Genomic DNA, 72,089 nt, shown 5'->3' with positions numbered 1-72,089 from the left:
CCAGTGCGTGCTAACATTCCATATTATTAGCTGGTACGGAATTAATAAAACACCGTCATAAAATCTCACAAGGTTTTTTTTTATTGACGAATACACCAACATTACGGATTTCATCAGGATTATAATGTTATGATAATGAAAAATACCTGTATATTTCCAACCTTCTTTAGTAGCGTTCTTATTTCTGACAGTAACTGGGTTCCCTTCCCTCCCAGAAAAAACTCCACTGCATCCAATCTTCCTGTTATTACCTCTTTGCTGCTTATAGGTGATCCCATCCATTTCTGTAGTTCTGTGGCACCTTGGATTGTCAGACAGTGGTTTATTATTTCTAGCACTATATAAGCTTCAACTTACTGAATAATGTAGGGCTGATATTTGCCTCAGAAGGAAGTATTCCTCTGTTTATTTTATATGTTTCATGAAAGTCGATAATTTGTAGATACTTCATCGCAGACTTGTCGACGAATAGCATATCTTGTCTATGTGCATTAACCGTGAATGGTTACTTCGAATACCTTTGTAATAACTGTACGTCAACGATATTCAATACATTCTGATTAAATGCTAAACGTAAATCGTCCGCGTTGCGAGTCAGCTTGTACAGCAAGCCACCCAAAGCTTTAAACTGTTTTAGGGTCAAATCGAACTTAGTGAATTACTACTAATTTTGAATTGTCTGGAAACAGAGACCTAATGAAAGTTTTTCTTCCAAAATCGTCAAGTGTGTTTGGCATAAAAGAAATGCTCATCATTTGGTGAGAATCCAACAAAAATTGTTCACCTTAAGGCAAAATAAGGGTGAAATTCAGGATTACTGTAGTAAGACTGGGGAATTATTTCGGTGTGTAGTCCAGAAGCGATATGGCATTTGTCCGTTCCTGTTATATATCAAGGATATATTACTTACCCACCCATAACCAATGATATAAATTTTAGACTGGGTTCTGTAGTCATGATAACTGTTCGATCATTTCTGAATAAAACTGGGAAATAAATACCTCATACATTACTTTGTTTTAACCACTTATCTTCCAGACTAAACGGTGAATCTGGCATGTAGTGCAAGATGTGCGTACATTGGTTCCAGAGAACTAACCCTATCTTCCCTTGTGCGATGCATACTGAAAAGTAGTGCTATGCACTTCATTAGCTTATAGAAATGACGATACTTGCGGTTCATAACATAACATCGATAATAGGTATGGTGTTTATTTGTCCCACCGTTTCATGTAACGCAAATTTATAGTACATATTGTGTCCAATTTAAATTCTCGATTCTAACGCTTTATGACAAAGTTTTGGTTTGCCTCAGTTGTGACGCTCGTTTAGGTTTATTCAGAACTTAAAAACAAATAGAGGCTAGTAAGCATGTGAAATAAGGTTATGAATGCAATAGAAGTTACTTTTTGATGAACACTAAAGCTTTCTAATAGATTACAAATGGGACAACACCCTGTTTTGATTCCTTGATGAAATTAAATTTCCAATCCATAATAATTGTTGCTCTGGTTTTCGGAAGTGACATTAGTCTCTTGATTGCTCAAAAATATGTCTTCATCATAGGTCTTTTGTTTGAAAATCCTCCAGGTCCCAAGGTTGATTTGAAATAACACTTCAGGTTATCTGTCGCAAGGTTCTTCGCTATGGAATTGAGCTGTTATCCCTATGCTAAATTCTCTTCCTTTAAACGAGCTTCGTACCGACGCGAACCCTGAAATGGCTTTAGAATGTGTTATAGATGAATTAAGATGGAAAAAAATTAACAGAATAAATGGCCCTATCAATATTTAACATATACTAGTGGTTACTGAAAAGTTGAAAAAATCACGAGTATCCGGAGCAACTTATGCTTTACGTAAGCACGTAATCAGTCACAGCTAAAATTGAAATTTGAAACTTTGTAGTTCACGTTGCTTCTTCCACTAAGGTACGTTGATTTTATTACAGACTAAAAGTGGTACATAATTTCTGGTTACAAGAACAATCTTCCACTTCGATAATTAGCTACAACTTATTTTTTGGCAGACTACTTGAAAAGATTTTACTGTGAAAAGTATATACCGATGCTTATTCCAAGCTCCCTGATTAGTGTTCAGGAGAAAATTTCCTGCAGCATTCAAGTTTCTAGAGAGATTTTTTGTTTGATAATTGTGAATGGCGATGACAGGAATCAGTGAGCTCATCTTCGAATTTCAGTAAACAGAAGCATTCCTTTCTCCAGCAATTGTGGAATTGTTAACTTAGTGTAGACTGTAACCAAAAAAAATCTTTTTAGTGAAAGTTGATGGCGGCAGGACCAGAAGTTTCCGAATAAACTGTCAAGGTTCCGTAACTAATATCAATTTGTCTACAGATCGCTCAATTAAATCATAATTTGGCCGTAATGAAATCCATAAATTAGTTAGCTCTAAAAGTATTCCATCATAATGCTTACCTCGTTAACTTTAGTGAATGCATCCCTGACTTAAGGCTTTCAGAAAAACACAAAATAGGTAAGAATTACGTGCGTTGTTCAGTATATGTAGTAGAATAACGAGTCAGCCTTGATCGCATACTCTATGAATCAACCATTTACATAATATATCTTCAAAACCCTTAAATTATTGACTTCTGGTTAGCCTCGCTGTGGCATCCCTGAACTACATAAAATATCTTTGTCAAGCACTGAATATCTGTGACATCTTCGACATGGATGGTGGACGAATTAATTGCCAGTAGTTCCAACACGTGTCTTCAACAACGGGGTGCAGGTTTGAGATTTGGGATTATATTGTATATGGCACAATTCATAATTCAAGTCCTGAAATCTACTTTTAGTTATGACGGTTATCCATAGATCTTATTGATGAACCTTTCTGAAAAACTAAATTACATTGTTCTGCTCGACATGTTCGCTATGATATAGTAGTCGTTCCCTTAATCTGGCATGAGTTTGACTTTGTTTACACGTGGACGAGACTGCTACAGGTTGGTGAACTATGAACAACTATCTTTTACTGCTTGCTTAGACTCCGGAAGTCTTAAAATTCCTCCCATTCTTTTTTCACATGATGTCCACGGTATTTGTCAGCATAAAATAATCCATTTAAATACTCATTTCATCAATTCGACCATACCCCAGCGTTCAACTTCGTACTCTTAGTGCATTACGTTTCACACAGTGCAATTCTTTCATTCATTAAAGTACGTGTAATATCGCATGCATTACTAAACGCACATTTCATAAACTCCTACCTCCAATCAATTTTGATATACGATGTTGAGCTCCATCGGTCGCTGTCTAGTTGATACAAATTGTGTCAAGACCAACGAAAACACCTTATCGCTGTATCACTGCCAAATCATCCCGCTCGGTAACTAAACGCGATGACATATGACTACTGAAACACTGACCAATTCTCATTATAAGACACTAGATTTCCAACCTGTACCTGAATAAAACTTCTCACTGCCTAATATCTAGCTTGCGGATATAGACGAAACCAACCACAAGCTGAGCGCTTCAACATCGTTTATTACTATTTGCGATTCATCCAAAACTGAAACCTTTTTGGATCATCATTAAAGAATTTAGACTGAACTCAAATATCGGTTAACATGTTTGGGGATACCCAATGTGGCCTCATAAACTGTAAGTCTATCTGAATCGCACGATCTAATGACGCTGATCTCGGGTATTCACGCAGACATATGTTTCCTTCTTTAACTAATTACAAACAGTTTGGCTACCTAGTAAAAACGTCCAACACATCTGCACGCAACTATGCAGATCTTGGTAGTTTTTGATGTAAACACCATCCTTTTAACCAATCGCAATTCTTCGTCAGTTCAGTCATACCATAGTAGCTAATCACTTCCTTAATAAACAATAATTACCTAAGCGTATTCTAATACATAAAGCATCTTCAACAGGAGCACTTTCCGATGCCAACAGACCTTCAGTAATTCGGCACCCATCAATCCAGTCGATGAATTTACGACAGTCACGACAACCGTCACTACACAAACCCAAACGTGTGACCCACCGACGACTGCCTAACATCCTACTAGAGATTTCGCCAAGGGAAGTAGTTGATCGGCAACGAAATACAGGAATTTATAAGGTCATTGTGGCGGTAAATAAATCCAAAAATCAATAACTCTGTAATTCTTTGACATTTGATGTTTACGACATTAGTTTTAATGGACTCATCTAGCTGTAGGAGCTTGTTCACACACCTGCTTCAGATCACAAAAAGTGTACGCCACGCTTCACACGACTACAAGCTAGATTAGAATGGTCACTTCCCGACATATCGATTTTCTATCAAACGTATTTTCGATTCTCCACGCTATTGACTTTAGATTCGACTTGGTTAGCACATTTTTACTATAAAAGATGTTATATGCATAGGCGTTGTCAAACTCTGGATACTTATGGCAACTTAAGTGGTGAGCACAACATAATCTCGTGCACCAACTCGTGTGCTGTGAGTCTGTTCCTTTTTGGAACTTTATATTTAAACCTATTAATTTCACTTTTACATATCGTGCTATTTCGTCAATATTTTTGGATTTTTTTTCCCGTTCCTCACTATATTTGCATTTATAATGACCGAACAGACTCCTAAGATCAAAACTCTTTTGTCACCCTCATTTCAGCTAATGACATCCTGGCTCGACAACATAGAAGCCTGGTTACGCTGTGCAGTGGCTGACTTCTACAAACACGACGTGACCGAGTTACATACATAATTACAAGCGATAATGAAGACACTACAAAATTAACAGGTTCGTCACACCTAGTATGTTCACTAGTTATGTTTCAGAACCTAAATAACTAAAAATGGCTATTTTTGAACGTGATTTAAACGATCGACAAAGATTGGATAAACTCCTCAATAACACTGATCTACAACATGGTTCAGCAACAGGCACGCTGTTACGAATGCGAGGTGTCATTGTTAAAGGAGCTCTTGACCAGCGCTTGGTTAAACTACGTTTACTGTCTAACCTTCCTCAACAGGTACACGCGGTGCCTGTTTCATTTCAAAACAACGCTGTGTACGAGCCGACTGCATCTGACTACTGAATTCTGGCAATCACCATAACTTCTAATGCCGAAGTTTTTTAGTTCAAAGAAAGACATCAAACGACATGAAATGACGTTACGGATCCTTGTTATACTCTGACACGTTACCTTGGTATTCGTCATGATCGTAGACTCCTCGAAGGAGTTCTATACGGAAACGATCTGTCTTTAGAATTCAAGTGGCAGATAACCCCGATTTGTGTTGTTATCATAATCAGTAGGCCAAATCTCTAAATTGCAGAAAACTCCACTACTTTCCGAGCTCCAAAAGCAAACTAGTGGCCATCCTGGATCATTCGGGCAGCTACGCAAGTTCAATGGTCGATTCATACATAATTGAGCGTGTTTTATGAGACCTTTATACGAACTTCGTGGAAATGCGAAACTTGATATTTAAACGATATCGTGGTGAAAGCAATCTTCACATTTACGTAACATATAACTAAAGTAACTGTAAAATGTGATCGATAGACGAACCCACCAATAATAAAGGGAAACGCCCACCACCACATTAACTCCTTTTGACCTTGTACGTCTGTATCTCTTTATTAACCAAACACAGTTTAATGTTCATTGTAAAACAATATTTGCTTGTTGACTCATTTTTCCTATTCTCTGGCTACTGTTCGGTATGTTATTTGTCTCTTTTTTTCGCGTATTAATAGACCGTACTGTTTGTTTGTACAATAACGATGTTAATTTATGTTTTAGAAACAGATAAAGTTTATCTAGCGAAATAGCTTGCTTGTTCTGACTTTCGCCAAACCAAGACTCTGTATTCGACGGTCTAGAGAATAGCTCAGAATTAAAACTGTAGGAAATTTTTCCCTACAGTAACGTTGCTCGCACATCAGGACACCGTCGCACCAATTGATACCGCCGCAGACGCATCCGTCTCGCCATCCTTAGGAGTCTTTCAACAATGTGTCATCCATATTCGACAATCTTTGGCATTCTTCTCGAGTCAGTTACTAAACACAGAATCGAGGTACAGCACTTTCGGTAGGAAATTCCTTGTCATGTGTTGTGCCGTACGGCACTTTCAGCACTCTGTAAAAAACTGAGAACTCACTCTATTCAGCGATCACAAACGTCTTACCCAATATCCTAGTTCATCCCCTAGAGAGTCTCTGAAAAAGAACAACATTTCACAGTTTACATCATATATATAACACGCTCCTGTGGCAAACAGTGTAGTTCCAGACATTTTGTTCTCATAAACCTTCCATGAATAGTTCCCAAGGAATGGATCAACTTAAACTACTCCAGGGTTAAAAAGAAGACATTGATCTGTAGCAATGGATAGCCTTGACAACACTGAAAATACGTATTAAACAGTTTACAGGTGCAACTTAACGGCAAATAAATCCCCAAAATAAATAGCTCTGTCAGTTTTCGACATTGGATGCTTTCCACATTAGTTTTAATGGACTCACCTAGCTGAAGGCGCGCGGTCATGTATCCGCACCAGATCATGAGTGAGAACGTCGTGCTCAACATCTACTGCAATCGCTAGCCAGATTAGATCAGACGATCCTCGTTATATTGATAACCTATCAACTATATCTTCGAACCTCCTCGCTTCTGTCTTTTGATTTCACTTGGTGGGTACGATTCATAGTAGAAGATGTTACTGGCTAAAGCGTTGTCAAACGCCGAATACCTGTTGCATCTTCACAACGCACCTAACAAATAACCAATGTGATCGTCCAAATGAGGCGAAACCATATCGAAGCGACGTTAAAATGATTTAAAGAATTCACCTTGAAAATCGATGAACGGAGTAAATAAACAACAAGAGAAAAAAGTGTAAAAATGTCTGAAAATAGGGGGGAGACAATGGGAAACGCACCTAATTGTCTGCTTTTTCCCATTTGAGGGGAACATAATGTGGATTTTCCCCTTTATGACGTCTTACGTTTTAAATGTCTCCGGTTTGTCTACTTTTCGCCTAAATACACACCAATTTGTCCAAATTCGGCCTAACGCCAAACGCATCCTGTCTTCGCCGTTATTTCCATAAAACACCGCACGACAACTGCAATCGACTTTAAAAATGTTCCATGTTTGATGAAATTTATTAGAAAGTACAAACGTCATATTGTACAACATTATGAGCGGTTGACGGATGCTAGATCGATCGTCATTTACTTTAATTTTAATTGCCAAATCTCATTGTAATTCGAAAACATCTACAAAAGAAAGAACATGTGGTTACGTGTTATTAATTAGGCACGTGTACCTAATTACAAGTGCATTTAAAATCAAACAGGCCCAATGAACACTCACTCAAAAGGTTTCTCATGCAAGTTAGAAAATAAGCGCATGTTTAAAAATGTGTTTATTGAAAATGAAGTTGAATATGAAAAATATTCCACTGGTAGTGCCTTTTTGTAACGCCTGTTGGGCTACTGAGAATTAAAGTTATCTTGTGTGTTCTGAAATTTAATGAACACAAGAATTTACAAAGATATCTAATTGCTATTCACTTAAAATTAGTACGTACATGTTCTTGCTTACTTCCATGAAGCTTTTGTGTTTTTTATCTCATGTGATGACAATACCCTTGTGTCGCGATGCAATGCATTTCTTACTTCATATGCAGCAGTGAAACCTCACTTCTGAAGTGCTGTTTTGATGAGGTGCCGACTAGTGTGAAATGGCTGGCAACTTCTGGTGTCATGACGTATGACAAAATATAGAGCAGAGATGTTCTATCTTTATCATTCGCCAGTCATCTGCAGTACAAACAGATTATCCTTCTAATTCTGTTGGCCTACAAATTTGTCTCTTATGTCTTTTTGGTGAAGACAAGTGTCCAACGTTCCCAGTTCCTCTTCAGACAACAAAGGCAGCTGCTGACTTGACAGTCCGTAATCGAACTGCCGCCGATGTTCACGCTCACCAGACTTCAGCAGTAGCTGCCTCATGTTGGCACTCAAGTCTAAAGTAACCAACGGTATTTTCTGCAGTATAGTATACTGTAACGACCGAACTGCTAGCATTCGGTTTGACGAACCAAAATGTATTCGAATAGGCCAGACTACGTTCTTTTGTATAGCTTTCCAAGCGTTTTTGAGACACTCGTATTAAATTATATCAAAACACAAATTTTGTGCTCAATTTAAACGGTTCTAATTTAGAAAAAGGGATAAATTATATCAAAAATACAAAATACCTCAAACGGTACGGCCTGTGCCATACAGTCAGAAGTTTCTCCAACGCAAAGTAACGTGCTAAACAATAAAAGAAACAGTTAATACTAAACGGTTTGATACCCGAGAATCACTAAAAATATTCCCAACAAGTTGGGATCAAATATCTACCTGCAGGGATTCCAACAATCCTCCCAAGCAGACAGTCAATGGTTGAGACTCACATACTGAACCACGCCGTGACCTTTGGCTTAGTCAAAGACGACCTTACTGTCAATAGTCCGGCAACGTGCAACAGAAAATTAGGTAACAAAAGATATGTCTTTAATCAAAATAACATAATAAAGGCTCATACGAGGAAGACTGAAGAACGAAAGGTTAAGTTAAACGAGATCTGAACAAAGGTTAAAATATACGACAGGAAGAAAAAACAGATAAATGACAGTACTGTCCAACATAAAAGTTGCGGAGGGATTTTCGTCGTTCTATTTACGTTACATATACAGTCTATTGAACCTTAAAAACTTAATCGCACACGTGAATTCCTCGGCCGCTAACGCACTGCCTACACGCCCAGATTCGGAACTTGAGGGCGATGTATCCCATTGTCTCGAACAAGTTCATCAACATCTTCAAAGTAAACACGCCTATTTGTCAATCGGTAAGACAATCGTGTCAAACAACGGAAATTTAGGATATTGAACATAGGTGTATCCAGCCAGCATCTCGGCCACATCCATGTCAACGGAATTGTAAAGAAACCCTCTGCAATTATTTGGGAATTTCGTAACATCACTCCTAACCGTTACTTTACAAACACTTATTCTACCGTCAAATCCTACTTCAATACTAAGTTGACAAGATGGAATTCTCCTACTATCCATTTTATTCATACGATTTTTCGCATTTTCATTTTTGCTATATCACTATTATACCAATTGTGACTGGACACTTTACTCTAAATCATTCTGACCTTTATTGAATGACCTCTCTAATTTGCAAATAAAACAATTATGAAGTATATACGTCGTGACAGATACAAACGTTAGCCTCATTTTGACCTTTTTAAAATATCATAATTATGTACTTATAAATGTAGAGCCTGATGATAAAGTTATTGAAAACAATTGTTCGCTCAAATATTCTTCATTTTCGATTATTCTATGGGCATTTTAAAACTTTCTGAATACATATAGAGGGCCTGTATTTTTGTATGGCTAAGGCTTCCATAAACCTTACTATACGCCCTTTTACACCTTTGTACAACACCACAAAAGCCTAGTTCAGATCAATCTTATGAACTGTTTCAATTGTGTTTGGCAAGCGACGACGATGGATGTGTATCATCTACACTTATAGGATCATTTGATTTTATTTGTTTCTGCAACCATTTAAGTACATGTTCATATACCCTAATTTTGAGATCACGATTACTCCTCCTAATGTACATGTAACCACACACACATTTAAATTGGTAAACACAGTAGGTGAACTTCAGATATTAAAATGATTAGAAGGAAAATAAAATAAACGAGCAAAATTTCAAAGGTACTACTTTGCTTTGCAATCAGTTTGACAGTTGGCGAACCTTGTTTGTATAAATCATCGGTAATCACACTGACATTTTGTGGGTGACATAAACCATTTTCGGAAAAGCCATTAAGGAGACGTTTGAACCGAGTTATAGTTTCACTGCAACGAAGGTTTACCGGGAGTCTGTTCCACATGGTTGAATAGCGAATAACGAAATACATTTTGGCGTAAGTTTGTGTAGGTTCTCGGAATCGCTAGGATATTTTTCTTATTGCGTAGGTTGTGGGATAATATAATAGAGTATGAAGGGGTGGATGCCGAAGAGTAAGAAATACCGTTTATAAGCCGGTAGATGAAGACAAGGTTTAATTTGATACGCCTTATCCAGATAGGTTCTACCTTGAGTTGTTGACATCTTTGGTGGCAATACTTGTTGTCATAATATCCTAAAACGTCTTTAGAGAATATTCTTTGAGCACCTTCAGTTTTCATTCAAATCATTATGCCTCCAATTACTGTAAACTAGAACAGTATATTGAAGGATGGGTATGATACATTATTTCACATAATCATAATGTTGATTCGATGTTATTGAAGTTTATCATCATTAATCCGATGAGCTTTCTTGCTTTGGGTACTTAAGTTGTTATAAGCTCGGAAAAGTTTAGACTGTTGCTATATCTCAAGCCTAAGTCACGATCAGTGTTGAGGCGTTTAACTGTGTGTTTGTGTAGGATCAGATTAAGGCTAGGGCTGCTGCCAATGTAAATAAATCCACATTTTTCAATATTCAGTGACAGGTTCCAAGAAACAGTCCATTTGTACAGCTCGTTTATTTCTTCTTGGATTACCGCTAAAATATAGCCTTTGGTGGGAGAAGAGAATGAATAAACCACTTCTAGGTCATCAACAAAAAGGAAAGGTTCACCATACTGAAAGAGGGGACACACGTCATCGATAAAAATGAGAAAGGGTAATGGGCCAGTGACACTTCCTCGTATAACCCCGCTGGCTACATTCACAGGTTCGGAGTAGCAAGATCCAAGGGTAACAACTTGACTACGTTCTACTAAAAAAGATTTCAGCCAAGATAAAAGGGATTCCATATGCCGAATGAAGAAAGTTTTAGAAAAATAAGTTTGCGTGACTGTCGAAGGCCTTACCAAAATTGAAGTTCAGAATTATCACTGACTGACCATCATCTCTTCTCTGGGTAATTTGAACAGAAAATTCCAAGTGTAATGTGGAGCATGAGTGTTTAGTCATAAACCCGTGTTGAGATAGGCTAATCAGACTAGCCGAAAGCAAGAATGACAGTAGCTGTTTGTGGATGTTATTTCTTATGGTTCTAGATAGCACGGATGTCAAGTTAGTGAACCTATACTTAGCAATATCACTGCGTGACCCTGTTTTGAATCTCGGGGTGATGAGCCATGTCTTCCATACAGATGGATAGGCTCCATATTCCACAGATAGGTAGAGCAGTTTTAAACAGAATAATGGAAATATTAAAGTCTGATGTGGTTCTCATTGGAAACAATATTACTCACATACTGATAAGTTTCCTAACTGAACACTTGAATTGATTTCCTAAGTCCTTCGATGACCTCAGGCCAAAGTTAAACGCCGATATGAACACGAGAGAAAAGACTCGAATTGTGGAGAGTACGCTATACACCAAGATTCATCTATGTACAGAAGATCTAGAGTATTTAGTGCATTTCCGATGGCCTCGGGCTTCTGGAACCCTACTAGACATAGTAGCATGATAGATAGTCATCTAATCAGAAATTTGACACGCAGTTACTTACTTCCTAGATGTTTCTGAGAAAATTCCATTCAATTTTGATTGGATAGAATGTTTCCTGATGTTTTCAGGGCCCCTCTGAGCTTTTTTCCAAGAATATCCTTGATCCCTACCCTCGATGCACATGTTTTCCTAATTCATAGTACGAGAACTTCCGAGATTTTAAGAGCATTTGGCGGGACCAGTAGGAAGGCAGTAGTAGTCATTTCTTTCTTGGCAGAAGTATATACACACTAAAAAACGTTTATTGTTTACACGTTCAAGTAGCAACTGATGATTTCTTTGAATCATTTGTTTATATTTTTAACTTTTGATTAAAATATTTTGTATTACTAAGCATCATATACAGGCTACAACGTAAAGGAGCAATCAAGCTATATCATCTTTTTATTCAAACAGTGAGTTTAGAAGTTCCGAGTTATTTTCGATAACTACGAGATTGAACTATGGCAATAGGTAAGGTATGTTTGATAACCATAGACTTAGAATAGAGATCGGTGGTAGAAAAGATTTTTTAAAAAAGCTTTAAGAATAACAAATATTATAAAAAGTCATTTTCTCATTACGTTTCTTCAAAACTTTACAAAAGCAAATGGTAATTTCTGTGCATATGAAAAAGTAATGAACAAAGATACATTTGAAAAGCAACATTTACTATGTAAGTAAATAGTGTTATATACATTTAAAATTAAAATGATGTTTCTTTGAACTGATGAAGGATGAGAATTCCTCTTTATCGCCCATGTCGTTCTCTTCGTTCTTGGTTAGCTCGTGGCTCCAAACTGAATGGTAGTAATGGACTAAAATACACCAAGAAAAACGTTAATGTAATGGTTGAAGTGAAATTTCTACTTTGCACACTCAACTATTCAGAAATAAAGTATATAGTAGAAGATGAAACAGATTCAATAAATTGGAAATGAAAATCGAAAATGATGATGATAAGTCGTGACTAGTTGAGGTTAACAAGGTTAGAGAATGGGAAAGATACCACTAATGCTGCTAGGTGACGATCGTTCAAATAGCGAATTAAAATTTAATAACCAACCGAAAATACTACATAGGAATGTGTAACAGCTTAGGTTGGTTGGTTAAGAGTTGACCCCAAACAACCAAGCATATGCCAAAACAGTATTGTTCAAGTATTCATTCACTTCCTTATTTTGTATAAGCGTTATATTCCCAATTGAGCGATAGAAGATAACTACGAAAAGGACACTGAAGTCAATTAATGAAGCTGCACTACTTCTATGCTACAAAGAACAATAAAATCATAAGCAAAAATTCAAATTATTCATAAAAAAAACCCACTTACATGGATCTAGCACCAACAGACCAATTGGGTAAAAGTGATGTAGTATGCAATGGATTAATAGTCGGGATTTTTATACCAAATGGTACATTCGGCATACTGGATAGATTTACAGTATTATGATTGGAGAAAGCACCACGTACAGTACCAAATCTCGCCCCACGACCTATATAAAACAAAAAAAACTGAGCTATACAATGTATCGTGATATGAATGAAATAAAGAAAGAAAATGCTGCATACACATATTAATAAGTCCTGAAAAAAAGATGATCTAATTATGCGATAAAAAATTATATGAACTCGATTTCCATTATTTTGGAGTCTGTATGAAACTAGAAACAGCCGCAAAAAGAAATACAAATTTAATGTAAATACATTGAATTAATTTCTTAGCACAAAAATATCCTTACCTCTCATTGTTCTATTATCACGATATTGTCTAGCATGAGTTGTTTCCTAAAATAAAATTTTTAGACATAGATGATTGTAGATGATAAATTAAAATAGCATTCGTATACGACAAGAAAAAGTTGTGAAGTAAACAATGAACAACAAAACAGTTACTAACTTCTAGTCTGAGCCATGTTGGTAGGTGTAGACTACTTGTTTGGGGTCCACGTGACTATCGTAACCAATGGTTGGAGACTGTTGGACAAGGATCAGAATCGATCACAATGGCGTCGGTGTATACACTATCTGTCTTCCCTTAAACTAAGAGATTAAAATCACTTCATATCTTTCTTTCTACGAACTAATTCTTTCTTCGTGTACTATGTTCTTATATGCAATCTTTCTTTTATGTATTACCACAACTGAATTGACTACTTTTATGAATCCGGTGTCCATCTTGTTGTGTTAATGTGGCATGACAACTTGGACCGATGCATATATGTGCCTGGTCCTACGTTGTAGCTGACTGACAATGTATGGTTCAAAATGTCAACTATCCAGTGTTTTCTAATCCAAAATTATTATTATTAAGACGAACTGGTTTTTCAACCATACAAAAGAACAAAAAATGTAATACATGATAAAACTATAAAATTCAAACAAGTAGCAGACAAATTGCTTTACTTAATATTCATGTTGCTTTGTTAGCTTATAAATTCTTAGTACTGGGATTGTATCTTAAACAAAAATTCGACAGTAAACATACAAAAACCAGTATCCAGATATACAAAATTAAGTGTGAAAAAGATCTGATCTAAAATATATTTAATATGCCTGAGACTTTATCATAAGTTTAAGATTGTTAGAATATTATGATGATATAAAAGATTTTACATGCGAAATATACACATTTTCAAATTATCTTCTTGCGTAAATTGAACACGGAGGTAAAATGCTTTCTCGAATAAATTTTAAGAATTACACTTTACTCATTTCACTGTATCTCTATTTCATTTTATGTTTTAAAGTTTTAAAAGAATTGAATTACTCCATCAATACAGGATTTAAACTGTTACAAAACACTCAAAATACATTTCTAAAATAGCTATGTTATCAATCAAATACTCTAGGATATAATGTAACCACCAGAACTACTTAGACTTCAAGGGCGTTATAGGTAAGATCTAATAAAATCAAAACAACGCATGCCACATTTTAATGTTAACTTTCTAGCTTTTAACACAAACTACTTTAACTTCAAGAGTTCAGCTTAAAAACGATAAGAAATAGATGAACGAAACTAATTTTGACTAACAAGTAAAAATAATTATAAACAGAGACTATGTTCCAAACAGAAACCCATACTTCAATAATTCCTTCTTCCTTTTCTAATTTTGTAAAATCATCAACGTGTAAACTAGGAGGACGACTTGTATTCAGTGGTCTGGAACGGAACGGATCACCACGAATGCCTGTTAGATTCGAATTGAGCTGTCCAATAGTAGATCCCAAAGCGACAGGAGCGGTATTACTCGATGAAGAATTTGATGGGGTTGCATTGCGTAAGATAAAACCTCGACCACGCATTGGTGCAACTGAAATAATAAAGAACAATAATAAGTCATTCTATTTAATACCATAATTTTTGGTTACAGCAAAGAATCTTTAGCATGGAATATGTATTGTGATAAATTCCTATTTCATGTTTGATGTATACATCTTAATATAATCATCCTTCATTTCCTCAAATACAAATAGGAACGAAAGTATACCGATCACTGTTGTAGTTCTGCTTGATTTTTTGCAGCATTGCTATAAGTTTTATTTTATATGAGAATGCAAATACATCATAAGACTATAATAGAAAAGCAAATTGCAAATAAGTAGAAATGAGAATATTATTTTCAAGATTGTAATATACTATAATTCATTTTATACAACAGCTTAAGCTCAAACATGTTTTCAGATTTTAAAAATACCACTTACCGAATTTTTTAAAAGTTGTCCCAGTTTGTATAATTGAAGACTGACCACGTCTACGTTTCTGATGTCTAATGGCTACTTCACTTGCATCATTTAAATGTCCATATTTGGCTAATTCATCACGAATTCGCATTTTATTACAACCATTTGTTGCAATATCATTTAGATCACAATGTACTAAATCATTTTGATAAGAAATAGATACTGGAATCTATGCAATAAAGTGGATAAAGACGAGAAATTAACGGTATTATTGATTTTCAGATATGTGAAAATTTTCAACTAAATTCAGAAGTACATCAAATAAGTCCCTTTTATATTGTAAAGGGAAAAAAGAAGGTAACAACAGATAGCTAAACAGGATATGATAGAAGCAGAAAGTAATGGAATACACAGAAATCTAAAATAAAGGTGTTAGAGATGCAGAGGAATATACCAATAATTATCGTGTTAAGTCTAATGGTGTCCTTGGACGTTAAATAGACATTTCAATTGGTCGATATTCATTTCACCTGTCAAATATTGTACAAATGTTGTTTTCTATTTTATGGTACGACGTGGTCTGGTTGGTATATAAATAGAGTATGTCTGAAATATAGTGATTCACATCTCAGAGGCTGTGACTTGTGTTCTGGACTCAACTGGCTGGGCTAGACAGCGAAGCAGGGCCAATCGGGACTCTAGGTCGTCCTTACGTGTTTACGTGTCACTGAATCGATCGATAAGTACGCTGCTCCATCTAAACTGCAATCCACACGTTACAACAAAAGGCTATGGTTATGGAATGGAAAACCGTCAGACGAACTACCTTTTCACTCATAGATCTGGCTTAATGGCGCTTATCGCTAATACAAAGATGAGTGAGTACGCCTTTCAGGAAGTTAAGTTTAATTTTATAAATGATCTTAAATGTTGAGTCCGATATTTCATGAACGTAATCAACCATATATTATGGAATGAAAGATTTCATACCTCTGAGTTGTCTTTTATGATGGCGTTTTTACAATGCATTATGTGAAGGAGGATGGATCCAAGTTATTTTACAGTTCACAGGGACAGAGCTATGAACATTCATCATTTGTCCGTTCCATGTAGATTTTCTTTGAATGGACATGTTTACAATACTAACGATTGTCCATAAAACGAGATACAGAACCCGAGATTTTTAAGAGGCAAATTAGGCGGAGTGACATTCATGAAGATTTTTCAGTTAACCAGAGAAATACGCAATCACATATTCTCTATCATATATTTGGCCATGATCATGCAGTATTCGACTCAACCTAATTTAGTGAAAGATTCATGTAAATATCACCTTTACATTCCAGAAGCGTTTTCGATACGCGTCATTAAATAAAATTTATGAGTACAATAACAGTTTGTGAGGTTGCTTTCTTTGTCACGACCCTAGTTAAAAAGACAAATATTAGTTTACATAACGCTGTCGCATTTCACTGTGTGGATTAATTATTATTGGTAGGTTCAATGGTCTAGATTTATGAATATAAACGTTCATGAAAAGAAAACTTCATAAACGGAAGTTTTTAGAGCCGTGAATGTAAAATCAATTTGAAAATCTATCTTATAACAGATGGAGGTCTTGCGTTCAACCTTGAGTGAATCAAATTAAGAAGAAACAATCGTACAATGTCTCGCGCTTCTCACCCAATAGTTTCCAAGATAATTTCGGTTTACGATAAAAATTAATTCCAAGCTATGTCAAGCTTTTAACGAAAACATTAAACGAATCTATTATTTTAACAGAATTTTATCCGTAGAGTATATAAACAATCTACCAACATTGAATACGTACAAATAACTGAAAATTAGATAAACAAATTGTAAGTAACATGATACATAATAGTTACTATTTCATTAAAACATCGAGAGTGCCTAATAACTATAAAGACAACATACCACAATAATAAGAAAAAAAACTATCATTTACCTGATGACCAATATATTTCGACCCACTTAAAGGTAATTCCATATCAATATCTTCCGAAATCTTATCATACGCAGCTGAAAAATTTTCAAACAAACATTTAATTGATTGATTCTGTGTCTTTTTCAAATTTTTACCATCTAAATTTAGTTTGACGAATTTTTTCTGATGATCTCGTATTAATACACTCAATGATCGAGCATTTGGTAGTTTTGATCTTAATTTGTACATATTTAATTCATCTGACAAGGAATCTTCATTTATTTTAATTGTCGCTACCAACCTCGCAGTAGAAGTGGTTAGCTCTTTTAATTCAGGTATATCATATTCATGAGATAATAAGGATAAAAGATTTTTCATGCCACTTCTTAAATATTCCAGTGATGGTTCATCGTCAGCTAACATCTGAGAAAAAAACGAAATAGATATAAATGATACTTTATGTGCTATAGGGAAGAAAGTGAGTTGTATACGATACTTGGTCTATCATACACAGTCACTCAAATCCGATCGTTCGATAGAGAGCCAAATATAGACGAGAACAAAAGTTTATTAACACACACATTATAAAAAACAGTTAGCAAGTGGTAGCAAAAGTAGGATGAACTTTACAAAATAAGATAATCTGTTATATTTAGTATAACTAGATATGCCTGTCTTTCAACGTTGACCAATTGCTGGCCCGTAATAATTATATCATCCATCACCATTGTAAATGGTTTCAAATATTGGACTATGATTTATTTGCATGAGCTTTAATTATATTTTTACTACTACAACCTAACCGTTTTAAACTATGGTAGAAAACTCAGGATTAACGTTAGTGCCCTACTACTAGAAATGTTAAAATCAATTGCTCAGTCAGTTTAGTTAAAATGTATGTTATCTGTAATAAATAATTACATACAAATTTTACTAGAATCCAGTTGAATAGTTTTAGTCACCTTTATCAGTGTAACATTTTATTCAATCCCTGTTATTGTGTGACAATCGGTCAGCACCATTAATAATATATGTTTCGATTCCGACGTGATAGGACTTAACTGGTCACGATTCCCCACTAGAACGTCAGGAGTCGCTCTCAAAGACAGTCCACTAGTGAGTCTCAAAATTCCAGAATGCTAGGATCCTGAACAGGTTGTGAATGAGCAATGCTGAAGTCATGAATTAGAATAAAATAGCTGTAAGGACTTCATCAATCTCTATTTATCAAACTATTGTATTATAAAAGGTTAAACCAATACATGAAAATACCTAAACAATTACGATCTGACGTTTAAAAAGCACCATTCTTTAAATACAACGTCAGGAATATGTGCTAGTGAGTCAAATAAACACCCAATAAATGTACATAGAAATACAATAATTAGCTAAAACGTTATGCAGATGTGTAGAGGTCTAGTCATCTACATTTTGAATCACTACAAAAACGAGAACTCACCAAGAGAAATGTTGAGAACGTGAAAATTGATACCGAAAGTACTAAAAAAAACTAAACTCACTACATGGTGAGTAATTCAAAAGACACATAAAAAATCGTGTAGGTAGAAGAGGCTGATAGTGCAACAAACAAATAAAAGAGAAGTATTGAAGTCAATAAGAGATGAAGTGATTTATTGATGTACTGATGAGTTGTGTAGAAACGTAATAAAAATTTAGAGCAAAGGTTGAAAGCCTCATAATAGGCAGGTATGATACTAACCTCTAATAATGCATGAAGATCTCGAACAGGCTTGCCCTGATCTCCATTTCCAGACCAACCCAATAACTCACGAACACGTTCACCAGAAATATGAAGTTGTCTGGTGAATAAATTACTTGTTTTATTTACATGTTTATCATCTATTTGAACACCTAGTGATGCACTATCGAATTCTTCACATTCATTCCAATTTATGCATTTGGACATAAAAGTTAGCGGTAGTGTACTGTGATCTGTTAATAATGATTGAATCAATCGCAAACAACCAGTCAATGTAGCCTGACAATCTGGATTATCTGCACTAAAACTATCGTTAACACGTTGAACCAAATTAGCAAATAAATGCTGACCATTATTAAATGCAGTAGAGCTATCCAGTGATCTATAAAAATGAATTGTTATATAATAAATAAAAAACATATTATAATTATAATGTAAATAGAATTAGACTGACGTATACAAATAATTTCTGCATCAACCAACGATTGGATAAAATGAAAATTCCTTGTTTAACTGTTTCGATATGCAATTCAATAAGCGGGTGACCATCATGTTATCCGTTTTGAGTTGCACTTTTGTCTGTGAGAGAGGGACGCATAGTGATAATTGGTAGAGTAAAATTCCAAATTGGAGTTTAATGGTTTGAGCTGATACCACCCAACCTAACTTACTTTAGCCAACTGATTAATATGCATCATTATTCCTATGTTAAAAAGCTGAATCGGTCGCGAAATTTCATTATATACTTGGATGATATAAACTGTGAAATACTAGGATAAGTTACATAGCATACGAAACATGGACTTCTTAAGTATATACTGAATGATACATAATGCTAGGAAATAGAGATTGAGTTATGAAATCAGCTATACAATAATGTGTATATACAGACAAAATAATTATATCCCATTGATTGTTTTAAACAAAACCTAGATATATTAACAAATCAATGTTCATGATTCAGAGTTTTGCGATTGCTAAGTGCATACAAAAACTGATTGCTTTATACTGTAGTGGTACTTATACTGTACTCCTAAACAAAGTTATTCTTCTTGAACAGATTTTAAACGAGAAAAACCAGATAAATTATCCGAATTTCATTCATTGACTTGTACATCTTTGTCTATATCCTTATTAAATAGTATTAAACATTCAAATTATTTTTTGTACAGTTAATTATCAGCATTTACTCTTGTATTATTTCATAAATGTTTATCACATATCTATGTTTACCTGAGAATTGTATTGATTTAACTATTGTTTATTCGACCACATAAACTGGGTCACATCTATTTTTTCTATCCATTTAGATTGCATAGTACGTTTCCCCATAAAAATGTTTGAAATACATGAATCCTCAATACTACTTATGTTTTATATCATTCCTGTTATCGTATTCGTTATATAACGGTTAGTAAATACATGAAGTTAATCAGGATCCCTATTTCATTAATGGAGTCAGATGAATTGGTACAATATAATAATCAAACAATAAATAATATGGAAGCTATTTCTTGAGAAAATGATCTCACAAAAAAAGCAAACTGTACGTATAGTTTACATTTTTAGCTCACAAAATATTAGACCTGATAAAAGTAGGGATTGAAATAGGTATGAAGAATGTTTGTTTTTGAAAATACTCAACACCGTTGGTGAATAATGCAGCTTAATATTTAATACTAAACAAAAAAGCGAAAAATAATTATCATTTATAAAAATATAATGAGAGAATTTCTTTTTCTTTTAAATTAAAATTATCTTACTCTTTAACTATAACAAAACCTGGATCATGTTCAGTGATTATGATCAAGGGATCTAGTGCAGATGGTAAAGTAGTCATATCTCTATCAGGATGATTAATATGTTTGATAAGTATAAGGACTAATTCTTTGAGTAAATTTAAATCTGGTAAATTATCTGCCAGAAATTGTGCTTCATCTTCATCACTAGAAGAATCTTCATCTGAACATTTGACATCACTGTTATTAGTGTACTTTGTATTAGTTGTTGATAATTTCACATCAACAAGAAGACTAAGGCATTGCTAAAATAATTAATAAAAATTGATGATATCAGGAAATATTCGTTAAAGAGATTTTTATAAGAAACATTTTACAATCAATCACAAGTAAAAGTGAATTTCGCATATGAATCAACGATAAATGGATAACACCAACAGGCGTATAAGAGTTTATCAGTTGAGTGATACCTAAAATTCAATCGATGAAATTCAACCTTAGACATTTAAAAGCAGTGTGTCGTTATTTCCCGGTTAGAATGATCTACAAGCAACATAAACGAGTTACTTACTGATAAGCATAGAGGAACAGATGTTACGCAAATAGATTTTAAAAAAAACCAATCAACATGATCTCTTGAAGTATACCGTTAAGAATATAATACAGGGGATATCAACACTGAGTTCGAGACTAAGAACAAGTATACAACTTCTGTATAAACAGTGACCAATTATTCACCGTTAAATTTAGAATTACTGATTAAACTTACTATGTAAACTATCATATGAATATTGGTGTAAAAAATAACAAACCTCATAAGAAATAAATTATTGGGCCAATATTATACAACGGAAGTAAAAACAAACATTATACTGATTTTTAAAATATAAACTAAATAATGGAAGTAATGTGAGAATAAAATTGTTACATTACAATAAAGTGTATGCTGATGATGCTGTCTAGAAAGATAATGCAATCTTCATAGCTGAACTCTTCACTGAATAACCAAGTACTAAATTTAAGTAAAAATTAATTTTAAAACACACACAGTGATTTCAGTTGAAGTTTATTCAATGACTTGCAGTGTGTTTTTATTTGACACGACTTATTTAGTGTAGAGTTAATTTATATTATTTCCGATCCATCTTGATTGAGTTAATTAGTGTACTGTGGCCTACAGTTTAAGCGACGATTGCACAGTCGGATAATTTTTGTAATTAATAGTCAATCAATAAGCCATAAATAACTAAATTGACTTAAATGTAATTTAATTCTACATCTCGGTTCCTGACAAATACACTCTCTATCACCCTTATCCATAGTGAGAGGGATTATTGTTAAAGCGTTGTGTATTAGTCGTTCGTATTGTCCAGTACGCATAGATCACGTTCCGTATCACAAGAATCTCTCAAACGCTTGCGATTCAAAATTACATTACCCAATTGCAATCCAAAACATGAGAGGAACTGATATGTACATTGGTACCACACCCACCCTCATGAATAACTGACAAATGTTAATTTTCTACATCAAAAATGGTCGTCTAAAATGCAGTATAAGCGTGAGATTCCTGACTGATCAACTAGAATACAATGGATATTTTAAAAAAAGTGGGTTTTTTTATGCCAATTTAGAAACTTGGAAAGGTCATTCGTTTAGATTAATTACATGAGCATTATATTTGCTATGACATCATGCAATATTCCGAGTTTCACAAAACATCACAATGAATAACTTAAGACGATATATAGTCATTTGTTTATATCACAGGTGACAATCACTATTTTGAAAAGTGTATAATAATTGTCCAATTAAATGCTCGCATAAGAAAGTGAAAATCAACTAGTTGAAATGTAATTCATCATCACTTAACTAATAGTTCCAGGATTGAACAAGTACATGATCAAATTAATCAAAATATTATTAATTCAAAATATTTAATGAATTAAACGTACAAGAAGTTTAATTTGAACACAGATGCATGAAGTCTTATCAGAATAGTCCGATAAAACTGAGTCGACAACATTTAGAAAATTCTGCCGACGAAGATTTACAGATGATGAAGGTTCTGGACTGGAGGCAGCATTCTCGGAATTCTCAGATTGATGATTAACCCTAATGAAGTTGGAAAAAATATAACAAACTTACAGTAACCCTAAAAACAACGGGAATGTCTAACATTACTGTGAGAATTACTGCTAAATATAATTTCACCAAACGATATTTTTTAACAACATAACATAACAGTAGATCCCACTAGGCAATAAAAAAGGAAAATCTAAAATGAAGTGATGGGTAATGTAATTGTGTAGCAAAAATGTTCCCAGAGCGAAACATAAGTAAAAACCTTACCAAAAATTCACTTCAAGTCCTAATTCCAATATTGAAAATGATAAACAAAAAGTCTGATGCGGTCATACGTTCTAATTTCATTATTTTATTTATTTATTTAAGCACATAAACATTGGTACAAGGAAGCACCAAATACATATGCACTATATAAATCTTTTGATTTGTGTGAGGGCCGGGGTACTACTATCCGGGTGCCCAAACCGAAGCAGTTGGTTTTCCTAGGGGGCCACACCCGGAGCCTTTGATCTAAAGGTCTCATCCACAAGGCAGTGGAGCAATATCAGGAGATGGAATCTCATGGTAGCCGGTGACCAACAATTGGTTCATACACAATTTGTCCCCTCAAGATCATGGAGCCCATGTGCACGATTGGTTTAGAATCAGGGTTTTCCAACTCGCCTAGGTGCGTCCTCCGAGTCCACCAACCCGGTTAAATCGAAGAACATTCGCTTTTTGCTCTATCAACTTCGTAAACAACATCACCGTCGCGAAAAGGCAGTGAGTAGAACCACCCTGGCAGTGAATGCATGTGCCTGGCTATCTGAGAGTATTTCGATAGGGAGAGCTGACTCTACTTACCCTCATCATACCAGGCCATTTGGGTGCTAATTTCGCCATAGGTTAGTACCATTTATCCCAATACACAAAAACAAAACTAAAATGCGAACCAAAACAAAGTGGGCGCACATACACCTAAATAAATCAAGATAGCATTCTATTACGATTAAAAGCACTCTGATATCGTCTTATCTTTAATTACAAAACTACCTGTATCGATTTTGATAATGTAGGAAAGCTGCACAAAAAATTGTTATAACGCTCAACTTTCCCTTACACGAATGAGACGTTAATTTGCTTTAGACGAATATCTATACTAGATACCGTTCCAGTGTCTATTCTACAGAACCTCAACATAACTCAGATTAAGAACACGTGACTAGCCTGACTGGAACGTATGTATATTTCCAAACCAAAAGCCGACAACAATCACAATAATGATAAGGGTAGGAAAATATATAACTCATAGAATACCTGTCAGACTATCTACTAGTTTGAATAGGTAAACAACCAATCATTATTTTCCTCGCTCAACCATCGAAACTAAAAGTGTTTTAGTTAAAGAAAATTAAAAATGGTAATCCTTTTTTGATGAAGAATTATCAAATTATTTAGATTTACTGTTTGACTGGATATTTTGCAAATTACCGTAAATACATATGCACTAAATAAATCAAATGATCTGTGTGAGGTATGGGATACTGCTAGGCGCCCAAATTGAAGCAACAACAAAAAATTGAATGGGTTTATAAATGACTATACGTATATTGATTTCATATTGCTTGAAAACAATGTATAAAATATAAGTTGATTATTTTGTACTATTTTACTTCGAAATGTAGGCCATTCCCAAATTTAGGTACAGTATTGTCAGAAAATGTCATCAGATCATACAGTAACGAAGAGTAATTTATTGAAAGATATTTAACTATTTAGAATATCAGTTCAATGAGGAGAATAGGGTTGTAAAGAACTACTCATTTTAAATTTGTAAATGTATTATATACTACTGAATTACTTTGCTAGTAAAATATTACGAATAAAAACTGCAGGATAACCACAGTTTTTTTAACAATAAACATTAGTACTAATGATGACGATAAAAATAACACAATAATTAAAGCCCAGTGATGAGAAATACCAAAACAATAGAAACAACTTACGATTGATGACGTAATGCATCTAATACGGCATATCGATAAAATGGTATTTTAAGCAGAATGAATAGCATAGATAATGCAGCATTCAATTCAGTAGATTCGATTTGTTTTATTGAAAATTTTACTAAATTTGCATTATTACTGCTATAATTATTATTAGTAGTAGTAATGTTCTTTGCATTATTATTGAATTGCGAGTTTATTGTAACAGATGAATCGGTCATAGAATTAGCTTGCCAAGAACTAATTCCTAAATCCTGTTGTGATGTTAATCGTGGATCAAGTATAGGTTGTGGATTTAATAACAATTTTGTACTAGGAGCGTTTAATTCGCCAGCTGAATCATTATTTTTATTCATTGAAGATGATGAAGATAAACTCTCAACTGTTTTTGAACTGAATACCGAAAACAAACAGTTTAATTAGTTAATATAGTAAAATAATGACGAATATCAGGGAAACAGAAACATAGGACCTCGCACAAATGGCTTAAATGTAGGCTTAAAGATAAAGACAATGAAACAAGGATATAGTAGTAACCTATGAATCAATCAACTTTTAATTTAAATTGTGTTCATTGGTGCAAAATTCCAAGTTGACACATCAAAGATTGAAGAAATTAAGTGACACAATTCAAAATTCACCATAGTGGTGGTACAGTTGCATTCATAGTAACTCTTTCATGATATAATTTGTTCAATTCCATTTCACATAGCATATTATTACTTTTGTTTCATTCCTTCTAAACTACGTTTCTAATTTTTAGCTTTCCATTGTAATTTATATGATTAATTCACTCTCTTAAGCTCCTCGAACAGCTGATTGCATCTCTTGTTATAATGGTATAAAGCGTAGCAACTTAGATTAATACATAATCGTGAGAGGTTAGATGTCATCTAGAATTGAAAAGTAAGGAACGATTAAAAGTTTTCACATGCTTCACATCAGCACAATAAAAGAGAAGATTGAGATGAAATAAAGAAAATAACCCGAAAATAACTAACGGAATTAAGCTAAACTTTGACAACACAGGCCAGTAACAAACTGTCGCATCATAAAAGACCTTGTGAATTTTGCTTGACCTCTAATTGAGCTTGAAGATCAACCGGTAGTTCTAAATCATTACTCTACTACTCTGATTACAGTTTAAAAAGAGAGTGAATCTAACCCAATTAGTTATCAACCCGAAGTCTAGGAAGAAATTCGAGGGACTAAGTAAGAGAATAACGACATACTGCATTACAGAATGTATATATATAAGCTAAGAGTAGTTCATTTCATGAAAATGCTAAGTTATAATTAACATTCTTAAGTGTCGACTAAAACCCAAGGGAAAACAAAAAATCATACCACAAATTCTCGATATTATCTCCATCATTTAATGTACCTTCCGTTGATTGTTTTTCTTGTTTTTCAGTTTCATTTAATATTTGATTTCTAATCTTAAAGATAAATAGATAGATAAATATTGCGAGGTGAATGGATGTAATTCTTTTTCAGAAAAAGTAAATTATAATGGACAAAAGTGAGTCAGTCTTAGGAAAAAAGTGAAATAATTAAAATAACATATACTGTGACCATCAGATGGATTCAACAGATTATTTAGGGTAATCTTTAGTTGGCAAACCGATTTGTATCACGGGTGGATGATTTTGGTGAATTTCCGTTTTCTGATCTGTAAGGTTTAATCGTGCTCCTTAATATCTCAATAGCCATTGGCAGGGTAGTCAAAATCAAAACATCCAGCTCAGAGAGTGAAATGCCATCAAAATGATCCTTGTGTATGATACTTGGATCATGAAATGATTCCCATCAACCAATTGACCAATGTTATCCTGAACAATCTAATCACTTGTTAGTTTCTTTCTGAAACAAGAATAAACCAACGAGTAGATAGTGTAGTTGGTTATATAACCAACACTAACTGGTATTGGAGTTCATCAATACACTCGTTGAGAACGAAATCTATATGTATTTACATTTTGATAGCTGTAATCTAGTCTGTAGAATCTCAAGGTGATAACTGGAGATGTGGTGTAAATTCAACCGCATTCCAAATCAAAGTAGACAGAGAGAGTGAAATGGAAAACGCTAACTCAGTAGTTGACAATACACAACTTCAGCAAACATCACAATCCATCACTCTATTCTCTGGATATCATAATATTAAAAAAGAAACTTAACCCAGAAAAAGTGTGATAAGATACTATTATATAGTTATAGAATTTTTAGCCGTTCTTAGAACTACATTAAGTTAGTTCTAATATTCGCTTTTAAGCAATATAAAGGCAGAAGTCGATCACTTTTGAATTTCGCCCGAAAAATTAAGTCACTTTTTTAATTCCCATTTGTTTATTTCTATACAAAATTTTTACCAGCAAGATATTGGACAAACGCTTAATCTTATACAACAGTATAACACAATCTATAACCTAATGAAATGATTAGAAAACCACATATGAGAATATATAAAAAAACTCAACATTAGAAATAGATTAAACATAAATTTAAGAAATAAAAATAATAATAACACCAAGAAAATACTTACATCACCGATACTATCCAAACATGCATTAGCCAATAAACTGGCGAACGGTAAACGACAAATATCAGCTAAACGTTCAACAAATTTGAATAGATTACAGAACAGAAGATTGTTAGGTGATGAAATAGTTGCACTTAATAACTGTATCATTCCAATTAATTCGAAAGATAAAGCCAGAAGATGTGCAGCCCATATATCTCGAGAACTATTTATCTAAACGAATGAAGATCAAGAGAAGAGAAAATAAAGAGGGGGGAAAGAGACAGAAAAAGAAGTAACAACTCTTTAATGCAAATTTAAAACTACTTTAGTTACTATTCACAATAAGTCATTAAAAAAATTGAATTTGTATAATAGCCCACAATAATCTACTAAAAAAAATAAACAAGAAAACTATAATATGACCAATGAATTCGGATATTGATTCCCATATACAGGTATCAGGAGTTATGACATAAGTGCTGCTTAGCAGCACATATGCTTTAAGTTAGTTGTCATCATAAATCTACAAAATCTGATTAGTTAGTCAATAAAACTGAAATTAGAGCTTGTTACAAATATGTATTAACCCAGGTTGCTATACCAAATTAACAAGACGCGATGAAACTGACAAAATGATTGGCAAACGAGCTAAACACAGTGTACTGGTGATGAGAATGAAAAAAACTAACCATTGAAAATATGTTTTGAAAAGACAGAATGGGACCCGAGATCGAAAAGCAAGAAAACGAACGGATACATTTACACAACCGTAATCGCATCCGAGAGATATCATCTAACGTCTGCAAACACCGATCGCGAGTGTCACGTGGACCCCAATCAGATGGTCTGTATTTAACAACATCGACCAGACCAACAGTTGACGACTAATGCCATGTCCAAGTTTGGACAAAACTAAGGAATCATTGGAAACCAAATAGCCCTAAACACCCATTTTGTTATTAAATAACTTTTCATCGGGAAGAACTATACATAGGATCGAGTCCAAGATTCATGGTGAGCACTATAACATTGAATAAGTGAGTTATGAGTTAATGTTCTACATTTTATACTTCAGTCCATATGTGATATAGCCTGAGAATTCTATATTGTACCAAAAAGATAATATTGAATAAAGCCATTAATAATAATAATAATAATAATAATAATAATAATAATAATAATAATAATAATAATAATAATAATAATAATACGCATTCACTTCTACCAATGAGTTATTACCTCATTACAAACTTGATCGACTATTACGCTACAAACGAGGAAAGAATCTGGTGATAAATCTATTGCACGCCTCTTCCACTTCCATGAATCTTTAGCTGATGTCAGTTCGTAATTAAGACTAACCTTAAGTCAAACAGTCTATTCACATTTTCCACCTTAATATTACTGTAGATATTTTCATCCAGTTGAAACAGACGATTCAATAAGAATTTAGTATTTTTGTTTAGCGAAAAAGTACACTTTAAAACAAAGTTAATGAAAAGAGTGAAAACTTTTGATTTATTTACAAACCAGATAACAGTGAATCGTCTATAAAATGTTAAACAACTTCTAAATTTAAAAAGTAAAGACCTTTATGACAAACATTTAGAAAGTAATTTCGCCTTACATCTTGAAAATGTAATGAATTAGTGGGTTATTAAAACTGTAGTAATTCTAATTAAGATATTTCTAAAATTATTATTATTAATTTCGATAGAACAATGAGAAGACGGAGTTGATCTGAAAAATGTGATGTATTTGCGCTGTACATTTCGAACAATCTGGTCACACATATACTTGTCACGGCATTTTATATGAAAATTAATAAAGGTCAATTAAATGAATGTTCAAGTAAAACGGTAATAAACGGGAGAGAAACAATTTTACATAACATAGAAAGAATAAGAAATTGTCGCGCTATCCTAGGCCATAGAATGACTTAAAGATTACCAAGGTAAAACTGTTTCTCTCCTCTTTGTTACTTTTTTTACTTGATCATTCACTTAATTAACCTTTATTAATCTTCAAATAAAATGCCCTGACAAGTATATATGTGACCAGATTGTTCGAAATGTACAGCGAAAATACATCACATTTTCCAGATCAACTCCGTCTTCTCATTGTTTTATTGAAGTTTATAAAAGGGACTGATTGCTTTATATTATTATTAACCGGAATAAAAATAGCGAATATTTATTCACTGAACAAATTAGGTCTCATAATATTGATTGTGTTTAATTTCTTGATCATTATTCAATTCCTGTTGTCAACTGAAATTTCCGGACACTTTATTACGCAATACATTTTTTGTTCTTTAATAGAACATTTTTATTTATTAAATAACCATAAATACAATTACACAACTTGATTGAATGAAATAATTGAGAAAATTCTCATTGACGAATTTTTTGTAATTCCTCTAGAATGAGATAATAGATTTCTTTTACTACTTATCCACTTATTTACACTACATTGGCACGGTCACACAAAAGTGTAATACTAATATATCCATTTACTGAGTACTCGGTAAAGATGGGGAATCGATTGATGAAGCAGTAAATCTTTATCAACTGAGGTGGTTGGGACATGTGTTACGTATGCCCAACAACCGCCTACCTTGACGGGTGATGTTTTCTGGTGCAAGAGTGGGCTGGAAGAAGCATAGGGGGGACCAAACCAAAACATGGCATCAGTCCATGAAGTTACTGAAAATTGGGCTCACCTATGTTAATAGGTATAGATTACCTGGTTGGGGTTCGCATGAATATTGTGACTAACGGTTAGAGACTATGAATGATGTGGTCCAAAATTGTTTGTAGCGGCGCAGATGCATCCATTAACTGTCTTCTATCAAATTCCTAATAACTTTTGTTGTATTTTTGTTTCACTAATTTATTTTTTTTCGAGTCGTAGATTCGATGCCTAATCTTTTCAGTTACCACTTATACTGTTACTATCTCTACTATTCTGGGATTTGGTCTGACAACTTCATCTCTCTGTGTTAATGGGGTATGGCAACTTGAACCGATGTACATATGTACAGGTTCTACTTTATGGCTCACTGACTGGTCAATTTACTAGAAAATTTCAGTACTAATTATCTAGCTTTGTAAGTAGTTGTTACTTGGCGACACAGTGTTACATAAACAAACCGATCACAATCAACCATATAATGATGCAGTTTTTTGTCTATTATAACTAGCCACTTTTTATTGAGCTAAAAAAGAGTAATTACTTTGATGCTCACCTTAGATTCATCATTCGAATCGAAAGATCCTTGAACGGTAACTACTGGCGATGGTAAAGGTAATAAATCTAAGAATATCAGTATGCCCGGTAAAAAGAAGCAAGGTGATGATATAGTAAAATGAACTAATTCTTTTAGCATTAAAACCCAAAATGATTTATTAATCTCTAAAAGAAAGAAATAACGAGGAAAATTAAGGGTAATTATGTTAAACAATGAAGTTCTTATGGTGTTAAAAAAAATCCACAAAATAAACTTTTTTAAATTCACATGGTAGTGTTTAATTGAATCTTCCCATTGATGTTTAGGACTGCAATTGATCAGCCTCTTGCTGGTATATTTGCATACTGTGCGTATTGCCTTAATTCATAAGCATTATAAGCAAAGCAGTGGAATCCAGGACACGCGTTTTTATTTGGGACTTGTCAGCTGGATGTATCTGCATCTCAGAGATGTTCAATATGTGCCTCGAACCCAGTACCGTTCGTTTCAAGAGCCACCTGCGTCATTGTAACTGATTCTTAACTGTGATCCCAGACGTCTGCAACCACCGGTCACACTTATCGCGCTTAACCCCAACCAGGCAATCTATATCTATCAACATAGCTCAGAACAACGGTCAGTGACTTCATGGACTGATACCACGTATTGGTTTGGGCACCCCTAGCTTCTTTTAAACTTACTTCCACGTCAGTAAACATCGTATAGCCAGATAAGCAATGATTATTTAAACGTAACACAGGTCTTAATAATTTCAATCGACGAAAAGTGATAACTTCATCAACCACTTGGTCACTTTTGCTTATTACCCAATGTCTAACATCAAGATTGTTCACTGAGACACTCCACGAAACGCGACCAATGCTTAGATGACACCTGTGATCAAAAATCTCTAGCTTGCCTACGTCTTTCGCTTCATACACCACGTTTAACAGCCACGAAATAATACAGAGAAAACTGTTGCACAGTATACCTATTCTACAAATGACAAAATAATGAAGGCTAACTAAGCTTTTGAACCCAGGCCGAGGTTCCGTCAAGGCTGATGAGACTTCCAGAATAACTGAAGTAGCCAAGACACTGAACTAATCTACTCCATATAATTATCTCAGGCGTTGATGCTAATCCTGAAGTAGCACTTCGCATTTACACGAAGAAAAGTGCATTTCAAAGATGTCAACACTATTTCTCAGAGTAAAGGATTCTGTATTTTGTCAGTATCATTATCAAATAGGATTAGATCATCTGCAAACCTCGTGGTAGGAGATTCATCCCTGAAAATTTAGATGAAGCAAATGATATTTGCAGGAGGATATCTATGACAAAATTTGAAAGATGGAGACAGTAGGTAGCTCTGATGAAAACCATTTGATGTTTACGGTAACTAAACAAATTTCATTAGTTGAATCAACATAAATAGTAAACATATACTTTAGATTTCTTCTGAATTATTACTGATTTGAATCGATCGATAGGCTGGTGGGTCAACCAGTCAGTTACAACATAGGACCAGGCACATATATGCATCGGTCCAAGTTGCTATACCTCACCAACACAACAAGATGAACACCGGATTCATAAAAGTAGTCAATTCAGTTGTGGTAATATATAAAAGAAAGATTGTATATAAGAACATAGTACACGAAGAAAGAATTAGTTCGTAGAAAGAAAGATATGAAGTGATTTTAATCTCTTAGGGAAGATAGATAGTGTATACACCGACGCCATTGTGATCGATTCTGATCCTTGTCCAACAGAGTCTCCAACCATTGCTTAGGATAGTCACGCGGACCCCAAACAAGTAGTCTACACCTACCAACATGGCTCAGACTAGAAGTTAGTGTCTTCAAGCACTGATGCCACGTTTTGGTTTGACCGACCCTAACTTTCTCCCAACCATCTCCGACACCGGTTAGCATTGCACGTCGTGGTAGTCGGTGTTCAGGTAAACCATCTCAGTCGATGAAGATCCACAACCTCATCAACTGATTTACCATCATTCCCTAATACCCTGGGTCTAACCTCACTATTACTTACCCGGTGATCCCAGAAGATGCGAGCAATATTTCTAAGACATCTGTGGTCAAATACTAGTAGCTTACGAGTATCTTCTACTCCCAATGGCCATGTTTCGCGGTCATAAAGTAAAACAGAACGAACTGCCGCACAGTATACTCGTCCTTTTGTTGATAGACGGATATCTCGCCTGCGCCATAGGTGACGTAAGTTGGCAAAAGTCAAGCGAGCTTTTCGAATCCGTGTAGAGATTTCGTCAGACACCAACCCATTAGGGCTGATCAGACTTCCAAGATAAGTGAAGTTGTCAACGCGTTCGACTACTTCATTTCCTATCCTTAGTTCAGGTGTTGACACAGACCAGTTCTGAAGCAACAACTTGCATTTAGGGGGAGAGTAGCGCATTCCAAATATTCTGGCATTGTTGCTTAGTGCTACCAGAAGACTCTGCATTTTATCAGCGTCTTCACCAAACAGGACTATGTCATCTGCGTATTCTAAGTCGATAAGTGGACCTCCTGGAAGGAGCTCAATACGAGAATGTTATTTCCATCAGTAGGTCTATGATGAAGTTGAACAAAAATGAAGAAAGTGGACAGCCTTAACGGACACCACTTAAGGTTGCAAAAACAGCTGGTGGATACATTCAAAATAAGTTGTTTTTTTAGATTTGAGCATCACTAAAAATTATCATCTATTTATCAAAGTTTAGTCAAACAGTTACCTAATTAAATTTTCAACAATGACAGATACCCACACTTCAATTACAAACACTACTACTATGGAGAAATCTACTATGAAGTTATCAATAATCAAGGCATTCTATAAAATGCGAGTAGGTTAACAAAGCAACTTATCAAACTCGTCAGAGGTTTAAAATTTAAAATTAATCATATAAGTTAACCATATGCTTTGTACATTTAAAACCCTATTCATAAAGTAATTTCATATAATAGAGTCAAATAAGCATGGGGTAACGATGGAAATGATAATAGTAGTTATCATCAAACTATACCTTGAACATTTAGTACTCTGTTTAACTCGGAGTGTGTATAAGCCAACAGACCAATTATTATACTATCACGAATCTAAATACATAAAGAGAATGAAATGTATGTTGATTGGGTAAACGAATAAGATATTATTAATATCCATAATTCATGTTGCATTAATGTAGATTTGTTAAGAAACGACTACCTCATTTAGAAATAAATATGACTTGAATTTATATTATCATGGTAAGTAATGAAATAATATAAATTATTTGTTAGAACTCTAGAAGCCATATCCACCGGAAACAATTGGGTTACTTTCACTACCGGATTTCCGATTAGATAAATTTCCTCAAGATACTTTGTCTTTTAGTATAAAAAATTTTACATTGAATGTTTATTGTTTAACATACTAGTAAGGCAATGATGACAATACTATATTATTCCATGTTAAAAATATGAGTAATAAATAAATCTTGTATCGAAATTTTGATAATCCTTTAGTTACTTTCTTCCAGTAGAATTGTATATGAGTTATAATAACCCATTAGTGTATCTGATTTTATAACCCCGTTTTGTTGTAAAACTCCATTTTTATTATGTTTTATTAACTCGCATACATTCATGATGATAAATTATATTTAACATTAGTGTATGATAAATTCCAATGAATCACTAAATCGACAACTTAATGGCTAGGGTTTGAGCGCACATCCAAACTACGCTACATCTGAATTTCGTCTGAGCAGTTGGGTAGTAGGAATTTTCATGTAAAGATTGCGAACAATGGACTAGTACATGAACCCATCTATAATTTACATGAAATCTAACATACAAATTACACCTTTGTAGTTTGGAAGCATTGAACTAAACTTTTAAAGCAAATAAAAATGTGTATATTTACCCTTTCAAGTTGAACAGCTTTGGGTCCAGGTGGACAATAAGTAAAGATTGTGCAAGCATATGCATGAAATAATGGATTTAAAATTCTAGTATCTTGAAAATCAACACCTTGAATTGATATGATAGTACGCAAAACAGCAGAAACAATTTGTGTTAAAGAATCAAACATGGAAAATATTATACTGATATTCGAATTACAAGTACTTATATCGATTAAATCAATTGTATTATTTGCTTGAGATAATGTAGCTTGAAGTTGAATTATGAAGAAATCTGATAACTTCTAAATAAAACAACAACAAATATATTATATTAATAATTAACAATCGAATATATGTAACCGAAAGTATAAATGTTAATAATTAGACAAACAATTAATAATTCTTAAATGATACATAAAAAGAACTATTGTCATAATATCAACTTTGAACGATGATTTTTCATCAGATTTTGAGCAAAAATAAAGAATTTTATTTTATTTATTTATTTGAACACATAAATATTTGTATGAAGGGGCACCGAATGCATATGAGCCACACAAGTCACTTGGTTCGTGTGTGAGCTAGGGTACTGACCGGGTGCCCAGACCGGAGGTGGTTTTCTCAGGGGACCACAGCCGGAGCCTTTGACCTAAAGGTCTGATCCACAAGTCAGTGAAACAACATCATAAGATGCAATCCCATGGTAGTCGGTGACCAACATTGAGTTCATACGCCATTTGTTTCCTCATGATCCTGGAGCCCATGTGCACCATTGGTTTGGAATCAGGGTTTTCCAACTCCCCTAGGTGGACCCTCCGTGTCCGCCAGGCTGGTTAAAGCGCCGGACATTCACTTTTCGTTCTATCCATTTCATAAACAAAACCCCCGCCATGAGAAGGCAGATTTACAGTCCGAATATATAGTATTAATTATTTTTTATATACTGAAATTTTTGAGTACACGATCAAGCTATACTTGGGTTCATGAATTTTGGAAAAATTTGTAGACTAACACACAAACACACGATTGAAGAAATTAAACTACGTGATACACTATCAATATACTATGCTTTCGGTGAGCCTACCCGTTAGTATTTAACTAATTAATAAGTAAAGCTAATTGCTATATTTCTATTTAGAGCTAAAACTTGCAACCGAGCAGTATCATTAGCCCTTGTGCTTTGGATGTGGCTAGAAAGTCAAGTACATAAATCTATGCCTAGTAAATAAGTCAACCAAGAGAAATGCTTCAGTTGATAAACGCAAAGAAGATATTACGACTAACTGTAAATGCCAATAAGAGACTGATTAATTCTAGTTCTGAACGTCAGTGGGAAGATTCAAATAACCAATACAAATGAATTGAGATTGAATGTTTGTACTATGATATTAGGCTAACTAAAACCATTTATTAAGCCATAATTTCAAAAAACTCGGTAAATATTAATACGGTAGACTGAAAAATATCAGAAATAAATAATACTTATTTATCCACAATATATCTTTCGGTACATTGTAACTTGAACTAATCACTTGAATAGTAAAAACTTCTAAAGATGAAAATATTATCAAAATATTTTGGAACGTTTGCCTCCGTATGTCATTGTCATCTATTTCTTTTATCGTATTATTATCATCTCAGCAAGCTAACTATTATTATCTAATAATCACATCAATTATGTTCACTAGATCTGCAAACGTTCACGTTCAAAACTTCTCGTTCTTGTTAAGTCAGCTACCTATATTTTACAAAAAATAATAATAAAAGTAGGGGAGTAGAAATTACTTGAAAAGCATGAACTTACTTGAATTAATGTGATAAATGTATTCAACCCATTCATACTAAAAATTTCAATAAGCACTTGAGTACGGGATAGAATAATTTGTTGCTCTGAATAAGAACTATCTGATAAACGATTAAATGTTGAAGAGTGATTGGAGCCTAGTATGCTTGTACGCAATAAACGTAGTATTAACAAAATACTAGGTGGCATAAATCGACCAGCTGAAAGTTGAGAAGTTAGTTGTCGACGCCCAGAATAATTCATTTGTGATGTGAAAACATTATTTGGAGCTGCAAGAAGATCATCAGCAACTTCAAGACCTAGAATTGTATCTAATGCATCATTAAATTCACTAGTCATTGTTTGTAACTGTTTAATTAACCAGGAACAAGATTCAGGTGAAAGTAGGGAGTCTGATGGTATATTCAAAATACCAGTTACATGAGAACGAGATGGTCCATCACAAAGCCAATGTAAGTAACTACCAACTGTTCGTGTAAATGAAGTCATTTGAGCTAATACATCAATAGGTGGAATATCTTGTATACTTTCAATTTGCTGGGAAGCTAAAAAAAGATTTTTTAAAAACATTAATTACTAATGATGGTACTGGCATTACTTTTACTACTCTGGGATGTGCCTCTCTGTAGTAATGAGGTATGGTAATTTGAACTGATGCAGAAATGTGTCAGATTTTTAGCTGATTATAATGATGAAGTAAGGTATGAAAAATATGAGTAAATAAAGAGTTCACATGGTATTTTACACCAAACTTGAAAAACAATAAGTTAACCATATGTTCGATACATTCCCTAAAGTGTATTGTATATACCAGTGTTTCCAGTTAAAATTATCAGTTGATGCAATACATATTACCAACAAAAATTTAAAGTGTTTTATATTAATATTTTGATTTGCCTATGACTATCATTATACTGTATGATTTCTAGAAATGGATTCCTTAAATAAGGTTAGTAGGTTACTTGGAGCTGGAGTGACAAGCTTTAGTACGTAGTTGTAATTTGGCATTATTATATTTCCTCCCACAAGTAACTAGAAAAAACCCTACGAAATCCTAATTATAATAACTACCGATTGTACAACTGACCATGATTGCTGAGACATTGAACTAATGTAAAGAATCACAAATGATTAAATCAGATAAGATATAAATAAGCACGCAAGTAGATCCATTATTGGTTCCTTGAAATTTCTAAACTCAATTGTCTGATGTAACTTCATAAAATATATTTAAATTAAGTCAATATTATTCGAGTTATCAAGTGAATATCTTAACAAAATTCCCGTCAGATAAGGAACTTACTAGTGAAGAAATGTGCGAATAATTTAATTATGAATTATCTCCTAGAACAATAGGTATACTGAACACTAAACGACAGTGTTATGTCCCGACAAGAATAATGAATGGTAACTTTTGGAATTAATTTAAAGACCAATACTAAACGTATATATCTATTGTATAATTATTAATTAACTAAACTATGCATATTCATATTCCTCTTCTTATAAGCTTTATTTTGACCCAATAAACTATTATTATACGTTTTACCATTCTTGAGCTATACCCAGTATTACTACCTCCCTCATTCACAACCACATCTGGCTAACTCTTGTACAAATGCTCTTTCATATTTTATTGGTACGCTGTGGTCTGTTTGATTGGTATATAAACTCAGTACGTTTGAAATATAATGATTCATATTGCAGAGGCTGAGATTGGCGTTCTGGACTTAACTGGCTGGGCTAGGCGGAAAGCAGGACCAATCAGGACTCCAGGCTGCTCATAAGGGTTTACGCGTCATTGGTCCGATCGATAAGTCACTGCTCCCTAATTGGTGGTCACAAGTTATAACAGACAGATAACTCCCTATTTTTCAGTCAGTTAGAACTAGTTTCACAAAGAGTGCAAAGTCGAGGGCCATAGTGTAAGATAGGTTTAGAGCTATTAGTCGTAAACGTTATTATTACACCCTTTGAAACTAGACAACTATAAAGTAAGCGAACGAACAGATTGAGAAGCTTAGTAAAAAACCAGTGGAAAAATATGTAGCATTCGCTGGGGAAAGTGAAAGTCGAATATTCAACAAATAAAAATCAATAGGCAAACTAATATGGGAAACATTAAACAGATGTACACAAACTCCACATAGACATGCTTCCCTAAACAATCCTGACAGATTTCCGCTGAAGAAATAAGAATAGAATATGAATAGATATTTTGAAAATAAAACAAAACTTCAAAATATTATTAGATGAATAAAGTCAATATGAGATACCTGGCTACCAGCTTAATTGACGTTACGACAGATTGGCAGTTCAAGAGTTTAAAAGATACTGATGACATTGTAAACAATGTAACAAGTGCAAATATGTACATGTATACTAGAATTTGGAGTCACATTAATTTCTGAAGATGAAACACACTGCTTTAACTTCGACTAATGAAAACTGCTTGAACATTAATACGACGTAATATCTCACGACCCTACTTTGATTAAATAAAAGCCCCATGCTCTCATTAAGAGAAATTGAGACCTAGAGGAACTTCGTTCAAGCCCAACTCGATGCATACGAAGTACTAGCGTGGGAAACTTTCTCGTTAAACTGCAGAATGGAAGAATCATATTGTAAGTATAGATATGAAAATAAACACAATGATAAATAACGACCTAGTAGAACAGCTTACGAGTAATCAATTGTGCTAAACGAGGTCCATAACGATCTAAGTAGAACACATTCTCACTATGACGTAATACAGTAATAACCAATGTATTCACTAAACTATTCAAGTGTATTGGTCCAGAGAGAAGATTACGAATTGTTGCTTTTGAGCTTAATACATTTGTCGCTTCGACTTGATCGTTCGTCGGTGACTGTTCAGCATTCGATTGAGCTAGTAACAAAGAATAAAATGTAACGATAAAAAATTTTTGGAAGAAAAAAACAAGACTAAACATGACATATATTAAACCATAAAGCAAAAAAAGCATTGCTAAAATTGGTCATAGATAAAACGAACACTAAGATGAGAATACAAACATATAACTAAGTTCGTTCTAAATATTACACTTCGCACGATTTTCATGTTAATGTGAGACAAGTTTAATAATAATTTATATTATGATTAAAAGGAACAGTTACTTCTAAAGAAATTAGCATCAAAATATAAAATCCCTTGAATAAAGATTAATTAATAACTGTTATTCAAAATGAAAACACTAACTGAATACATTATCATAACCCGTTATATGGAGACATGGTTAAGCCATCCGAATAATAGAAAAGCATTTTCTTTAAAAAGAAAACAAGAATATTCTAACATTCAACAGTGAAATATGATTATATGCATACACAACAATTAACGAGTTAATCAAAAGAAACTTAGAATTAAGCGCATATATACATTGGCACAAGTTGCCATATCACCTTATTAGTACAATATGATGAAATTAGCAAGACAATAGTAAAGTAGTAAAAGTATCAGTGATAGTAAAAATCACTTAGTTATAGACAATATGATTTGGGAGGAAAAAATAAATTTGAAGGAAACAAAAGTATAAGATAATTTTTAATCTACAGATTTAGTGGAATAGATCTGAGATGCTGCAACGAATTCCGAACTGTCAATTATAGCCTTCAATCCTTGGTTAAAATAATTAATGGGATTGACTGAATCAACATAATATTGCGCGGAACATGCTTTAATCTAATCTATATCCCACTAACAAAGATATATGAAGATTATGATAAGTAAACAGTATATAGATCAAAATGAATTTAGATTTGAATGGTAAATAATTAGTTACACAATGAAAGCATACTACTGTATGTAGTGAATTTAAAAACTCACATGCAACTATATGGAAAATAACAAGATTTAATATACTCAATAGGATCCTCATACAGAATGTCAAGTAACTTACTATTAGATTTTATATCATCACTTGAACTTTTCGGTTTTTCATTTTTTGTCATTGATTTATTAACTGTACTGTTTCCTCCACCTTTCGCATCTAAATCTTGCTCAGAGAAAGCTTCAATTATCATTAATAATGGAGCAAAATAATCATCCATAGCGAGCACATCAGCAATCCATATAGGCCCTGCAGTAGTAAGAGTTGTAAGTACATATTCTTTTATATTTTCTACATTAAACAAATGATCATCATCCATGAAACCACCATTGATTGAATCTATATCCATAAAATTAGAAAATTGTCCAATAGAATTCAATGTTAGCCTGGTTAATCCGAATAAAGCATCACGAATATTGATTTCATTGGCTCGGAGATCAGCAGTAATATTAGTCTCTGATTGAAGTTGTGTAATAAAGGAATAAACACCTGTCATACCTCAAGAAAAAATTATATTTGATAATAAAATTTATATTAATATGATAGAAACAAAAAGTACTGAAATGGTTTCAAAAGATGGGGACTGCGATAACCTGGCCTGATAGACAATATACGAAATTCCATGTTACAACGATGTCTACACGTATGCATGCAGGAAAACTATTGCAATTCAAAGACTTAATTTCAATGAGTATAATAACAAAATATAGTTCACAAACGTTTTATGATTTGTAGTCATAACTCTACTAATCCAGATGCAAAATATGATTATGATTGTAGACAAAATTGTAAATGGATATAATAGTGACAGTTCTTTCGAAGTGATGCATATAATCTTTTTAAACAATAATACTCGTCTGCCACGAGAAATATCAACACATCCTTAATCCTAGTCAAAAACAGTCAGTCATATTAATTGTAAAATTTAGTACAAACAGGAATTGATCCAAGTCGACTCAACCAGAACAATAAAAAAGGGAAATCAACGAGATGAGAAATAGAGAATGAAAAATGATCATTTAATCTATAGTAGACAGATAAATACTAGATACGTAGTTAAAAAGAATTAAAGGAGATCGTAAGATGACAACCACCTAAAATACAATAACCTGAAGATTTAATGAAAAATAGAAACTGAATCTGTGATATTGTGACTTTCGAGCCGTATTATTGATTATCTAAAACTATATATTGTGATTACCTAACAGATTTGAACTTGTGATGTTGAACATATCAATAAGATGGTGAAACTCAGTAACTAAATATAACACTTTCTACTCGGATTTATCATGAAAAAATTTTGCTGCAATGATGACACTACTTAACCCCTCAAGCCGAATTGTATATGAGGCAGGACTCAGGCCCGTGACCTGAGAGTTTAGAAATTTTACAACGCTCAACATTAACAGCAGTACGACAGATATATATATATATATATATATATATATATATATATATATATACTAAATAAATACATATAGATTTAATTATACAAATATTTGTTATTATAATAAGTTTAACATAAACAAACCTTTCCTTCTTGTCCAATCAATCAGTAAATCTAAATATCGTAAAGCCTCAATTTTATAAATTAACTCCAAACCGAATATTAAATAATTTGATGCAACTGTTTTACTGTTACTCATGGTATCCTTTAACATGATATTGGAAAATGTTTGTAGACAAGCCTTAATCAGTAGACTAGTTGATTCAGGTCGAAAAGCCAAAAACAACAAACCAGAAGAATGACAACACAAAGTGCATAATAATTCATGAATTGATGCTTGAATTTGAATGACTAAACACGACAGATTTATTTCATGACTATCTAATTCACTTTCTTGTAAGAAATCATCATGGATTTTAGTGAGTTGATTCATTAAACCAGTCAAAGAATTAATCAGATCACTAAAAGAATAAAAATGAGGATATATGAAAATTTAGGAGCAACTATCAACATAAAAACATATATCTCATTACAAATTGCTTTGTTATATATATATATATATATGATGCAACGTACATCTCCTACTACTTATCTCGGACACTGAATCCAAAGAACTCATAACAAAAATATCCTCTAATCCTTTAACAAATGCGAAGAGAAGGAAAACAGAAGGTTTATGGAAGCTCTGATCGACGGTGATACAATATGAAGTATGTACGCATTTGTAGAGTTCGAAACATTCTTGAGAATCAAAAACTGAAAATCAGTTTCAGAATGCCTAATTCAACTTTACGGGCGCAATTAAAAAACAGATTTGAGATAAGGTTATTTATAAGCATTAACCTCTGGTGACGACTTAATCAAAATGACTCCCTCAGCATAACTTGTATTAACCCTTAACTGATTTAGAAAACAAATAATAGAAATTATCGTAGCTGAGTGTTTAAAAAAAATAATACTGGTGGAGAGGATGGCGATTAGTCTTAAATATTAAAAGCTAACCAGCTGAGAACTGTACATTCAGGTTTTATAGTAGTAATTTTATTCTTCTCTAAAGTATATGTGTTCAAGATCGAAGTACCATTTTTGTTACAATCCGAACTTGTATACATTCAGTGCCATAGTTGAAAACTTTATTGCTCATCTACTTGTTTGTAATAATAAGATTGAGATGTTAGTGTTTACTAAATTTTAAGGCTAACAAAGTGAACTGAATTTTGAGCTAGTAACATGAGCTAAATAGTTTAAAATGTTCAGTTAAAAAAAGTATATTAAAAACCCATCTGTTCACTATTTTTGCTCTTATTATTACTATTACACATGATTTTTGCAAGTAAAATAAAAAACGAAAAGCGCTCTTCATGAAACAGTAAACTTGCCAAGAGTCCAGCATGGCACATAAATCTGCGTATGGATTGTGAGAGATACATTTGTTACCATTTAACAATAATGGACATGGGAGAGAATATCTCGGATTTGCCTACAATTAAAATTAAAATATATATGCAGATAATATGTTAGTGTACTGACATGACTACACTTCATTAGAAAAAACCTAATATAATTCACACCAAAAAATATATTCGATCCCATTCAGATAGTAACTGAGAAATCATGACAATCACATATTTAATTTGCACCTATTTTAGTCAAACATTTAAATCAACCACTTTATTTGTCGGTAAATCACAAGCGAACTTGATTCCGAAACAAAGCTGAATCAGTTTAAGCTGCCACATTAAACAAAATCACAGCGACAGGACGTTAGAAGGATGAGAAGCAAAGCAATCTGGTAACAATAATAATAATGATAATAATAATAAGAAGAAGAAGAAGAAGAAGGCCCAAAGGAAAATCCAATATGAGGAGTATGGTTTGAGAAAAACAAATGAAATCAACAACGAACCAATTAGTCATACGCAACGTGAAACCTGCAAGGTTTATTCATCGGTCCACGTTGTCACACCCCATTGGCACAAAGAGATTAAATTGTCGGGGTAAATGCTAAAATAATAGAGATAGTAATAATATGTGCCAAAAGGAAAGATTAGATATCGAAGATATGACTCGAGAACATATAAACTAGTGAAATAAAAAAATTCATAATGCATTTAGGAACTTAGGATCCAAGAGAAAACAAAGCGTGAATTCATCTGCACGATTGAGAACGATTCTAAGCCGTCACATTCAACGTTTCTAACCATTGGTTAGAACAATCATACAAACCCGAATGAAAAAGATGAATATTAGAATTTGAAATTTAGAGATATGACAAATGAATGAATCTGAGTACCATTAGGACGGACCTTCAACCATTTCATCTAAAATTTAATTGTTAGAAAATTTTAATTCTTTTTTTGCTACAGTATTTACACTTTAAGCATATAAGATTACTCAAAAACTACTCAGAAGAGACTGGGCTTATAGATCGCCATCTAACACCTAATTAAAAGAGTTCCCCAATTATAACATTTAATTTTCTCAAAAATTCACTATCCAAAGCAATGAATTCGCAATCATCTATACTGGGACTTTAATATCTCAAAGATTAAGCTTTGCATTACTCAGGTAAAATGCTTACAAACCATTGACCGTAATAATATAACACTAAGAAAGAAAGATAACGAAATGAATAGTTTTATTAATGCTTAATAAATCATAGGACCACAATGTTATACCAATATCATAGTGATAATTATATTTTAAACTAAATAATACTAATAAAATAGTCCTAGGGTAGTTGCACATTAATTCTGTAGTTATTTTTGAGAAATCATAAAAGAGAAATAGTTCAGTATCTGCATCAAAAATTTGTGAAATTTATGTTTTTTTCTAACAACATTACACAAAACTGCCTATTGCTACTTTATTACAAACTTTTACCTAAGTCATACTTTATTGGTTAATTGAAAACGTACTTTCTATTCATCACTGACAATGTAATCAACATATTAAGATGACTGTCATTTTTCAGCCAATTCTTAACGTATTTATCAGTTCAACTATATCACTCAAACTGTTTACGAAATATAGGACTACATACATACAACTATTTGTTACATGGAATCAAGACAGTCTCCTGATTATTATTCAACATTATATGCATCTATCTGATTTGAATCAATGATTTCTTCTTTTCCCTTTACGAGCCATTAATTATCTATTCTTGAAATTTTTTAAAAGTATCACATTACATAGTTTATGGAAAGGATCAAGTTTACCAGTTAAAAAATTTACAACAAATAAAAATGGAAATGATCAAGAATAAAGCTAGATACGTGAAGTTCTGGGAAACTGAAAATAAATTAGCATTGAAGAATGTAGAAATAAAAACCAAACTACCAAACGACTGTTAGTATCTGTATAAACAATGTTAAAACCATAAATTGCATATTCCATAAGACTATATTGAATCAATGATATAACTACAAATACTGATAAAATGGGTAAAATCTACAAGTAGATTGACCAAAAAATTCAGGTGGAGTTTATACTTAGTAAAGGGGATTAATTTTTAACCTACTAGATTATAATTTAAAAAACCAGTCACATTTCGAAAAATCTAGATTGTTAAATAGCGCCATCATCTCTCATGCATAGCATCTGTGGATTATAGTTTAAAATGGGTATCCAGTTATTTGGTTTATATAGTTTGATAAGTATGTTATCAAAGCAGATGTGTATACGACATAAAGTTCAAATAATAATGTTATAGATTCACTTTATCTTAAAATAAATTGACAGAAGAAGGCATAGTACAATGTTCATTAAACATAGTAATAACAGACAAACAGATAGTGATAAAAAATTAATATAATACAATAATGTACAACAATGACTTACTATGATTTGTTCAGCATTTCGAAAAATATGTTTAAGTTTTCCTAGATGGTTGATTAAAGTTTGTTGTAATTCCAAAATTTTAAACAAACTGTCATCATTTCCGGACAATTGTTGTTCAGTAATTTTTTGTAAACTGAAAACATTAAGAATGGGCTTAACTACTTGAATATCAGCGAACAGATATTAAAAGAGATAACAACCAATAACCAGAGTTGTTCCTTTTTTTATCAATGATACATATACAAAATATTTAAAACAAAGCAATGAAACATTAGAAGTCATTTAAAAGGCGACCAAATATAGGACATAGATTTTTCTAAACTATTTATCAGCTAATATGGGCAAAACCTAACCACCAGGTTTATTTATTCCTTATTATGTTGGAATGAGGTTGCAAAATATGGAAGATCAGATTCCAAATTAGTGATCAGATTATATCATTCACCACAAAAGACTTGAAAATTATGATTTGCATTCCATTCGGAGTAGTGAAAACATACCAAATACGAAGTTAAAACTAGGACGAAACAAATTTCAATGCCTCCTGGTCTTGAACGATCGTGTAGTTTTTTCTCAGCCTACGGTGAAAATGATCTTCCATTAAGATAAAAATATATAGAATATATTAGATTGAGTAATTCATGAGTGGGTTCATTACAGCATAACATATCACAATATTTAATTTATCTAGCTTTAACTGACATTGAAACAGTTTTGTTACATTACTGTTCCATGAATATTCAATTAGAATCCTAGAAGACACTGAAAACTCACCGGTTTACTAACTTTGGAAACTCCAGTAAGAGTTCATAAGTATGTACTTTATTTAATAGTCTTTCATATGCAGCAGTTGTACGAGAGTTCTAAAGTAAGAAAATTAACATATTTGAATAAGAGAATAGAATTTATAGAAAAACAATATTGTTAAAACAGTAAGTGAAGATTAAACACTGCTTACTTAGATGATAAAAACGTGACTTAAGAATAGTAAGTACAATTTGTAGTTATAACGATTATGAAAGACCTTATGCTGAAACTTATCACAAATTTTTAATTCATGTACTCGACTTTCCGTCACATTTTATGTGTGTGAGTTAATGATACACTTCTGATGCAGGAACTGAAGAAGGTGGATCGGTATTCCAAACTGTGATCTAGTAGCTGAAGGTCAAACATCATAATCACTGAGCCATCAATCTACGTAAATACACCATCCTTATTTGAAATGTATTAGAATAAGGGGATTAGTTTGAGTAAACTTGAATCGGTGTGACACACATTGGAATAAGATATACAGTGAATCATTTATAACAATCAAGATTATGTCAGTCAGTCATACATTTATAAATCAATCAATCATACAACCTCCACAATAATAAATTGAAATAAGTATAAATATATATAAACCTTACTTTACTACAGCTGACAATAAAAATGAAACGTTGATAAGGTGACTGAATTTTGTTGGATGGTAAATGTCTGTCAAGCATTTCCACATCATCACTGTTATTAATGACATGTTGCTTTTTAATAGACTCATCCCATTTCGTTTGATCACTGAATTGCTCACTATCTTCATCATTTGTTTTAATTGTATAACAGTGACCTACATCATCAGAATTTGTATTGGTTTCAAGGGATTTAAAGTCGGAACTGTCCAAATTTTCTTTAAAATCGCCTTTTCGGTCTGAATTTATTTGTGTTGTCCCCAAAAAGGCATTTAATCCAATGGGCAATCGTGTAGTTTGATCCAAAGCACGACAGATAGTAAGTCTTAATGGTGTTGTAATCAAAGGAGATTCCAAAAGATTTAAGAGTAAATGTTGAACCTGCAATTATGACGATATATATCGAACAGTTCAGTGAACCAACAAAAAACAAATAAAACAAAAAAATATCTGAATATTATTTGATAGTGTTGCTAATTCGACAGTACGTTAAATGGTATAATGTCAGTCAAAATCACAATTAAGAACATTTTCATGCCCTGACAGTCATTTAGTCAATTCGTCTACAATTAAATACTAATTATTTTGATCTTTAAATCACACATGTTCTCAAATTGAAACAATACTTTGCCAGAAATAGAAACAATGATAAAGTACAGAGCTCAAAATTCTGACAAACAAATGGAAGTATAGGAGAAAATAATGAGAAAGAAACCAATCAGCCAACAAGTATTTGATAAAAGTAAAGAGATTGGTACAATAAACTAAAGAGAAGTACACAAAGAACAATCAAGTAAAATAAACATAAGATGATTGTTTGTCGGGATAACAACCCCATTTTTCTCATATTCGGAAAAGATATACATCGTTTAAGTATTTTACTGCATTACTAAAATTTTCTGATGAAGATGGGTGGATATAAAAAGCGATGATATGTCTCCTTTTAATGCACCTGGCAAACTTATTCGTCACCTTAACTTTTGGGAGTTACAGTAGGAGAAGTCCCAAAAGTATCCGTCAAAAAGTCCCTAGAGGTGCATAAACCCCAAGAAACTTGTTATCCAACCAGTACTGAATAGAATCTTCGCAGAAAATAAAAAATCACGCGTCACGGTTTTTATTGGGTAATTACCTATGTGACTAATATAGTATAGTTCCGGAAGATCCTAAAAGCTCATGACTACCTGGAACAGTAAAAATAACCATGGAGTATAGCTTCTATTCGCGCCCTCTTGTCGCGTAGAAGTAGTTGGGGGTTTCAGAACCAACTAGGAAAACGAATCGAGAGTTTATCTAGCAAGACATATTACTTACAAATGTATTTTTTCCCATTGGTTTATTAAAATCAAATATGTATATGGATGGGAATGATAACAGTTACACATAACAATTTAAAATTCATATTAAAATTACTAACTTGTAAATCTTCTATCTGTGCAAAATTTGTGTCATTACCATTTTCTGAAGTAACTGGATAAAGTAATGCATTTGCTATTTCTGAATTAATTGTACTAGTTACAAGACCAGCTAGATTCACACCAGCCATAATATGCTTAACAATGTAGGATGCATTCGGTTGACTTAATGCCAAATCCATATTTAAACCTGTATAAACCCATAACTGAAGCGTTTCAACGACACCTAGTAGAAAAGATAAAGGGAGAAAAGGTATATGCAGACCTATGCAAAATATAATTATAATAATCAGCGATTTTGGAAAGTCTTTTTCTCTAGGCTACAACTAAGCTAGTGAAGTCAGAAAACGTTTCAATTCCCATAATCAATAGGAATTGTTTGGCTGGACAACAGTAGACAACAACGTTGGTTTGATAGTTCGATGAATTACTCTGAAGTTTAGTCATTAATCCATGATTTTTTCACAAAGTTTGAACATATCCGACTATGGTATTACTGCTGCCATTTTTTAAATTCCCAATTACTAAGCAGTGCTTTGTTATTTAGCAGTAAGCAAATCAGATGCAGTAAGAATAACTAAAGCATGATTCTTTTAAATCACGCAAAGAATATATCGATTTGACTTAAAGTACAGCTACGTCATTATGTAAGTTACTGTATAGCGATTGTGGCTATTAAAACTAACAGGAAATTCGGAAATTTCCAAATAATTGAAGTTTTGTCATCATTAAATTATCTAATCAAAATAAAACATACTCTGATACAAATTCCGATCTGTGCAGTACAGAAAAGCTAAACTTTCAGCCAGATGAGTACCAATAGTATCCAAAGCATCAACCCATCTGAAATAAATCGGTTATCAACACAATATTTGTTATCAATTGATATCATATAAGATACTACCTTAACCTAATCTAAAAAAAGCCTACACACACAATAAAACAACTATTAATAAGAGAAACTCAATAACCACAAGTATAAGTTTCTTTACCTGGTTTGCAGTCAAACATTGTATTAGAGATAATAATACTACCAGGTTACCTGAACTAAAGTAGCTGCGAAGACATCCAAACATTTCGCCTAATGGTTGAGAGTTAAGCACATTAACCGGTTTAGTCACAGTTACCACCGACGATTAAGCCAACTAAGACCTAAACATTCCCCCTAGTTGTGCATCATTGACCAAACAAGCGGATGAGCGACAAACTGTGCTACACATAGTATACCTACATTATAAATGTTCTTAAAACGTTGACATATAACAATCCTAACACAGCGTTTAAGTTCATTAAAGATGAAAACGACTGGCAAAAACATTCGTCTTTGTTCTTAAGAAATATCACCTTCATTCGAGAAGGATGCAGAAGAGCAAGTATTTCGAAACTATCATTTGTATCTAATTGCGGAAGCTAAAGCAATTATAAACATCTAAAAAACGCTGGGATTGCAACTTATTGTAATAAAATAACCAAGAAAGCGCAAACCATCAACACACTTATCACGTAGGCATAAACAACTATCTGGAACTTTTATCTGTTCACTAACAATGAGTTTTGATTTGGATGAGTCATTAAAATATAACCAGGCGAAAATGATTTTGTCAAACTAGCTGACCATGACTGTTCTACTACTTTAGCTTACCAGATATAGATTTAGCTCAAACAACTTACAACCCTTATAGGTTCGGAATTATTCAGAATGCAATCAATTGAGCTACTTCATGTAGCTTTGTATTAGGACAGCAAATTAAAAATAAGATTGAGCGGCTTTGAAAAACACTCTCCTAACAAAAGTTCATACACAAGGCTAACATGTTTCATAAAGTGGATGTAGAATAAATTGGATCAACTGATAGATATCCACAAGAGAAATAAATTATATTTAGGTGACGAAGTCTAATTGCACCGTACTGTTTATTATGTAGCAAAAAAACATGAAGACTGTAATACCTCCTATAGTACTAACAATACATTATGAGCAAGAACAAAGATTCTAGCAGAATAACATGAATTCATTTTATTTAGTAGGTTCTCGTCAGCTGCTTACAACCTATAGTATTTAGAAAGATAATAATTACATAATGGGTTTGAATTGCTTACATGAGAGGGTTTATATTTAAGAAATATTCGTAAAGTATGACATGGGTGTAAATGAAATTAATAGGCTGAATATTGTAAATATATACCTAATGTGAAAGAATATTCTAGAGCATTAATTGTGACAACAGTTCAAAGGGGTAGAAACAATTGATTACATAATGAATAAACATTGATAGGAACATAGTGAGTAGAGTTCAGTTGAAAGACTATTAATTTTTAAAGATAGTTGAAAAAATAAAATCAATGACGTGATAAATATAAAAGATAAAATTAAAAATAAAAAAAATTTTAAGCTGCAGCGGAAGAATATTTGTCACCAAGGCAGGGAAAGATTAACAATCATCTCCTTCTGAACACATAAATCAGGTTTTTGGCTCCTGATAGCAACTGCTTCGGCAAACTTCAGAAGACTGGAGTTTGGCTGCTTACTAATAACCTTGAATGATTGTAGGGTGTCAACCTGATGGCCTGTGTCAAGCAGATGTTTAGTGATTGCGCTACTTAGAGTCTTTCTTTCTCTTGTTCTGAGGTTTTTTGGAACATGTTCAAAAAATCTGAGATATGCCCTCCTTTCTGTTCGGTCAATGTAGCTGCTTTGGCAGGTACATGTAAATTTATAAATACAATTGGCGGTAACATGAAAAGGATGCTTATCAACCTTTGATTGAGTTAATGAACATGTTGTTTTATAAAGAATTTGAAGTTTGGCCGCCGGATAGGTTCTGGCTAGCGCAGTATTCAGTCTCCTGTTGATTGTGTTTGCAACCTCGTCACCTTTGAAGTTTAGACTTATAGTTACTGGTTTTTTATTGGCAGTAATTACTTCAGTATTATTTTCTTTACGCTTTTTATATTTTTCAATAAACTTTTGTGGGTAATAGTTGTCTCGTAGGCAATTTTGTACGTTCATCAATTCTTCTTCCAGCTTATCAGTGGTACAAATCTTTTCTGCCCTATAAAATAGTGTTTTAACTAGTGCCTTCTTGTAGCTGAGTGGACAAAAACTATTGAAATTCAGGTAAAGGCCATTCCAAGTACTTTTTCGATAAAGCGAACGTTGGACTGTCCCGTCTCTCCTACGTTTTATAGCAACATCAAGAAAGTGGAACATGTCATTCTATTCGTGTTCCATAGTAAATTGAATGTTAGGATGTGCATTATTGAAGAGTTCTAGCAGGCGGATTTCATGCTGTTTATTGTTGCAGACAATGAACGTGTCATCAACATATCTGGAATATTCCGTCGTTTCGCTAATCGCCTGATTAAGCACCATGTTTTCAAGATACCCCATAAAAATATCTGCCAGAATTGGACCTAGTGGGCTTCCCATTGCTACGCCATCGATTTGACGATATATGGTGTTATTAAACTGGAATTGGACGTCTGTTGTGCACATTAATAGTAGTTTTTTTGAATTCTGGGGCTGGTAAAGGTAGGAGATCATAATTCTGACAAATTATGTCAATAGTTTCAAAAAGTGGTATATTGGTGAACAAGGATGTGACATCAAAAGAAACCATGAACTTATCGGCAACATTCATACAATTTAGTCTATCAGCAAACTGGAATGAATCTTTTAACGTATATGTTGCTAATCTCCGACGAATCGGCTCTAGTTTTACTGCTAACCACCGTGCGACTTTATGATACGGTGAGTTGATCATTGATAGGATAGGTCTAAGGGGAACGTCATGTTTGTGAACTTTTGGTAAACCATACATATGTGGTAGGCGTGAACCACGTGGTCTTAGATCATTGTAAGTAGAAGTATCAATCATTTTCTTTTTTAGGAGTTCTCTAAGCATGCCTGTGACTCGTTTTTCTGTTGAATCAGTCAAATCTTTTTTGGATTTATCTATCTTGAACCTCAGTTGATCGTCGAGGATTGACTTCATCTTAGTGATATAATCAGCTGTATTCATTAGGACGACACCTGAACCTTTATCTGGTCGTAAAACCATCACCTCATTATTTTGTTTGATGTTTCTGAGGGCTATTAGATGTTCTTTGGATAGAATTCAAAAAACTACTATTAATGTGCACAACAGACGTCCAATTCCAGTTTAATAACACCATATATCGTCAAATCGATGGCGTAGCAATGGGAAGCCCACTAGGTCCAATTCTGGCAGATATTTTTATGGGGTATCTTGAAAACATGGTGCTTAATCAGGCGATTAGCGAAACGACGGAATATTCCAGATATGTTGATGACACGTTCATTGTCTGCAACAATAAACAGCATGAAATCCGCCTGCTAGAACTCTTCAATAATGCACATCCTAACATTCAATTTACTATGGAACACGAATAGAATGACATGTTCCACTTTCTTGATGTTGCTATAAAACGTAGGAGAGACGGGACAGTCCAACGTTCGCTTTATCGAAAAAGTACTTGGAATGGCCTTTACCTGAATTTCAATAGTTTTTGTCCACTCAGCTACAAGAAGGCACTAGTTAAAACACTATTTTATAGGGCAGAAAAGATTTGTACCACTGATAAGCTGGAAGAAGAATTGATGAACGTACAAAATTGCCTACGAGACAACTATTACCCACAAAAGTTTATTGAAAAATATAAAAAGCGTAAAGAAAATAATACTGAAGTAATTACTGCCAATAAAAAACCAGTAACTATAAGTCTAAACTTCAAAGGTGACGAGGTTGCAAACACAATCAACAGGAGACTGAATACTGCGCTAGCCAGAACCTATCCGGCGGCCAAACTTCAAATTCTTTATAAAACAACATGTTCATTAACTCAATCAAAGGTTGATAAGCATCCTTTTCATGTTACCGCCAATTGTATTTATAAATTTACATGTACCTGCCAAAGCAGCTACATTGACCGAACAGAAAGGAGGGCATATCTCAGATTTTTTGAACATGTTCCAAAAAACCTCAGAACAAGAGAAAGAAAGACTCTAAGTAGCGCAATCACTAAACATCTGCTTGACACAGGCCATCAGGTTGACACCCTACAATCATTCAAGGTTATTAGTAAGCAGCCAAACTCCAGTCTTCTGAAGTTTGCCGAAGCAGTTGCTATCAGGAGCCAAAAACCTGATTTATGTGTTCAGAAGGAGATGATTGTTAATCTTTCCCTGCCTTGGTGACAAATATTCTTCCGCTGCAGCTTAAAATTTTTTTTATTTTTAATTTTATCTTTTATATTCATCACGTCATTGATTTTATTTTTTCAACTATCTTTAAAAATTAATAGTCTTTCAACTGAACTCTACTCACTATGTTCCTATCAATGTTTATTCATTATGTAATCAATTGTTTCTACCCCTTTGAACTGTTGTCACAATTAATGCTCTAGAATATTCTTTCACATTAGGTATATATTTACAATATTCAGCCTATTAATTTCATTTACACCCATGTCATACTTTACGAATATTTCTTAAATATAAACCCTCTCATGTAAGCAATTCAAACCCATTATGTAATTATTATCTTTCTAAATACTATAGGTTGTAAGCAGCTGACGAGAACCTACTAAATAAAATGAATTCATGTTATTCTGCTAGAATCTTTGTTCTTGCTCTTTTCAAAATGATAAAGGGAACTATGTGTATGAAGTAAATTATGACTCCTACTGTGTTTTCATACATTCGATACACCTTCAATTATAACAGCGAAAATCAAGAATAGTGGTCGGAAGTTTGCTTACGACTTCGACTCATGACTCGCTATGTATGTGAAACGTGAATTCCAACAGAAACTAAATATCAAATGTCACCAGTTAGCTCTGATACTGAGAAACTCCTTACTTTTTTTCAAAATAGACAATACTTTGTGGTATAACACGTATACAAGCACAGAATACAACTCTATAAAATTAAACAGTAAGTGGGAATATACAAATAAATATATAACAAAAGGCAAGAAACCCGGTTAAAATACATCACCTACTCTTCATGAAAGCCTGTAGTTGATCCTGAACAGTATTTTTTCGCCATTTCAACTAGAAATTCCGCAGACTGACTTGCATCAGCCCAATCATCTGGAGGAGGTAGTAAATTTATGTTCGAACCAACTTCATTTTCACTGGAATTCTGATGAAACATTTCATTTTCTGAAAACAACTGATCTTTACCCGATGATCCACGTTCTAATAGCCAGCAGTGTAGCTAGTGAAAACATGTACAATATAAAACTACCTGTTTAGAATGATTTTCTACCATGTTATGAGCAATAATCTGTGCTGATGCGGTATGGCAACCTGGACCGATGCACATATGTGCCTGGTCCTACGTTGTAGCTGACTGACTGACTGACTCATAACAAAATTGTATGAGTCAAAGGAACTTTTTAAAGTACAGTTGTGAGGCACGTGCTATCGCGCAAAACAACTAGCAACCCACTCTAACTTCTAAACAGCACTTCCAGATCATAATATGTTTTAAACGATAAAGTCCTTTTCTCCATTTATGAACAGAAACAAACCAGTTAGCATATCAAGATAATGAGGATACGCTGTTATGAATCATTCGTACTGTATAAACCACGAGGTAACCTATAATAATTGGTTTAACAGAAGTGAACCATAAGTTTATAAACTGGTGGTCAATGAGGTATCTAGGTTAACAAATCAACATTCAAGAAATACTGAAAAAGAATGAAATGGCAGCACAGTACTGTTGTTCACCTGGAATAAGGTTAGTGTTGGATCTGCAATCCGATGGAATTCGCATGAAAATACGGTAGTATACTGGTCGATTAAATCAAATGGATTGAAGCGCCATTGGCATGACGAAATTTGAGATTCAATTTCATTAACTTCTTCAATATCTGACTGTTGATCACCAATCTGAAACAATTTGGTAAACAAATTATATGATCTTAAGATTTGAGAATAAAAGCAAAAATATACCGTTCTAGTATAATCTTGATATATTGTAGGTGTGAAAAATCAGTCACTTATAGTTTGGATTTATCTGCATACCTGGATGTATAAAATGTGACAATAGAAAGGTGTTATCAAGAGTTTACCAAGATCATTAAGGCAACTGTCCCTTAATTTTCAGGAAAATTTAAGAAAGATTATCCTTAAAAGTAATCCCTGTCTTCACTCAACAGGTTAATAATGCTAACTATGGATTTTAATGCAGATAATATTCACTGTTTTCACTGGATTTCACATTTAATACTCTCCACATTTATGGAAGAATGCCAATATCCCTTACTAGAATAACTTTGAAGTAACACCATTTTAACACATTTGTTTTAAGACTTCCGTTAACTAAAAAATACATTTCAATGAAAATATCTCGTTAAAATAAAGGTCTTTTTTAATGAAATTCCATTTTTCACTTCAAAGAATTTTATTATAACCTAAGGTATCTAACAACGAACTCTTAACACTGATTTGAATCAAAAAGTACATAAATATAAGAACCAATACCTCTAAATTCTCACCATCTTCGATTTCGGAAAACACTTCTTCATTTGATGATATTTCCTCATAATCGACATCCTATATATAGAATAAATGAAAGTGTACGTCATAATTTTGGTGGATAATGCTAGTGATGATATACACTAGACAAGGCACAAAAACACTAAATTTATAATGATATTTGCACAGAATATCTATAGTAAGGCTGAAACATAGTGATTAAACTTGATCTAACTACTGTGATCAGAAAACTCAGGTAGCATTTATAGTAAGTGCAATAAACGTATATATATATATATATATATATATATATATATATATATATATATATATATTTTTGTTGCAACTAATTGTTTAGCTATCAGTTCAGATAAGCACTGAATACTGACAAAGTATTACTAAAATGCCCCAGCTTGCAAGGGATAGCTTCCTACAACGGCAAACAGAATAAAGAACGGACCGGAAAGCTTCATAAAGCTTCCTTAAGAGCATGGTATGCTAATAGTTCGAAAGCAACAATTATATCTAATAACAGCTATAATATATTTTGACTGATCCAGATAAAAACATGATTTTTGTGGAAAAAATATGCTAATTTAAACGGGACGCCAACCAGTAACATACAAGGATACATTGAATCTTGAATGAAATATTTTGAAAGATAGTTAGACAGATCATTCGCTACAAAATAGTCAAATATGCCTTTCGACCGTTAACTATCGATCCAACGAAATCTGAAGCATTACAAGCCACTTGGAACTTTCTAAGAATGACAGTGAATCTCCGATTACGAAATTAACAGAACCGTCTAAAACAACAAAAAGAAAACGCCGCTTTAAATGGAACCCCTTCAAGCCCTTACAAAACTCCATGGATTTAAGTAAAGTAGTTATTCCGTACACTCTCCAAAATTAAGCGTTGCTATGAAAACTTCAAAATGATAAGGTTAAATACTGACTTCAAATCAAAAATCAACGTGAAGTCCATGAGAATGATTTTATTACAAAGCTTGAAGGATACAAATTAACCCAATACGTCCCTATATTTGAAATATCCTTGACTTCGACGAGCCTACCGTTTTTGAGGTTTATTTATAGGTTAAATAACTACAAATAGAGGATTTCTAGCAAACGTGTTGGTCAAATGGATTCCCTTAATTTTTTAGGAACGGAACTTGACAGATTAAGCACAAAAAAAGCAGAAATTTCTATTACATAGAGCAACTAACAAGCCGGTAGCCACGAGGACATTCCTTTTATACTGTCTCATTGATGCCCATATATGCTAGGAAGGATTATAATCAAGGAGCGTAAAAGATTCAAATGAATGTTTAGCAACATTCCGAGAAACTAGAATATCGTGCCCAAAACTCTACAGAAGTAATTACTCAAACATATTTTAAAGGGACTTATCTTTCGCACCTAAATACGTTAACTTACTTCCATAAAAGGAAAGGGACATGATGGATGTGTCAAAAGATGAGAGTCAAGAAATGCAAATGAAGTACTGTTTGACTAAAGGACGCAAAATTCAAGACCGACAATTCCGTCTTGCACATCTGTACACTAATATAACTGTTTACCTATCAAACACACTAGATAACATAAAGTACTATTTGGAAATCACCGACTGTCATAAAAGTAACGGTTTACCAAAACTTACTTGTATCTCCCCATCTTCATAAATACCAGCAGGTTCCGTATTCAATGCCTTAGGATCATCTACTTTCTCCTCCAGTTCAGTCTCTGTAACAGGGAGGACAGAAGACTGATCACTTTCAAGTTGTAGTGAACAAACATTTAGGGTCTGAGACTTCATATAACTATCTGCAGATGTTTGGACACTACATTGTTGCCAATTACTTGGAACATCAGGCTAAAAATAAAAAGACCAACTGAATGAAAACAAAACTGAGCTGAAGAATGGAAAAGTGAAATATGTTCAGACGAATTTTACTACCTACAAAGTCCAGAAAGTCTAACAAAAAAGCAGCATAGGATGTGAACAGGAAAATCATGAAAGTCGGGCTAAAAGCTTTGTGTACAAACCCATACTTAAGTCTCACAGTCACCCAACGGCAAAAAGACGCTATACAACGTGGCATTTTTTACTTTAACCTTGGACAGTTAAAAATTCAACCACTACATCGACCAGTATCTATTTAAACCTATAAGAGTCTCCACTTAATAGGCTTGTTTTCGGACTGCTGACAAATCAAGATAAACAACAAATTCACAATAACATTCGAGACTCACCTCTAGCTGGGATTTAGTAGTCTAAATAGTCGAATCTTAGCCCTACGAATCACTATTTACTACCTGAATGAATTTTAACAAGACTTACTACGACTCACTCGTTCAACTTCACATGTGCTACAAGATTTTAAATCTCCTCGAGGGCCACAAAATACTAAGTGCTTATGAGACTTCATAACAGTTGTCACAATAGTCAGTCAGTCAACTACAACGTAGGATCAGGCACATATATGCATCGGTCCAAGTTGCTATACCTCACCAACACAACAAGATGAACACCGGATTCATAAAAGTAGTCAATTCAGTTGTGGTAATATATAAAAGAAAGATTGTATATAAGAACATAGTACACGAAGAAAGAATTAGTTCGTAGAAAGAAAGATATGAAGTGATTTTAATCTCTTAGGGAAGATAGATAGTGTATACACCGACGCCATTGTGATCGATTCTGATCCTTGTCCAACAGAGTCTCCAACCATTGCTTAGGATAGTCACGCGGACCCCAAACAAGTAGTCTACACCTACCAACATGGCTCAGACTAGAAGTTAGTGTCTTCAAGCACTGATGCCACGTTTTGGTTTGACCGACCCTAACTTTCTCCCAACCATCTCCGACACCGGTTAGCATTGCACGTCGTGGTAGTCGGTGTTCAGGCAAACCATCTCAGTCGATGAAGATCCACAACCTCATCAACTGATTTACCATCATTCCCTAATACCCTGGGTCTAACCTCACTATTACTTACCCGGTGATCCCAGAAGATGCGAGCAATATTTCTAAGACATCTGTGGTCAAATACTAGTAGCTTACGAGTATCTTCTACTCCCAATGGCCATGTTTCGCGGTCATAAAGTAAAACAGAACGAACTGCCGCACAGTATACTCGTCCTTTTGTTGATAGACGGATATCTCGCCTGCGCCATAGGTGACATAAGTTGGCAAAAGTCAAGCGAGCTTTTCGAATCCGTGTAGAGATTTCGTCAGACACCAACCCATTAGGGCTGATCAGACTTCCAAGATAAGTGAAGTTGTCAACGCGTTCGACTACTTCATTTCCTATCCTTAGTTCAGGTGTTGACACAGACCAGTTCTGAAGCAACAACTTGCATTTAGGGGGAGAGTAGCGCATTCCAAATATTCTGGCATTGTTGCTTAGTGCTACCAGAAGACTCTGCATTTTATCAGCGTCTTCACCAAACAGGACTATGTCATCTGCGTATTCTAAGTCGATAAGTGGACTTTCTGGAAGGAGGTCAATACCCGAGAATTCAGTCACAATAAGTGAATGAAGGATTATATGAGTAAACCGACACTGTAGTTATACCCTATATGCAGAATATCTTACGAAAGACCACATTTCTGAAAATCTTGAAAATGAGAAACCTGACTGTTTTTCTTAGTATGATGGTTCATTCAGTAAAGCATTTATCTATTTCCGTATGATGTTTATTCGAGGTGATACTCTCTACAATAACTCTATGAAGTTCGTAGCTTCTATTTCAGCAGTAGTCCTATATATTTCTTCTATATGCGATAAATATTGACTAATCATCACTTGTGAGTAAAATCAACAAACAAATGAACGTATTCATTTATCGTTTCGATTTATTCTGACGGTTAAATAAATCAATATTATCAATTTTTCATGTTCTTACTACGTGTTGTCGGACGCAGGGTTTTAGTAACAGTTAATTATTCTCCAGACATAACAAGGATAATAATTAATTGAGTGGTACTAATTTAAAATAGTTTGCAACAAATATGTCTGGGTAAATTTGGAGCAATAGATAAGCTTTTAAGTAATAGAAACTTAAAGTTCAGTCATGTCATGGAAGTCTAGGTAGTTCCATTAAAAATCCTGGGACTTAATAAAGACGACGAAAGTTAAGACAACTAAGTGAAAGATCCTACCATGCGACAGGGAAAGCCATTTAAGTCCCATAAATACGATGTAGGAACTGCTTATGTAGCGCATGAAATGCCTCTTACACAGACATAAAAGACTCGAAGCTAACAGAGAGCAATAACTAACGGTGTATTTCCCCTACTCAGGAGAAAATTTATAACGAAATACCAAGAGAATTAAAAACATACCTTTTGTTCCGTCTGAATTTCAGGAATTTTGTTTGGAGCATAAAACCCAGAGGTAGCTAAAGTTTGAGAGGTTAATTTTCCACATACTTGTCTCCACAGCTCCAATTGTTAAGCCCATTGTAGGCGGGGGTATCGAAAGGTTTGTGGCTGGGGCCAGTGACTGAACAGATAGAGACATAGTAGGCAAGCCGAATAGGGCAATCGTCAGTGTTGAGTACATTCCACGGAAAAGTAAAAAGTTCGACTGAATAGGCTTTTTAAAGTAGATAGTATTGATCCCTGTTTTTTCACTGAAAAAGTACCTGTGAAGACAAATATAAACGAATAAACAAAACTCACTTAGCAACACTTTGTAATACAATACAATTTGTCTGGCTGTTGCTGTAAACCGTTATATCGAAAGATGCGGGATTGGTAGCTCTATTTTGTCAGCTGCAAATTTGAATATCGGAATTACCCCAAAAGCGGTTCATCAGATAAGTTACTCTCGACTACAGAACCGAACGGTAAGATGCATATCTTCACCAACTCAATGCCACTCTTAAACCGGACACAGTCTACACTTTCCTGATAAAAAATAATTTAAATTTTCTCGAGAGAATCACTTGAATCTGTCCATTGTGAGTGAAGGTATCAAAAAAGACTATGTATGGGCTTGAAACCATAGTGTGCTTGAAACAGTGTCGACGAAGCCGAATTGCCGCTTAACATGTGCAATGTACAATGTCCCCAGCCCGAATGCGAAATTATTGCTAAGTAAATGAGACGACTGACCAAAACAGTGCCTAGAACCCCTTGATCTGAAGAGTTGTCAAGTGTGCGTCTTTTGACGACATAAAAATTCCGTAATCTTCATGATCATGATATCTTATCAATTTTTGTTGTGTAACATTGTACACGTAATTATATTTGCATTCACTGTGAGTTATTTGTACACACTAATTGCACGTAACACTCGAAAAATGTTGTAAACTAAAAAATCTTCATCAGTGAGACATAATAAATCTATAGCGGTAAATAAATCCCCAAAATAAACAACTGTCAGTTTTCGACATTGGATGCTTTCCACATTGGTTTTAATGGACTCACCTAGCTGAAGGCGCTCGGCCATGCATCCGCACCAGATCACGAGTAGGAACGTCGTGCTCAACATCTACTGCAATCGCTAGCCAGATTAGATCGGACGATCCTCGTTATATTGATAACCTATCAACTATATCTTCGAACATCCTCGCTTCTGTTTTGCGATTTCACTTGGTGGGTACGATTCATGATAGGTGTTACTGATTAAAAAATTGTCAAACTCCGAACACCTTTGGCGCCATCATTGGTGAGCCCGACGTGATCCGGTACACCAAATTGCAAACTGTGAGTCTGCTCCTTCTCGGGATTTTATATATCATTGCCTTATTTTAATTTTTTGTACATTGTGATATTTTTTCCGTGTTTTGAACGTGTATTTTTTCACTCCTTTATTCTCGTACTTGATATTTCACCACGAATGAACAGACACCCAAGGTACTTAAGTTAAAGACTATATCCTCACCTTAGCACCAACTAATGGTCTTCTGGCCGGACAACATCGGGGCCTGGTTCTGGTACGCAGAAGCCGACTTCTCCGAGCACGGCGTGAATGACTCACGTGCACAATCCCTCGCAGTAGTCAAGGCACTACTGCGCTAAAACAACAGGTACGTAATACCTAGCTTTTTTCTAGTGATGTTTCTGAGCCCTACGAAATACTGAATCGATCTATCCTTAAACGCGGAGGCCTAACCCATCGACAAAGGTTAGACCAACTACTTAATAACATCGACCTGCAACACGGTTCTGCGACGGACATGTTGCAAAAAATGAGAGGTTATCGGCCAAAGAACCTTTGATGGTGGCTTATTCAAACAACATTTCTTATCCGAAATTCCTCAACAGGTGCAAGCTGTGCTCGTATCGTTTCAAAACAACGCCGTAGACGAGCTGGCTGCATCTGCCGACCGCATCTTAGAACTCACGAAATCTTCTAATGCCGAGGTTTTTCCAGTCAAAAGCCCTCAAACGACCCAGAATGACATAACCCCGACTGGTGCTAGTATCATAACCAGTATGGAAAGTCTTCCAGAAATTGCAGAAAACCCTACAATTTTCCCAGCACGAAACCGACTGACTCGAAAAGCAACTCGGGAAACTTCCAAGCCGGCACGCGTTAACGACAACCGTAGCCGGTGAACATAGCCGTCTGTTGTACGTCACAGATGTGACAACGAGAGTTCGCTACCTCGTCGACACTGGAGCAGAAGTTAGCGTTCTCCCAGCGAATCCCAACGACCGGCTTAACGAATCGGTTTCAAATCTATGGGCGGCAAATGGAAAGCCTATTGCCACATACGGTAAAAGGTACGTTTACCTCAACGTGGGTTTACGCAAACCCATACACTGGATCTTCATTGTTGCAGATTTTTCTATGCCAATGATTGGCATAGACCTTCTACAACACCATAATCTACTCATCGATACGCGCAAACGGAGGCTAGTAGACGGAAACACTAATCTATCTGTTTGCGTAACTTCTTTTTCTGGTTGCAGGTTATCTCCAGTCACAATTAAGCACACGATAGACCCTTTCTATCAGCCACTACTCGATAAGTTTCCTGGGAGGCACCAAACGCAACCGAAATTACCATGTGTAACCAGCAATGTTACACATCAAATCACGACTACAGGACCACCTGTATTCTCTAAAACATGACGGCTAGCCCCCGAAAAGCTAAGGTTGGCGAAAAACAAGTTCTACCAAATGATAGACTTAGGAATCATAAGACCATCAAGCAGCCCATGGGCATTTCCGTCGCACATGGTCCCTAAAAAGGACAGCAAAGATCGTCGTCCAACTGGTGACTTTCGGCGATTGAATACGAAAACCATTCCCGATCGTTTCTCATTGCCTCACATTCATGATTTGACAGCTACCTTGAGAGGTACAACTGTCTTTTCGAAAATCGACTTGGTTAAAGCGTCTAACCAGATCCCTATGGCTACTGACGATATTCCTAAAACAGCTATCATTACTCCTTTTGGACTCAATGAATTTTTGCGAATGCCTTTCGGTTCAAGAAACGCTGCCCAAACATTCCAAAGGTTCGTAGACGACGTCTCTCGAGGTCTCAACTTCGTACATGTGTATGTTGGTGACTGTCTAATAGCAAGTCCGGACAGAGAATCGCATCTCCAGCATCTGGATCATGTTTTAAACCGACTAAAAAAACATGGCATTACTGTAAACATTCAGAAATGCCAAATCGGAACTGACTCATTGGACTTCCTAGGACACACCATAGATGACCCCTTAGAACCAAAGTGACGGCCATTCTGGATTACCCAGAACCGACCACCATCAAGCAATTACGCCCGTTCAACGGCCTTGTGAGTTTCTATGGACGATTCATACCGAAATGCGCCTGACAGGATACCTTCATCATTCGTGAAATATGGGAGTAGGGAATTTCCACTATTTCGTTTGAAACTTTTCAATCTATCTAAGGAATATGGGACCTATTCATCTGTATGGAAAACATCACTTATCACCCCTAGATTCAAAACAGGATCAGGTAGTGATATTGTTAACTATTGGTCAATTAATTTGACATCCGTGCTCTCAAGAACCATGGAAAAATCATCCACAAACAGCTATTATCATTTTTACTTTCGGCTAGTCTGATCAGCCCATCCCAACACGGGTTTATGACTAAACACTCATGTTTCACATCGCACCTGGAGTTTTTTGATCAAATTACCCAGAGAAGAGATGTTGGTCAGTCAGTGATAATTCTGCACTTCGATTTTGGTAAGGCTTTCGACAGTGTCTCACACAAACTTCTTTTAAAACTCTTCATTTGGCACACAGAATCCTCTATTATCTTAACTCAAATCTTTTTTAGAAGAACGTAGCCAAATCGTTCGCTTTGGATCTTGCTACTCTAAACCTGTGAATGTAACCAGTGGGGTTATACGTGGAAGTGTGGTTGGTCCATTACTCTTTCTCCTTTTTATCAATGACAAGTGTTCGCTCTTTCAGTATGGTAAACCTTTCCTTTTTGCCGATGACCTGAATGTAGTTCATTCCTTCTCTTCTCCCACGAAAGAAAGCTATATTTCAGCGGTAATCCAAGAAGAAATAAACAAGTTATTCGAATGGACTGTTTCGTGGAATTCGCCACTTAATGTTGACCAAAGTGAATTTGTTCACATTGGCCACTGCCTTAACTTAAATCTGACTATACACAAACATACACTCAAACCTCTCAAAACTGTTCGTGACTTGGGTTTAAGATATAGCAACAGTCTGAACTTTTCTGAGCACATTAGATCTCAAGTATCCAAAGTTAGAAAGCTCATCGGATTGATAGTGATAAACTTTAATAATATCGAATCAAGATTGTTAATATACTGAAAATGTATCTTGCCCATTCTTGAATATGGTAATTTAGTTTACAGTAATAATGACCTGATTGAAATTGAAGGTGTTCAAAGAAAGTTCACCAAAGCTGTTCTGGGGTATTCTGATAACAAACACTATCACCAAAGATGTCAACAACCCAACTTAGAACCTCTTTGGATCAGACGTATCAATTAAATCTTATCTTTATCTACCGGCTTATTAACGGTATTTCCTACTCTTTGGTATCCACCCCTTCATACCTTATGATATCATCCCACAATCTACGCAATAAGAAGAATATTCTAGTGATTCCAAGAACCCACACAAACTTACGTCAGAATTTTTTCCTTATTCGCTACTCAACCATGTGGAACAGACTGCCAGTGAACCTCCGTCACAGCGAAAGTACAACCCGGTTCAGAAGTCTCCTTGATGATTTTCTTTCCGAAAGTGGATTATGTCACCTATTGAATATCAATGTATTCAATAATGATTTATACAAACAAGGTCCGTCATCCATTTAATTGCCTGAAAAGCAAAATGAAACCTTAGAAACTTTTTACGTCTATTTTATTTTATTTTTATTCATCTTAATATATGAAGTCTGCTTATGTTCGTGTTTATCTTTATTACCGTTATTAATATCATTATTAGTTCCCCAACACATTAGATATTCTTTTTATCTCTTCTTATCCTTCTAAACATATTTAATTCCAGATTGTCCTTTGAAATCAATTGTGACTTTCATAGAATCATTCTTAATTATTATTGCACAAATATTTATATTAATATCCGGTTTCACTTTGTATACTATTACACAGATCTAAATGTATTTATCCGAGTGCACTAAAGGATTTTCATTTTATTTTTCTCAATTGCTGGTTTACTCCTGAGGTCGATATTCATTAAACAATTATTATTCTTATCATGGATGAACCTTTTCACTAGGTGTCCACTTCTTTTCTCTCTCTTCTTTCCCTCTAAATAAATATTATTCTTAAGATTACGAAGTTTGTAATTAAAACAATAACTTGTGTTACACTTAAATTAACTTCTCAGACCCGTTTTATCTTCACTATGCATATACGACTCATACATAGTGATATTTCGTTGTCCTTTTCATTTAATTGAGACTTTCATAGCATCACTCCGAACGATAACTGCACAAACATTTATTCTAGTGTCATATCTTACTGCGATAATAAGTTATTTTTTCTTAATTATTTTTGTTACTAATTTGACGATATATACATAGTCGTTTATTCTTGTTCTGTGTTCATAAACATGCCTATTAAACTGTTTGCATATTTCACGTCCTATTTATTTCTATTCCCTTATTTTCTCCATTCCCTTCTCTAAACTCAATTCAATATTCTCAATTACACATACCCGATTTATTATTATTAATGTTCTACTATTATTACTCTTTTTTGATATGGCAAGTTTATGCTAACATTATTGAAAATTGTGTATTATTGCATTTTTTGAAGAAACCCGAAATGGTTTTTTCAGAACACTTATGTACTCATAAGATGTTTGTGAATAATAATAATAATAATAAGACTTATGAAACCTCTTACCGACCAACTTTGTGGAAATGCGAAATCCATCAATCTGGACGACACCGCACGAAAAGCATTCTCCACAGTTAAGGAACTTATCGCTAAAGCAACGATGGTTGCTCATCACAACACTCAAGCACCCATTAGTGTCGCAATAGACACATCCGACGCAGCAATCGGAGGAGTCTTACAACAATGGGTTAACCACTCCTGGCAGCCTTTGGCATTTTTCTCTAGACGGTTGCAAGACACTGAATCGAGGTACAGTATTTTCAATAGGGAACTCCTAGCTATGTGTTGTGTTGTACGGCATTTTCAACATTATATCGAAGGCCGCAAATTTAACATTTTTACTGACCACAAACCTCTTACTTTCTCTTTAAGCTCCTTTTCATACAAGTACTCACCTCTTGAGTCTCGACAACTGGACTGCATTTCGCAGTTTACTTCAGATATTCAACACATTTCTGGAGCAAATAATGTAGTCGCAGACGCTTTGTCTCGAACAACTTCCTTGAACAGTTTCCAAGGAAACGACCTTCTTCAACTCCCCCAGCTTGAAAAAGAAGACACTGATCTTCAGTACAATTTATCGTATACAACCCTCAAACAGATGGAAACAGGTAAGGAAACCTTACTTTGTGACACATCTACAGGTAGGGATCACCCAATTGTGCCGAAACGTTATCAACGCAACGTCCTCAATACGTTGCACAAACTTTCTCATCCAGGTGTTCGTGCAACCATCAAGCAAACGGGTTGGTAGAACGCTTTCACTGGCAACTAAAAGCTTCACCATCGGCTGCAAACACTTCTCAGTGGACTGACGCTCTTCCACTCATGTAATAGGTACTCGATCTTGTGCGAATGAGTTCTTAATAAGGATTTGATTTCTTCTGGCTACATACGTCTGTTAAAATGTCGAGTCGTGTTAATTCGTACTTACAGTTTAGGTGAATAGTGTGGTCGACTGAATTTCGAGTTCGGAACATGTCTAACTAGTAATAATAACTTATTATCTGATAACGATATGTTACACTAGGTACACCAGATTTTAGACAGGTTCGGAATGTTACAAATATTACAACACTTACCGCAATAAGTTACTCAGATTGATATGCAACAAGACGCACGTCATAGAAACAGGAATAAATTTGTGTTCATAAGAAGATGGACAGTGTTAGTAAACCCAGATGTTCAATGTCATTTTCAGCGCACCTCATAGGAGCGGCGTTGCGACGAACAACCGGTGATCGAGAGTTAATGTTTCATGCCATCATCTACCCCTCGTTTTATTCACACAAGACAGACTAGTGATCGAATTGGTTCTTATTCAGATCGTTAGACTGAACACTGTGTGAAAGAGGTTCTCTCTCACAAACACAAAGTTTTCAACATTCAATTACCTAGGAAGCATAAGGAAATAAATAAACACTTGAATTTAATGTGTTAACATTAAAGACATATTTTCGACCAACTCTTAACCAACCAACTTAAGTTATAACAACAGCTTCCTCTTAGAATTCCATTAATTGATGATTCGACGAGAAAGTCAATAGTCAACTGAAGATTAATTTGCTCTGAGCTTGTGAAATTTTTTAGTGCCCTCGTAAGTTCTGTTTTTGAAGTCTAGAAAAGTGAAGACATATCGGATGCAAATTTACCACTAGGTAATTAAAAAATTATGAGAGAGTCACCTCAGGTTTTTCTATATAACAATGGAGATAGGCTTAGGTTAGCTGTTCGAACATCACACGAGAGTTTTGCTATTCCGAAAATCAGCTTAATTGAAGTTCTTTGAATAGTTCCTAACAGTTCACTGTCTCTTTTTAGGTAAGAGCTATCCGCTTGTATTCAGTACTCGAGTTTATGACGAACAAATACTATATGGAAAGTCAAAAAAAGGTTCTAGCATCGACGTATCTAGATGTGCTACACATTGACCATACTGTTCTAAAACCCCTGGCGGCTGTCACACGTCAGTGTGCAGTAACTTTCTAAGTCTTGACTAACGATGACTCCGAAGTCATTGCACGTCCGGACAACAAGCGGCTCGCAGTTATTCACCGTGTATGTATTTGTACCTCGATGTCCAATACGCATCAAAATGCATTTGTAAGCATTTATAGGCTACTGCCAAACTTGGGATTAGTTAGATAATTTTCTAGGTCATTTTGAAGCTCTAAACTACCACCTTTACTTTCCATTGCTCTCCGTATATTGACATTGTCAGCATATAACAAGACCGATGATGATAATAGAGGAGGAACGTCATTTACATACAGGTCGGACACCACTAGCACCAAAATGTACCTTGAGGCACTCCGCTGAACACAGTTTCTCAATCAGAAAAATTTCTGTTCACACACATTCATTGTTGACGCCCAACTAGGAAGTCCTTTATCCACAATAATAAATCGCCTCCAACACCTGTATCACTCAACTTATATAACAGCCGGTTGTATGGAACTTTGTCAAAAGTCTTGCTGAAGTCAACATAGGCCACGTCTATATGTAACTTTTAGTCTTTAAGAGCACAGCAGCTTTATCGGGCTACTAATAGGTTAGTGAGACATGAATAGCCTGTGCTTAAGCCATGCTGCTTTTTCAGGAAACATCCAATTTTCGCCGAGTTACTAAAATAACTTCTTCTGAGAAATCTCTTCTAAAATTCTGACAACCACGCCAGTTGGGCCTAAGAGTCCGTGGTTATCAGGTTTCTGTATCGTATCTGTTTTGAAATTAGGACTTGACATAGTCTTTAATACAGTCATTTTCAAACTGACCTTGGGTTGCTACAGACTTCGCTAATTTCTTTAGTAACCTAAGATGCATTTTATCGGGTCCCATAGATTTCCCTATGTCACATTCACTTAGCAGACCAATGACATCGAGTTCTTTAATGGTCTCAGTGTCCAGTAAGTGTATAGGAGGGGTGTGTTTGAGCTGAAGGAGAGGGCATCTCTACGGCACATACATTGTTAAAGTAATTGGAGAATGTCAAAACTCTACCATAATCGTCCTCCACTAATGATGTAGTACTAGTGTCTCCTCACAATACGGGAATATTTTCTCTTCTTTTACTCTTTCGGTTTGTTGACGAATGCAAGCTTTTAGGGTATTCTATGGATTCCTTAACAAGTCCTTCTTCATATAATCTTCTAGACATTCGGTGGGTCGATACACAAATATTTCATGCTTCCTCATATTGAGATTTCTCCCGTCAGTACTGAGTAAATTGATCAACCCCACATTCCAGAATAGCAAGAACCTCTTTACTGAATCACATTGGGGAGTTTCTTGAATCCCTTGGGATGTGTGATGCAGTGACTTTTATGTAAAAATTCTTAAATACATCCCAATTCGTTTCGGTGGAGGACCCTAGTTCTATGGACCAATCTACTGAGGGCACTAAGTGTATAATATCTTGTGTATTTGCTTTCCAAACGTTTGTTCTGACCTGATCAGACACATCCTTGTTATTGAAGGCTATATAGAAATCAAAAACTGGAATAGTATGGTCAGTTTTACCTAGGGATGACACATAATGGAGCTTTGTCAAGTCATCCTCATGATGAGTCAGTTGGAGATCTGGTGAGGATAATTCTAGTCCGTGTCGTGCCTAGTCACGTCTTTCATATGTTGCACTAGGGCACATGTGATAACCACGTCAAATAGTTTCTTTTCGAAAGAATTTTCTGACAACTCAGTCCTCGGACTTTTCCAGCCTGCCGTATATGCACCAAAGTCCTTTAAAATTTTATCAAATAAAAAAGTGTCAGTTCGATTTCCACGGCCTAATGCAGAATTACTGAAGGAAATGTACAGTTATGAGTTATAAATGTTCTGTTGCATACAAATATTTAGTCTCCAGAAAGTACTGGTGATCCGTGCTGTTATTGAGAGTCCACTTTTTGGATCTATGTTAAATACCCACAAAACTTTTTTTGATGCTTCCAGTTAATTCAACCATTTATTCTTAGATTGGCGGAGGAATTTCCTCAGGCGTAACTTGCTCACATCACTCACCTCAGTCGAAGATTCCCCACCCTCCGGACTTGTGTATCTGTTCGGGTTGTTAAGCAGTGAATCGCTTATGTACTTAGTATGAAGACTAATACAACACTCATACATCAAAAGTAAAAAAATGTGGGTAAAATATCACTGGAAACTACTATTAGTTTGGTACAAGTGTTTTCTTTTTTTTCAAAAAAGGATGAAGCGACACGTAAAAATGTTTAATTTGTTTTCATTGTCTGAATATACAAAAAACTAAAAAAGCAAGATGTTAGTGCATTTAGAGTTACATTTCAAGAATCAGACAAAACTGCTGACATAGCTGGCCGAATAAACGGTTATGCACATCTAACCTTTCAGGTTACCTGTGGAGAATTCTCACTGTTACTTGTAAATCCTGTAATTGTTCTGTCAGATAAGTAATCTAGTAACACATATGTTTGTTTTTGTAGAACGAAATATTTAGGTCTTCTTGAGATGGCTTTGTATGGATCTTCGAATGAAGGACTATGTGATACTTTTGCTTTGTTATATCTTGTACAGACATGCTTTCAAAGGCCTAAATCCTTGAGTATACATATAGCTTGCGACTATTAACGGTTACCAAGCGGTTATATTTGAACAACTGGTCATTTGATTGTTTGACATGGTTTAGTAGGTCAAGATTTTTACTTCCAACACAAGGATTGATAAACTCCCGCTACAATCTTAGACTGATTCTGCTGTCGAACACTGTAAACCAGTTTTGACGGTTGTTCGTAATCCAAATTTAACTGCAGTGGCCTACTTTTATCAAGAGAACGCGATTGGTGTAATGGAAACAATTATGATTATAACCGATTGTACCAGTGATAGTTTTACCGTACTTGTTTGTTTAACTGTGCCAAAATACAAACGTTCTTTCTCTGATTGTGACCTTGCACGAATTCGGTTACGCTCAGTAATTACAATTGTAACCTGTCACGATCTCGGTATTCTTTCGGTACCACGCCATCGTCAACGAATACATCTCTACTACAGCCATCAACTGCCTTTTGATATTTGGTTTACGGGGGATTTTATCGGTTAACTGGCATGTATTCTTTTTTGTAGTGGCGATCATAGTCAACCGCGACTGGACGCCACACTACACAACCAACAACGGGACTTTTGTCTACTGACTAGTGTTTGAGTATGATATTAGGACAGTTTTTAACTGACTGTAGAAAAGCCCCACCATCCCACAAACCTGAGGACGATATTCTGTGCGCCATTAATTGTTGAGGCCTAGAAGTTCAGATAAGTTGTGGGCTCTTTTACCAGTCGTTTGTGTACCACGTGTAACAAAAACGATAATTCAATTCTGAATGAAAACTTTGGCCTTTGTTTCAGTTATGATGCTGATTATCGGTGTGGTTATTATAAAACTCATGAATATATCCATGCGGGCAAATAGATTATTAAAACCACTAGAAGGTGGTAAGGTACCTTTCAGGCCGGTGGTTACCTCTCGTTTTTTTATAGAAGAGACTACACTAGTGGTGAATGGGTCTTTATTTAGAACAGAACAAAACAGTTGAAGCTTAAGGTTTTTTTTTTCAAACACACGATTTTTCATCGTTCAATATGACGTGATAGAAAATGTAATTTGAATACAACATAAGAAAGTGAATGAATACTTGAGCTATATTTTGACATTACTAAGATGTTTCCGACCAACTCTTGGCGAATTCATGGAGGTTGTTACAGACCTGCCGAATCGATATGAATGTGAGTAAAACATGCATCTGGCTGTGAGAACACCGCAATAGATGAACTTGTATGACGTTTAACCACTGATCGTTGACTCATTTCTAACTCATTTGTGTACACCGTTTCGTAAATCTGCCATATATATAACACTAACTAGTTTATAAATATATAATATATTTCTAATATCCCAATGAATAGAAAAATTAGATTTTCTGACATTTCGAGACTTAGTGAAAGTCACTTCACCAGAGAATAAATAAACAATGAATATACTTATTCTCTGAAGAAGTAGCTTCCAC

General features: G+C 34.5%; 2 protein-coding genes across 3 annotated transcripts in view; both read right to left on the bottom strand.

The window, feature by feature from the left end:
* MSH5_1 (MutS protein msh5) overlaps positions 1 to 4,045 on the bottom strand; it is a gene marked incomplete at both ends in the record, with an annotated part of 11,935 nt that extends 7,890 nt beyond the window's left edge. The window contains 5 exons of one of the 2 annotated variants that reach the window (XM_051211825.1): positions 147 to 301; positions 358 to 482; positions 519 to 628; positions 666 to 1,137; positions 1,173 to 1,263. In XM_051211825.1, the coding sequence (XP_051071931.1) occupies positions 147 to 301; positions 358 to 482; positions 519 to 628; positions 666 to 755 (480 nt within the window). Of the gene's footprint in view, positions 1 to 146; positions 302 to 357; positions 483 to 518; positions 629 to 665; positions 1,138 to 1,172; positions 1,264 to 3,879 lie in introns of those variants that run through there. The other variant, XM_035731747.1, reaches the window with a different exon arrangement.
* Positions 4,046 to 12,101: 8,056 nt separating this feature from the next.
* Positions 12,102 to 60,763, bottom strand: MS3_00010430 (uncharacterized protein). The gene is made up of 34 exons (XM_051218795.1): positions 60,654 to 60,763; positions 60,506 to 60,615; positions 60,388 to 60,468; positions 60,136 to 60,350; positions 60,049 to 60,104; positions 57,361 to 57,573; positions 55,705 to 55,776; positions 54,949 to 55,110; positions 54,213 to 54,430; positions 48,947 to 49,032; positions 48,192 to 48,415; positions 46,739 to 47,155; positions 46,101 to 46,189; positions 45,327 to 45,459; positions 42,863 to 42,963; positions 41,568 to 41,944; positions 40,106 to 40,534; positions 38,869 to 39,075; positions 36,183 to 36,727; positions 34,399 to 34,680; positions 33,518 to 33,590; positions 30,487 to 30,653; positions 27,261 to 27,470; positions 26,063 to 26,154; positions 24,716 to 25,108; positions 22,598 to 22,757; positions 20,667 to 20,947; positions 18,904 to 19,285; positions 17,205 to 17,606; positions 15,260 to 15,467; positions 14,639 to 14,868; positions 13,294 to 13,339; positions 12,885 to 13,047; positions 12,102 to 12,369 (listed from the first exon to the last, which is right to left on the bottom strand). The coding sequence occupies exons 1-34, from the start codon at positions 60,711 to 60,713 to the stop codon at positions 12,303 to 12,305; spliced, it is 6,951 nt and encodes a 2,316-aa protein (XP_051071930.1). The 5' UTR covers positions 60,714 to 60,763; the 3' UTR covers positions 12,102 to 12,302.
* Positions 60,764 to 72,089: the final 11,326 nt, after the last annotated feature.

This window comes from Schistosoma haematobium, chromosome ZW (genome assembly GCF_000699445.3).
Source record: "Schistosoma haematobium chromosome ZW, whole genome shotgun sequence".
Classification (NCBI taxonomy): Eukaryota; Metazoa; Platyhelminthes; class Trematoda; order Strigeidida; family Schistosomatidae; genus Schistosoma; species Schistosoma haematobium.
Note: the sequence above shows the minus strand (reverse complement) of the source record. Positions and strands in the feature narration are given on the sequence as shown.

Bases quoted from the DNA above. Each gene is read 5' to 3' on its own strand.
- MS3_00010430 (XM_051218795.1), bottom strand. From the start codon at position 60,713: ATGGTTTCAAGCCCATACATAGTCTTTTTTGATACCTTCACTCACAAT. The intron at 48,416-48,946 runs GTATGTTTTATT...CTTTTCTACTAG, and splicing joins AGATCGGAATTTGTATCAGA to GTGTCGTTGAAACGCTTCAG. The intron at 40,535-41,567 runs GTTTGTTTATGT...TTTTTTCTTGAG, and splicing joins TGATTGGACAAGAAGGAAAG to GTATGACAGGTGTTTATTCC.